The sequence below is a fragment of the Equus caballus genome, chromosome 16 (genome assembly GCF_041296265.1).
Source record: "Equus caballus isolate H_3958 breed thoroughbred chromosome 16, TB-T2T, whole genome shotgun sequence".
NCBI classification, from domain to species: domain Eukaryota; kingdom Metazoa; phylum Chordata; class Mammalia; order Perissodactyla; family Equidae; genus Equus; species Equus caballus.
The window spans coordinates 19,343,404-19,402,978 of record NC_091699.1 but is presented as its reverse complement, the minus strand read 5'-3'; the positions used below and the strand labels follow the sequence as shown (position 1 = coordinate 19,402,978).

General features: G+C 52.4%; 1 protein-coding gene and 1 long non-coding RNA gene across 7 annotated transcripts; both read right to left on the bottom strand.

Annotated features, from left to right (window-relative positions):
• Positions 1-1,833: 1,833 nt before the first annotated feature.
• On the bottom strand, positions 1,834-30,242 carry SSUH2 (ssu-2 homolog). 6 transcript variants are annotated; one of them, XM_070238550.1, is made up of 12 exons: positions 30,159-30,242; positions 22,228-22,326; positions 21,795-21,876; positions 20,196-20,328; positions 18,913-18,973; positions 17,761-17,885; positions 16,384-16,446; positions 14,637-14,722; positions 13,216-13,308; positions 12,537-12,642; positions 10,602-10,709; positions 1,834-2,020 (listed from the first exon to the last, which is right to left on the bottom strand). In XM_070238550.1, the coding sequence occupies exons 1-12, from the start codon at positions 30,184-30,186 to the stop codon at positions 1,928-1,930; spliced, it is 1,077 nt and encodes a 358-aa protein (XP_070094651.1). In that variant the 5' UTR covers positions 30,187-30,242; the 3' UTR covers positions 1,834-1,927. The 6 variants fall into 6 exon arrangements, with proteins under 6 accessions (XP_070094651.1, XP_070094652.1, XP_014586931.3 ...); XM_070238551.1 differs by having other exon boundaries at positions 20,196-20,325; XM_014731445.3 differs by lacking the exon at positions 1,834-2,020 and adding an exon at positions 3,603-5,978.
• Positions 30,243-46,603: 16,361 nt separating this feature from the next.
• On the bottom strand, positions 46,604-50,839 carry LOC138918194 (uncharacterized). Its single transcript, XR_011427203.1, has 2 exons — positions 50,574-50,839; positions 46,604-50,072 (listed from the first exon to the last, which is right to left on the bottom strand). It is a non-coding gene; the product is annotated as an uncharacterized lncRNA (long non-coding RNA).
• Positions 50,840-59,575: the final 8,736 nt, after the last annotated feature.

The window sequence follows — 59,575 nt, the reverse complement described above, 5'->3', positions numbered from 1 at the left end:
AGCTCCCCAGGTCCGGGTCATGTCTCTCTTTTAGCTGGAAATCTCAATTCCGTCAGCTGATGGGGAAAAAGCAAAGAACTGCCCCAGACTTGAAGACATAAAGATAAGCGGCAATGCCCTCCTCCAGCCTGGGGAGCAGGGTGGAGGGAGGGGACCCCAAGGTCAGATGCCCCAGGGCCCTTCTGCTCCAGATGAAGTACGGGAGAATTATCAGTTGCCCAGAGTACCACTCGACAGAACGTGCTATGGTGCTTTTTTCTCTACACTTTCCACTCTGAGAAATTACTCAATCAGAAAATAAGACCATGTCAAGGGTTTAATTCTCTTTTTTTAAAAAAAGAACAGGGTCCTGTGGTCCATTAGAGATGCAGCCCATCCCTTAGATGCCCAGAACATTAGTGAGCGGCTCTGGCCTGGCCCTGTTCAAGGGGCCTCCTGGAAGCCCGAGGTTTGGGGGGGCAGGTGCAGGGGCCGGCCAGGCCCACCCGCACCTCAGCCCAGCAGTGCCACCTGACCCCTGACCCGTGTTTGTATACCTGGGTCTCACATGAGATTTTGTTTGGGGGAGATGTAAACGGTGCCATAAAAAAGAAAAGGAAAAATGGGCTCCAACCCAACTCTTCATAGAGCAAAAAGAAAACTGAGGCCTGAGAGGTAAAAGGGTCCCCCAGCTGGTGGAGCCCAGACTGCAATGAAAATCCCATCTTCTTTCTGTTCAATCAACATCCAGCACCTCCATTCAGTCTTTGGGTCACACTTGGCAGTGTTTCCTGACGGGCACCACACGCATGTGACATTCTGCCCCATGGGGCTGGTGGTCCAGCGCAGGGAGCAGACAAGTCAGATCACGGAACAAAGATGCACGCAAGTGACGCGGAGATGGAGCGCCGAGGACGGGCCATGGATCTGGCCCTACCTGAGGCCGGCAGGGGAATGTCCCACGGAAGGGGCACACGAGCCGAGCTGAGGACGAAGAAGGGGGTGGGCAGGGAAGCCTGGGCCCACGGGCAGTGTGGCCCAAGCTGCTGCTGGCCCCCTGGAGCAGCGCTATAGGAGCAGCACTCAACCCCGGCCCCAAAGGCTCCATCCAGGGAGCGGCCGGCCTTTCCAGTCCCGAGCCCCTGCTGACGCTGAGCTCCCTCTGCACGGCTGATCTCCTGTAACCTCTTCAACCCGCCCTGCAAAGCAAGCGTGTCATCCTTCTCACGGATGGGGAAACTGAGGCTCAGCGAGGTTAACAGAATAGCTGAAGATGGGCAGGGCCCAATGTGAACCTGAATGTGTATCATCCCCAAACCCAGGCTCTTTCCACAATCCCCGACCGTTAACATGAACGAAATGAGACTGGAATTCTGAGTGTCCAAGCTGCTGTATCTGGAAGGTTCTCTCCTGCTGAGAAACATAACTCCACTTGGGTCATTTGTCCTGACTGAAAAAACACAGTGTTCTCATCACTTTCATGTCAAGGGCTGCACGTGAACTAGGGACTGAGGTCACCCCAGTAAAACCAGCTGACCGCATGGTGAAGGCTGAGGTACTGGGAATCACAGAGAACGACAGGGACCCGGAGGGAAGGGAGGAACCCTAGGTGGGGGGAGGAAGTCCCTCTTACCTTCTCAGCAGTGATCCTCCCCATCTGGCAAACACACACGCACACACAGATATACACATGCACACACACACACGATGCATGCATACCATGCACACACACACACACATGCACATAGGCACACACCATGCATGCAACATACACACACACACACACACCCCATCACTTCCAGGACCACCTGCCTCCCTGAGACCTGCAGGAAGTAAGCGCAAGGTCAGTCCATATTCCCATTTTTTTGTTTTGTTTTTTTATTTTTTTTTCCTTTTTCTCCCCAAAGCCCCCCGGTACATAGTTGCATATTCTTCGTTGTGGGTCCTTCTAGTTGTGGCATGTGGGATGCTGCCTCAGCGTGGTTTGATGAGCAGTGCCATGTCCGCGCCCAGGATTCAATCCAACGAAACACTGGGCCGCCTGCAGCAGAGCGCGCGAACTTAACCACTCGGCCATAGGGCCAGCCCCAGTCCATATTCCCATTTTTGATAGTCAAACTGCAGAGGCACAGCAGCTCTGCAACCCCAGCAAATACCCGGAAGGGAAACGCAGGACTCAGGCAGGGCAAGGACCCAGTTGAAGTCTCGCCTCTTTGGTATAAGATGTCAAAGTACACAGGAAACTCCAGAATGCCATCATGGATAAATCTAGCACTTTCTGCCTGCCCCTTAGTGGACAGGTAGCCAGCACCCTGTCCTCCTTCTGATTTCACTGAGGCTGACTCTACCTTGGGTGGGGCAGGGGGGACGTCATGTGACCTAGGCTGACCAATTCAGTCACTGCATTCCCCGCTCAGTGATTGGTTCAAGAATGGGCATGTGACCTGGGACAAGCCACTGAGAGTCTTCCCTGGGACCATTGTGGGAGCTCATTGGCAAATTAGCTTATAGCACCCTCTTCTCTGGGATCACTGAGCTCATAGGATGAAATTCTGGAACTGCTGGTAGCTGTCTTACTACCAAAGGCGGGGAAAGCCTGGCTGAGAGCAACATCAAAAGACAGCAAAGCAGATAGGAAAGGCAGAGGGCAGGAGGACCAGGGAGACTATGTTGGGATAAAATCCTTTGAATGCCTGGATCCAGCTATCCCTGAAGCTGGTAAACTTTGTTAAGGTATAAGAGCTAATCAATGACCTTTGCTGCTTAAGACAATTTGAGTTGCTGTCACTTGTAACCACCACCACCAACTTGGGTCTTACGCATCCTCATCTTATCAAGCTCCCTCTCACGTTGATTCTTTCATTTTCCTCTGCTTATATACAGACTCTCCTGCTATCCTATAGTCTTGGAGCAGAGACTTCAGACCTCCGTGAAACCCCCGCTAAGCCCAGCATGGCTCTGGCCACCTGGCAGAGACCAGGGACTGTCAGTGACTGGTGAAAGACAGGGCTGGTGTCCTCCTTCGGCGGAGCAATAAAGAAAAACCAAGAAAAACTTGGGTCTGATGTTCTTCTAATTCAAAATGAATCAGGCCCAGAGCCACGACCGTGGTGCCCAGTTTTGAGTTAGGGCTGTCGTTGCGTGCTGCTTTCTACCCCCAAGTGACTTCAACTGGGTCTCGGGCTCCAGAGTAACAGCCAGCTCAGCCCCAGGGTAACAGAGAGGGGCAGAAATAGCAAGTTAAGTCATATCCTGGCTGCCGCGAAGCTCATAAGCACAGATAACACTGCAGGGGAACACGCACCAGCTATCAGACGGCTGGAGGATCCCAGATTCATGTGGGATTTTGCCAGAACCATCAGAACTAAGGGGTCCTGGGGCTAGTGGCTCACTGGTGCCCCAGTGGAACAGTGTCCCTTTGGACCCACTTCATTCCAGCTGGATTTTCTCATTGGGTTCACAGCCAACAGTGCGTGTGGGCCAGTGGGCTTCAACCTAAACACACTCAATTCTCCTTTTTTATCCTAAAATGAAATTCATTTATAGCCCACTTACATACCATTATTTTTTTTAAAAGCAATTTAACGCTCAAACTGAAATACAAAGGAGAAATGAGAAGAAAGTCGTTTTCTTAATTTGTGTATTTCAATTTGCAACTGCTCAGGCGTGACCGCGCCGGGAGGCGGAATGAAGTCGTCAGAGTTACAAGCTTGCACTTCAGAGAAGTGAGAGGATCAGAAGTCATTTCAAAGGAGACGTGGAGGAAAGGCGAGGAACAGAGTGAACGCTAAGGAACAAATGAGCACCGCAGGACGGACTAGCGGGTGCGACTTTGTAGACCTGAGCTCTAGATGAACGTCAGGGCCACCAGCAGTCGTGTGAGCCGTGGAGGCCGCTCCATTGTCGGACGCGCCCAAGCATTGCTGGACATCAGCTTTCCTGGCCTCCAGCCACCAAATGCCAATAGTGTTGATTCCAATCATTGCAACAACCAAAAACTGCGCCCTCCATTTACACAAAGCCCCTTGGGGCCAGAACTATCCCCTTTGACATGGAAGGCCAGAGGCGTTGGCCTCCCAGACTTGAGCACAACAGAGCTTCAGGAGGAAGTGCAGGTGGGAAGTCTTGGGGAACCCTCTCTCTTTTCTCTGTCACCAGCAGGCTCTGTCCCCAGGGACCAGAGTGCACCCCACCAAAGGATGCACATCGTCCTGCCCTCAGGCTCCCCCACATGCAGAGCCCTTGGCATTGGCTGGGAGCAGCGGGAGCAGGAGGTGAAATCTGAGCCTGGAAGCTTTGCTGGGCTCAGGCGTCTCAGGGCCTCCCAGGTCACTTCCCTCTGCTTCTCAGTCGGGTCCCCCTTGTCTTCCATGCAGTCCCGAGGGCGCCAGACACCACTCTGAACCCCACTGCTCCTGTCAACTAGGCCCAGCAGTGTGCAGCTCAGCCAAACTCGGGGAAACAGCAACACCCGAAGAGAATACGGGGAACCCTGGGGTTGGAGTAGCAGCAGGTGAGGCTGCAAGTGCTCATTTGCATATCATTTGTCAAGGATGCCCTGGGGGATGGCCTCAGACTCCCCGAGTCCCCCCAGCCAGGCCTATTACGTCCACACCCTCTCACCCCATGGGGGACAAGGGCTGCAGGCCAGCAGGAGCTTGGGGATCAGGAGGGTACAGACTGGCCCTCTCGGGGTGTGCCAATCCCCTTATCGGTGGCGACAGGTGTCATAAGACAACAAAGGCCTCTGGTTACCCACAGCCAGGTTCACAGAGGACTGCCTGGCCCTGCACCAGCCCTCTGAAGCCACCTGGGCATTCAGTCTGCAAGGTGTCCCCTCCACCCGCCCAGGCTGGCTGCACCAGGTGGGAGCTCCGGCACATGACTGGGTGCATAGGACACCCAGGTCACATCCCACTCTGTGGGCAGGTTCTAAGGCCAGCACGTGATGTGAGGACGTGCACGTGTCCAAAATCACTCTCTGAAATGTACCCCTGCAAAGGCGCCACGTCAGAGATCGGCACAGACCCTCAGTCGACCCAACACAGCACGTTTGTTCTCCATTTAGGGAGTATATCTCTGTTTCTTCAATTGGGCTGTGGCTGAGGGGTGCTCACCCTTTGCCACGTTGTGAGGAAGCCCATGCTGCATGGGGAAGCCACGTGTTGGTGTTCCAGCGGATGGCCCCAGGGGGGGTCCCAGCCAACCACCACCGTCAACCGCCAGATCTCAGGGGGAACCAGCATTCAGATGATCCCAGCCCCTGCCCTTGAGCCACCCCAGCCTTCCAATCTCCCAGGTGAGGCCCCAGACATCCTGGAGCCAAAAGAAGCCATCCCCCCGTGGCTGTGTCTGAAGTCCTGACGCACAGAACGCGGGGGGCCGGGGGGGGGGGGTGGCGGAATTTGGTATGCTATGCCTAAGGGCAATATTTGGTGTGCACGAAGGGGCAGCCAATTTGTGTGTATCTTTAAACATTTCCATAATGCTCAGCCTGGCCAAAGACTCCCACCAGAAGAGGCACACCAGTGCCAAGGCCGACCCGGGAAAAGCAAAATCAAACCACACACTCACTGAGACACGAGCTTGGAGACCGGGGCAAACCCCGCCATTTAAATTATTTGTCCTAAAGGAACGTGCGTAGATGAATTCTCGGGTTAAACACATGACGATTCCACCGAGGGGCTCCGGAAAGACTTGTGGCTTGACAGACAATAAGCTGAGTTCTCTGGAAGGACATACCAGGGTTAGTATGTGACTGTCCATTGCAGTCAACAACTAGTGAATTCAGAGACCTTGGTTGTCCTCCTTGGCGAACATGAGTGACAGGCCCGGGAGACAGCTGTGCCATGTCAGATGATGGTGCAGCCACAGCAGTACCGCTCGGGGTAGTCCACCACATATACCTTGTGGTCGGTGCCATAGACATAGTAGACAGAAGTCTTTCCTTGATACCAGTAATGAACTTCTGTGAGGGGGATCAGCTCAATGGTCTGGCGCTGAGGAAACAATTGGCCAAGAAAAACTTCAGCCTTCTGTTCAAGTCACTCACCTGCTCAAGAACCTTCAGTAGCTCCCTACTACCCAAGGGATGAAGTTCATGCTCTGGAGTTGGCATTTTGGCTCTCATCTCCCTCTCTAGATGTATCTCCTACTATGCTTCTTCACATACCCTAAGCTCTGGCCCAAATCGACTTCTCATCTTTAGCCACCATCTGATTCTGGGTTTCACAAAGGAGGGAAACAGGTATCCCCAGGGGCATTCTAGGATGTATGAAAAGCCACCAGCCAAACAGGATACCTTCCAGAAGCATTAATTTTTAGATAGGGGGAAAGAATGGCAGTGAAAGGTGGAGGATAAAGTCATTTTAAACATTTCTAATATTAAAACAACCATGGAGATATTAGGAAGTAGATTTACAGTTTGAATGAAATTTGGCACCACCAAACATTGACACCAAAGAAATCTCAAAGTAAGTGGGTCGGTTCAGGCTATTTCCTCAGACTCCTCCCTCCCCCCACCCTGGTTGTGCATCGACACTCCTTTGAGAAAAGCCTTTCTCAAATATTCCCCTCCTTTTCCAAAAGGGGAAACTGAGGCCTGTGGGCTCATGGAATTTCAGGTTTGGACAATCACCCAGGTCCAGTCCCATCTGTTTAATGCTCACATCTCCTCCCCAGCATCCACCTCCAGCTAAGAGCCCAGGGTACTCACCACGCACCCCCCCCCCCCAAATGGTCCTAAAGTCTCTTTCTCTGGCCCCTTCTCTGAGCAGTTACTCAACAACCTTCCAAAATCTCAGGGCCCTATGCAGAACAGAGCAGCCCTGCCTTGGGAGAGAACACTGGCCTCCTGTTGAGACACCCATCTCCGTCAGCTGGTGGTACTGTTTTGTTAGGGACCACTAGGTACCTGGCTGACATAGGAAAGTTACTCCTGGTCATTGAAGCGAAGCTTTCTTGGGGACTAACTGTGGGCCAGGCTCTATGTCTAAACCCCTACGTTCTTCTGCACCTGTTGCTCCCCTGTCCTAGACTCAGATTTAGGGATCCCAAACCAGAGGGAGGTGGCACGGCTGGCCCAGAGTCAGACCCTCCTACTTGCAGGAAGTTCCCCTCCTTGGGGAAGAGCCCCAAGTCCTCTCGCTGTAGGGCATGGTCCAGAGGCCCCAGGGCAAAGCAGGAAACAGGCCGGGGAGGGGATTTCGAGAAGCAGGCTCCTTACTCTACTGGAGCGGCAGTGGAGGGGCAGCGTGACATTGTGGCAGGAAGGGGACCCCGAGTCAGGGCATGCATTTTCCATGAAGCTTCCTGTGTGGTCCTGCACTTCCTTTCTCTGGGCCTCGGTTTCCTCATCCGTAAGGTGGGGATAAAAACTTCTACATCACAGAGTCATTGACAACCAAATGAGATCGTGACACTGAGTTTTCTCCGTATGCCAGAAATTGGTCTCCAAGTGATAATTTTGGAAATAAAAGATAGAAGACCCTTCTTGACATTTTGGTACAGAGGACCCAAAATGGGAACTAAGAGGCAAGAGGAGATGGGAGCCAACATCACTGCTCAGAAAGCCTGGACAGTGAGGTCAGGACCACTCGTTTCCAGACTTTTCTACTAACATCAAATGGTGCTGGTCCGGTGGCACAGCGGTTAAGTGCGCACGTTCTACTTCAGCGGCCCGCGGTTCGCCGGTTCAGATCCCGGGTGCGGACATGGCACTGCTTATCAAGCCATGCTGTGGCAGGTGTCCCACATATAAAGTGGAGGAAGAAGGGCACGGATGTTAGCTCAGGGCCAGTCTTCCTCAGCAAAAGGAGGAGGATTGGCCGCAGATGTTAGCTCAGGGCCAATCTTTCTCAAAAAAAAAAAATGGCCAGCACAATAATACCATCCCCACCCCGACCTGCCCCCATCTGTTTCCGATTCGAAAGGTCTCTAACTTTGAGACCACAGATGGGTCAGGACATCAAACGCCATCAAGCAATTATCTTATGATGGGCCGTTTGTCTGTCTGTGCACGGTGGTCACGCCCCTGGGATGAGAGACTCCAGGTCTGAGAGTAACAGTGAGGCCCAGTGTCACGCCAGCTGCCTCGTCCTATTGGAGTCCACTCGCGAACTTCTCCATCCTGAACAAAATATCAGCCTGAATCTTTGTCTACACATCCAGGACCAAAAGACAATTTAGGAAAAAGATTCACAGACGTGGCCTGTTCTCGCATTACGTTCCCTTTTAAGGAAGAACGTGCGTCTGCCCTGGTTGCCCCTTCCTTGCTCCAGGACTGGCTCGCAAATGGCTTGTGTTGCCCGAGACAGGGCCGCACTTAGGGGAAAAGCCCCAGGAGCCCCAGGGTCTAAACCGAGGCCTGCGCCTCCAGCCTAGATCTCAGGCAGGCACTTCCCAGCTGCCAAACGACGGGTCCAAAAAGGATGCAAATTGTCAGCTCTGGAAGCAAAACAGGTCCAGGGCGACCACTAGTGTCCAAGCTGCTAAAATCATGTCCTTCCCTCTTCCCAGTCCTGGATACCTCAATATCTGGGCTCTTCGCTGTCACCCACACCATAGGACACTAGTGCAGTGTGAGCAAGCACCCTTGGAGACCGTTCTGGAGTCTTCGTGGACATCGTTCTCGTGCCCCCAGGTTCCCTCGAATCTGCTTCTGCACATCCACCCTCACCACTTCTACGCGCTCTGCTGCTCACAGCTCAACTTGCTTCTTCAGAGAAGAGATCCTTGTGCGGAGCTCTCTACCCACACGGCGAGCAGAAAGCCCCTGGGAGGATGTGCCATGGCTGGAAGGTGCCAGAGAACAAAATCCCAGCTCCCTCGCCTCCAGGCGACAGCGGCTGAGGGATGCTCACCCTCAGAGCTCCCGTGGGGTGGGCAGAGGCTGGCCTCCCCCTCTTCCAGCCCCGACACCCCCACCCCTTTCCTGGCTTCTCCTGGGAGCCCTTCCTTAATAAATGACGTGCACACAAACCCTCCTCTCAGAGCTGCTTCTGCAGAGCCCACCCAGGGCCAGGGCCAACCTCTCTTCTTTCACAGATGAGGACATTGAGGCCCAGGGAAGGGAAGAGCGGGCTTCAAAGCCACAAGTGGGTGCCGCCGCTGAGAAGCAGGCCCTAGGCTGGTAACTGACTTGTCCCTGCAGAATCTGGCCCAAGGAAAAGGCCCTAAATGCCCCCCATGGCTGTTACCCCTGCAAACCCTCGCTGGCTTTCAAAGAGGCGCTTGCGTGTCTTGAATGTGGTGAATTATACATTTAGCTTGGAGACGGGAAATTTGGGTTCTCCCCCGCGCTCTTCCACTAAGAAGCTGTGTGACCTTGGTAAATGACTTGCATTCTCTGAGCCTCCTCTGATTTATTGGAAAAGTCTTGGGTTTGGACTAGACCAGGGGTAGCTGAAGATGGCCCAGAGGCCAAAGCCAGCCGTCCGCCCATACAGTGTCTTTAGCATTTTTAGAATTTCGTTCTCGATATCGAAATATCAGAAGGTTTCATATACAAATCCGGACTTCAGAAGGTCTGGAATCTCTGCCCCTGTCCTACACAAAGCTGAGTGGTGGTCCCCTTTGGATAAGGGGGCTCTGCCACCTGGCTCTGCCCGGCCTGTGAGTTCGCAGTGCCCCAATTCCATGACTTCAGAGGTCCATTCCAGCTCCAAGATGGGCATTACTAATTTTAAATCAAATGCATCCTGCTCTCTCCCACAAATAGGGGGGATGTGCAGAGAGAGAAGGGGAAATACTCATTGCTAAGGGAGCAGAAGGAGAAGGGACATTTTGAGCACCAGGTCCCAGCACTTACAGCGAATTACCTCATCCCTATGGAACCCTCCGGGGCGGGGCTAGAGGCTCTTGCTCACAGTTGAGAATCCTGACTTCAAGGAGAAGGAGGTAACCGGCCCAGGACCACCGTGGGACAGGGGAGAACCGAGGACCTGAGCCAGCCTGTAAAACTCAGGCCCCGCTGACAGACCCCCTCACGGAGCTCGGGCGCTGGGCGTTCCCTGGCAGAACCCCCATCCTCCTTCCAGGTGCCCCAGCTGCTGCCAAGGCCACCACTCAGAGCAGCTTCTGGGGACGTGACAGGCACCACCGCCACCTGGTGGCCATCAGGATGCAGCACCAGGCCATCCCTGGCCGTGGATGCTGGGAGAAGACTGGCCTGGGATTCGGGAAGTGCCCTGGGGGCAGGACCCTGCCTATGACCCTGGATCTCCAGCTTTCCCTCCCCTCTCTGAAGCCAGGGGGTTAGAAGCAAAATCACACGGAGCCACATTGCTTCCTGTTGCTCTCGGGATAAAAACCCAAAGCTCTCACATGTCCAGCGGACCCGCCTGCCCCCGAGGCCCCAAATGCTCTGCTCTGTGCCCTCGGCCACTCTGGCCTCAGGTCTGTCCCTAGTGCTCCCCGGGTTCCTAAACTGAGTCTCCTCCCCTCCATCCACCCCTGGTTGACAGCTTCCTCATCTGTCCTCCCTGCCATTCTCAGAAAGGAGCCTCCCGGCAAAGGGAACACCCCCTTTCCTCCTTTATGTGACGAGAGAGACAGTGTCCTAGGAGCCCCAGCTGGCCCGGGAGCCTGCCCTCCCGATGGCCCCAGGCCCCCACTCCACTCACCTGCTGCAGGACACGGGCCCGGGAGCCCAGGGCTGCGCTGTGCTCGGCAATGCCCCGCTGGGAGGCCAGCGAGATCTCCCGCAGGGGGAAGTCCACAATGGGGTACACCTGCAGGGAGAGACGCGGACGCCCTTGCTGCCCTGGCCCAGATTCCCTGATTCCCACAGAGAACAAGCCTAGAGAGGGAGGGGCCCCAAGGCCTGCAGCGAGCTGGTGGGACTTAAACCTCTGGGTCTCCTTGCTCACCCACATTCCAGCCTCGGGAATTCCAACAAAAAAGGGGGGCTATAGACTCTAGGGAGAGTACTCCTTCACCTGCAGCCACTCGGCCCCCAGCAAGGCTTTGCTGCCGCCTAACTGGGGCTTGGGGTGGGGCCAGGCCTCCTAGCGGCTGATGCCTGAGGTGAGCCTTTAGGAAGCCGGAGTGGTTAGAAAGGAGGCTGAGGAATAGCATTCAGCCATAAAGAAGGAAGGCCTGCCATTTGCGACAACATGGACGGACCCTGAGGACCTTATGCTAAGTGAAATAAGTCAGACAGAGAAAGACAAACGCCATATGATGTGACTTATATGTGAGATTTAAAAAATAAAGTGAGCTCATAGATACAGAGAATAAATTGGTGGTTGCCAGGGGAAAGGGGAGTGGGTGGAGGGGGTCAAAAGGTACAAACTTCCGGCTATAACTAAGTCCCCGGATGTAATGTATGGCATGGTGACTCTAGTTAGTAATACTGTATTGTGTATTTGAAAGCTGCTAAAAGAATAGATCATGAAAGTTCTCATCACAAGAAAAAAAACTGTAACTATGTACAGCGATGGATGTTGACTAGACTTATTGCGATCGTTTCACAGTACACACAAATATCGAATCATTACGTTGTACACCTGAAACTAATAATGTTACATCAATTATATCTCAATTTTTAAACATTCATATCACAAAATGAAAGAAGCCCATCCGAGAAGGCTACATACTGTAAAAAAATAAAAGGAGGCTGAGCGCCCGGCCCTCTTAGAGAAAACGGCACAAGGAGCCTGCTCAGATGTCCGGTGAAGGCCAGATCCCCGCAAGGCCTACAGCAGGGAACGGCACATCTTTTCTGTAAAGGGATAGAGTGTGGGCCATAGGGTCTCGGTCTCAACTACTCGACTCTGCCCTTGCAGCAGGAAAGCAGCCCTGGACAATATGTAAGCAAACACGCATGGCTGTGTTCCAATAAAACTTTATTTATAAAAGCAGGCCAAGGGCCGGAGCTTGCTGACCCTTGGCCTACGAGACCCTCCTGATCTGGCTGCTGGCACCTCTCGTGTCTTAGCTCCTCTCTCCGCCCGGCTTATACCCCTCCAGCCCCCCTGCCCTCTGCTGTTCCTCACGGCCTCTGTTGTGCTGCTCCCTCCGCTGGACACCGTTGCTCTGAAGGCCACGTGGTCCACGCCCCCACTGCACTGGGTTCAGTTCTTTGCCAGGGTCACTCCCCGCTCCCAGCTGAAACATCCCCCCACCCCTCCTGTCTCTTTACCCTGCCTGTGTATTTCTCACCGACCCTATCACCATCTGACACTGTGGTGAAAATGTTATTATCTTCTTCTCCCTCACCAGACTGTGAGATCTCTGAGGGCAGGGATTTTGTTCTGTGGTATCCCTGGGGTCTGGAATAGGGCCTGGTATAGGAGGAGGGTCTCCAGGTTTGTGGGGGAGGGGGGGGAGGAGGAAGGAGTGAGGGGAGAGGGAGGGAGGAAAGGTTGAGGATGTGGAATTCAAGAGAGACCTGGCCCTATGGGGTCCCAGCAGCCTCTGTTCCACAGGGGCAGCTCTGTTCCCATCCAGCCTGTCTTTCCAAATGAATGCACCCCACAGAAAGCCACAAGACCCAGCCTCACAGGAGGGGAGGAGGAGCCAGCCTCCTCTGTGGGAGTCTGCTGAGCCCCCCTTACCATCGTGTTCTCATCCTTAAAGAGGTTTTCCCCTTTGGCTTTGGCAAGGAGCTCCGCGGGGCAGTCCAGCTGGTGCTCAGTCACAAACTCAAACAGGCTGTTCTTCCTGGAAGTGAGAGGACGAGGGATGGAAGACGCGGCACGTCAGGCTAAGAACGTTGGTCGGAATCAGGCAGACCTGGGCTGGAGGGCGTGCATGACTACTGGTGGGACCTCGGGAAAGTTCTTTAGCCTCTGCGCCTCAGCATCCTCATCTGTAAAATGGGAAACTAGTAAAGGACTCCAGTTCCCTTCTGTTACCTCACTTCATCCTCACCTGTGCAGTGCTTAGCAAGGAGAAACGGTTTCTGCACGGGAGCCTTCCCGGCCCTGGGAATTTAGGACGCAGGGACTCTGTTCCCCGACGGGAACGCCCGCGTGCTGAGTGGCTGCTGCCCTACAAGGTGGTGATGTCAGGATCTGAACTCGGGTCTGTCTGCTCTCAAGACCACCAGCATCCCGCGCCCACGCTGTCTCTTCCCAGGACCTCTCCCCTCTCCAGTCGCTTTAAACCCTTTTCTCCCAGCAGGTCCCTGCCCTGTGGAAACCCCAACCCAGTGGAGTTTCTCTGCAGAAACCAGTCCAGCCCACGTCCCGCGGCACCCCCGGCAGGCCACGGCGCTGGGACGCGGCCACGTACCACATGATGACCAGCTGGATGAAGTGCAGCAGTTTCTTCTCCCCCTTGCAGGTGGCACAGGTCTTGCTCCCCCGCCCCGAGCACGTGCTGCACCTGACAGGGCATACCGTCAGGACCACTCAGAGAGTCCTGGGGTCCTGGTGGCTTCCAGAGCCCCCGTCCCCGACCCCTGCCAAATCCTTCCTCATGGAGGTGGACTGTGCTGGGCCTGGATGGCTTCCACCTGCCCCACCTCCTCGGGTGCCCCGGTTCCCTGTGGAAACCTCCTTCTCCCACCCAGCCCACGTGGCTCACAGGCTTGCCCCCACCCCTGCTATGACCAGCTTAGGACCTCGGCCTGGCCAATCAGCTTATTCCATCTCCCTGGCCACAGTGACTGATAGAAGGATGGGCCATGACCCATGTGAGTGCAATGAGATCCGCCCCAGGACTTTTGTTGGAACTATCAGGAAAGGGACATCCTTTTCTCCTGAAGTTACTAAGCTTGGAGCTGCGGGTGGTCCTCTCTGCCACCACAGAGACAGCCTGCCTGAGAATGACGCCAACACAAAGGAAAGCAGAGTGAGGGATGGAGACAGATTCCTGGTGATATGGTTTAAGCACTTGGATCCAGCTGTACCTGAAGCCACCCCAGAAATATACTCTTGAATTTTTCCTTTATACAGGCCTATAAATTTAGTTTTTTGCCAAAGCTGATTTGAATTGGATTTCTTTCACTTGTAAATGAAAGAAATCTGAGTTTTTTTCCAAATCAAAGACCTCCTTTAGACAAGTCCACCAAAGCTTCACCTCCTGGCTTGTTAGAGGCCTGGGCCTCAACGAGCCAAACATTCTCATTAACCAACATGACTTTGAATAGTTCCATTCTTCACAATTTCCTATTTCCCTTTAAAGATTTGTAAACACATTAAAGAACATGATTTACAAAACATAATAGCCCACTGTTTGCAAAGCCCTGTGGCCAGAGATTGACCTTTGTTGATCATTTAGTCAATCAACCAACCTCTGCCTCCTCCTCCATTCAGGCCCTGCAATGATTATAGGTAAGAGTTTGCCCAGGCCCCTATCCTCAGAGAGCTCAGACTCTCACCTCCAGGTCGTTTTCTGTATTCCCTTTCCCACCACATGAGCAGGAAGAAGTTTGCTCTCCTTGCCCCACTTCCTCCCTGCAGGCCTCCTTGCTTACACCCCACCCACAGACTGCCTGATGATTTCTAGTCTTGTTTTGAATATCAGGCCTCGAGGAAAGCTTACCCACTGCACAAACATTTATAGAGCATCTACTATGCACGGAGCTCTGGGGACGCAGGAGTGACAAGACAGATAGGTGCCCACTCGCCTTCCAGAAGGGCAGACAGTGAAAAGCAAGAAAGGCAGCCCACGCAAGCGCTTCCCCCGGGTGCGGGCAGACCTGCTCCTACCTGCGCCTGCCGGAGCCTGAGCACAGCTGGCACCTCCGGGGCTGCCTGGCCCTGCGCTTGGCACCACTGCAGGAGGGGCACCTTGCCTGTGGACACAACACACCTCCTGAGGAAGCGGGCAGAGGGCAGCCAGAGACCTGGTTCCGGCCCCGGCCTACTGACCTTGGCAAGCCACTTCCCCTCCCTGGGCCTCGGCCCCTTCATCTGCAAAATGGCAGCTTGGGTGGAAGGTATCTTTGGACCTCTCCAGTTGTGGCTTCCAAGGATTCTACATCCTAACAGCCCTGTTTCTCCTGAGACGTCAGCCTCTCCTGCTCCTCTCTGATTCCCACGACACCCAGGACCGTCCCCTGACCAAACAGTCACGGCCAGAGGGAGAGGGACCTGGTACTGGAGACGGGGAGCTGTGGCTTAGGAAGGCCCCCAGGGGTGACCCCGGCTACACTCCCCCAGTTGGCTCAGCGTGGGCTCTGGAGACCTTCCAGAGAAAGCCTGCAGGAGGAGGGAGAGGAGGACGAGGGGCAGGGGGTGGAGGAAGGAACAGAAAAGGCCACAGGGAGGGGCCCTGGGAGAGCCATGAGGAGGCGCATGGCAGGAGTGAGGACACAGGAGGAGAGAGAAGCCAGGCGGCCGCAGTGGGGCCCCCGATGGTGTGTGAGTGGGTGGAGGAATGAGCTCACGCAGGTGGAAAGCCGGCAGAGAAAAGGATGGAGGGGGGTGCAGCTTCCCGTGGCCGGTGGTCAGCACGTGTCCAAAGGACTAGGCACAAACGGGGAGGGCTCAGAACACGTGCGGAGCTTGGTCCTCCTCCTGGGATGGTGAGTGGCCCTGCAGGTCTCTGAAAAGAAGGCTGATGCCATGAGAGCCTGGCAGCGTGCTTCGGGGCCTGCACTGGGGTGAACAGTGTGCCCCCCGCACACAAATTTACGTCCACCAGAACCTCAGGATGTGCCCTCATTTGGAAACAGTCCCTGCAGATGTAATTAGTTAGGATGAGGTCGTACCGGAGTGGGGTGGGCCCCTAACTCCAGTGATTGGGGTCCGTATAAGAAGGCCATGAGGGGACGCAGACACGCATGGGGAAGGCCTCGGGACAACGGAGGCAGCGGTTGGAGTGATAACAGCTACAGCCGAGGATCGCCGGCAGCCGGCAGAAGCTAGGAAGGTGGCTTCTCCCTCTGAGCCTCCAGAAGGAGCCAACCCTGCTGACACCTTAATTTTGGACTTCGGCCTCCAGAACAGTAAGAGGATAAGTTTCTGTTGTTTTCAGCCACTCGGTTTGTGGTAGTGTGTCACAGGAGCCCTGGGAAAGGAATGCAAGGCCCCCGTCTACCGGGTCCCTGGAAGCCTCTGCGTTTCCCCTTCTCGGCACGCATCGCCCCGTACTCCCCGTGCTGGTTGCTTGTGGTCTCCCCGCGGACAGAGGGGCCCTGGTGGGAGGGACCTCTTAGTCCTCTTGCCGGGGCTGGCTCTGAGCAGTACTCAGTGAGTGTTTGTAGATGGATGAGAAAAGGAGAGAAGACTCAAAATCCCAAACCATCAAAGTGAAAATGCCAGTAGGGAGCGCCCAATCCAACCTGCCCATTTTGCAGGTGGGAACGTGGAGGCCCGGAAGGGGAGGATGACTTGTCTGAGGTCACACTGCCAATGGGGGAGCCCCAGGCCCCCAGCCCAGCCCTCCGTCCCCGTGTGGAGCCCTCCTCCTCCCACGCTATCGTTTATTCACCAGCGGCCACACAGCACTCACCAAGCCGGCCCCATGGCAGCCGCTGCACTTGTAGCACCCACGCCCATGGCATTTGTGGCATTGCTGGAAGTGAAACGCTCTCCTCGGATCGAGTTTCCCAAGCACCAGCAGCTCCTGGTCTCACCACCCTGCCGCCCCCCATCCCCGTGATGTCACCATCCCAAACATGTAGAGAGCAGCCATTCAGGGCCAGGGTAGGAAGGTGGCCATTTCCCACCTGACTAGGATTCCAAAAGGCCTTGAATGCCAAGCCAAGGAGATCATGTTACCATTTCCTCGGTGCCCCAGCCCAGCCTGTCCTGGATGCTAAGAAGAGGAGACGCGTTCTCCGAGTCCCACGTCCCCACTCACGCTCCCAGGCTAACCACAAGGGCAGGTGTCCTTTGCCCATTAGGTAGCTACCATTGTCTTGGGGATCAAAAGCTACAAAAAATGGGCGGCATTTTTGTGAAAGGTAACGAGCTAGATACTGAATTTTAATCATTGAATCAAAATAGCTTTCCACCCTCGGGAAAAGAGGGGAACGGCTTCTTGACCCCTCAAATTCTCCTTCCTCTTATAACGCTGTGAAGACTCGGAGGGTGAAGTTACAAGCGCGAGTCAAGTTAAAGCAGAGGCTGGCCCGGTGGCGCAGCAGTTAAGTGCACACGTTCCGCTTCAGCAGCCCGGGGTTTGCCGGTTGGGATCCCAGGTGTGGACATGGCACCACTTGGCATGCCATGCTGTGGCAGGCGTCCCACATATAAAGTAGAGGAAGATGGGCAGGATGTTAGCTCAGGGCCATTCTTCCTCAGCAAAAAGAGGAGGGTTGGCAGATGTTAGCTCAGGGCTAGTCTTCCTCAGACAAAGAAAAAAAGTCTAAAGTGGAGACAAGGTTGGGAGCTGGATAAGAACATAACGTGAGCTGCCTCGGCTGTTTCGGTGACACGTGAGGTGATCCTCACTTCGCGTCATGATTACATTTCTGTAAAACAGGACAGAAGTCAAATTCTGCTCCCTGCTGACTTCCATGAGAAGTCCAGCACCACTTTGACTTTATTTTATACGGTCTCATTCAGCGCTCTAGCTGTTTACTGTCAGGCCAAAAATCCCGCTCCTCCGGGCTGGGGCCGAGAACGCTGGCTCTGGAGAGCCGGTGCCGCTCTGCCCATGGGTCGCCTGTCTGCTGTGTGGATGCTCCCACGTTTGCGTGGGATTTTGTGGGAATGGGACTACATTCCGTGCCCTGAGCTTCGTTAGAAGTGGGCGTCTTGCTAGCTGGGGAATGAACCTCCAGCCTGGACTCGGGGTTCCCTTTTTAAAAGGACAAGGTTGAGGAGACATAGGGGGCTGGAGGACAAGCTCAGGGGGAAGGGCAAAGATTCCAGTAATCGTTACCTTGACCAGCGACGAGTGAGGGACCTGGAACTTCCTGGTGTCTTCCTGAAACATCGGGGGGACCTGGACCTTGATGTCCCAAAGCCGGGGGGAGGTGCCTCTATGTGGCCCATCTACTGAGTGACCTGACACAGAGAGGGATCGTTGTAAGGCCAGGGAACGGCCACAAGGACAAGCCTTCATTTATTCACCGAATCGCAGGGTGCTTCCCTTGGTGCCAGGCATTCAGGAGATCCTGGGGCGACAAGGATGGGTAGATAAGGGTGTCCTTGGAGTCTGTGGCCAAGCACTCAAGCACTGGAGTTGGAAAGACCTGAGTCTGATTCCTGCTTCTTCTACTTCCTAGCTGTGTAACTCCAGACAAGTTACTTCACCTCTCTGATCTTCAATCCCTCATCTCTAAAATAGGGATAGTGGTGGCACCTACCATAGAGGATGGTGGTGAAAATTAACTAGAAGAAGGCTTATAAATGCTCAGTGCAGGACTGGCACATGCTGCAGCGTCAAAAACAAGAACTATCATCGCTATCATCCCCATCATCTTATTTCTCTTCCTCCTCCTCCGTTCAAGGAGACAGACACAGCCACAACCACGATGGTAAGTGCTCAGACAAGAGTTGAATAAAGGGCTCTGAAAACTCAAAAGACTGACTCATTCTGCTGGGGAGGGGAGTGGCAGGAGAAGAAATCCTGGAAGGCTTCATAAAAGAGGTGACATGTGAGCTGAGTCTTAAGGGTGGGCCCAGAGCTTCCCGCACAGAGAAATTCAACCCTCCAGTGGGCTTCAGCAGAAGGCGAGATGGCACAGTGAATGGGGTTCCTGGGGGTCTAGAGTCCTAGGGAGGCACTGGGGGTGGCCTGGGAGGCCTGCACACACATGTAGCCTTTGCAGTCTAGCCCCGTGGGCAGCACCAGCCTGTGGCCCAAGGACCGTCTGCAAACCGCTTCGTGGGCAGCAAGCATCTGGGCAGACCAGCACTGGAAGGTCTCTGAGATGAAGCGTCACCCTCTCACCTTAGAGCAGAAGGGGACACCGAGGCTCCCAGCAGAAGAGCATCTTATTCACGGATACTGGCTGACACAAGTCTTGACATTTGCCCAGCCCCGGCCATACTCGTGCCCAATTAAACTGACTCCAGACAACTCACTTACTCGTAAAGGGTTGGAACGTCCATTCGCTTATCCTGGACTCGCTGAAGGTCTCCAGCCGGTACTGCAGAGAACAGAAGAGCTTGTTCACACGCACACCCTCTACGAAGACAGGGCACCACCGAGCAGACGGAGCTCCCCACCTGCCGGGCGCGGCGGGAGATGAGAGGCCCCACGCACAGCACCCATGGGCGGCTCAGAACAGGCTGGCGACAGCGCTCTCTGTGCCCAATGCCCCGGGACGTCTGCAGGGAGGCCAGTCGGCCCCAGGAAGTCTCCCCTGACAAGCTGACAACCGGGGCGATTTCAGCTTCTCATCTCTTTATACACAGAAATGTTCTATGCGCCAAGTTTTGGAGCAGCAGTTGCCCTTTGCTGGATGGAGGCTGCTGGAATCCACTGCTCGGAGCGGCCCCTTTAGAGGAATTTATCTGCCTGATGTCGAGGTCCTCCTTGATCCTCATCCACAGAATCACAAAATGGGAAGGGAGCCTGGCTCCTCCTTTTACACGTGAGGAAGAGGAGGCTCAGAGAGGTCAGTTAACTTGCCCAAGGTCACACAGCTACACAGGGGCCTCTTCCCCGAGATGCCTGCTCTAGCCACTCCATGTGAGCCTGGTCTGATTTCTGTGTGCGTGTGTGCTCAGCAGAGGGTGGCTGCGCCAGTGACACTAGAAAATGTGAACTCAGAGCTGTCAGTTGGCCCTGTCAATGCAGAAGGTGACACAGGTGCCAGCTGTGGTCTGGGTACCAGACATGGGATTTCCCCAGAGCTTCAGGCCCAGGGGTGATGAATAAATGATTCCTTGGCAAGGACGTGACTTGGGGGAGGCAGAGGGAGCTGGACTCGAGGGGAGTAAAGGACCCTCCTCAGCCCACCCCTCCTGGAAGCGGTTCAAGGACACTGGCTTTGACACTAGCAAACCCGAGTGTGAGTCCCAGCTCCGTCACTTCTTGCTGTGTGTTTTGAGACAAGTAACTTCACCTCTCTGAGCTCAAATTCCTCCTTTAACTGGCGATGATGAGACCACTGTGTGGGGTAGTTAGGAGGGTTTGATAAGACAGCTGTGACGCGCTTTCCATGACGCCTGGCGCAGTGGAGCCTTTCAATGACAACCACTGATAATTACTCCTTATGTCACTACCCACAGCTCCAGACCAGAGAAGTGGCAGAAGGGACTTCCATGTCACCACCGTCCACACACACTGCTCCCATTTCACATCACACAAGCCACCCCCAGGGCCTCCAAGCACAACCCTCCAAGTCTTGGTGGGCCACCCCTCACCCGGCAGAGGGTCTGCGGCTTCAGCTCCTGGATGATGAGGTCGCCGGCGGCCGCGCTGCCGTAGCAGCATTTGGAGTTGACGAAGCTGAGAAGGGCTTCACGCGCCACCTCCTCCGTCACCACGGGGACTCTGCTGGGGACAGGGCAGAGAGGCAGGGGCTCTGGGAAGGGCCTACCTCACCGTGCAGAGGGAAACTGAGGCCCCTGGCGGTGACGCACAGTAGCGGTACAGCCCTCAGCCCGGGAGGGCATCTCTGGCCACGGGAACCATGGGAACAGACGCCCAGGGTGGGAACGGACAGGTCCCTCTAAAGGACAGCAATGCCCCTTTAGCTGAAGTGTGAGGCTCTCGAGAAAGGCAGAGGGAGCCTTGGAACTCAAAGAAACCCTTAAAGATGAACTATGCCATTTTACGGGAGAGGAAAACCGGGGTCCAGAGAGACTGTCACACGGCTGGAAGGAAGCAGGGTCAGGCTAGACGAGGTTCCTGCCTGGGGGGACCTTGACCTCGGAAAGGAGCCCATAGCAGTGTTCAGGGAAGCCCCCAGCCAAGGACTGTCTTCCGCGGCGCCTGGACACTCGCGGTGAGCCTGCTGGGCAGCACAGCAGCGCGCAGGGAGGCGGACAGCCAGTGGCCCCTTCCTCGGCCTTCTCTCTGGAGGCCCCCCTCCTCCTGGGAGACTGTCCCTGAGCCCAGCTGCCTGCCTGTCCCCTCCCCAACCCCCACTCCCCAGGAAGCAGGAGTCCTGCCCCCCTCCTCCCCCTCGGGTCTTCCCAGTTCTCTCTGGGGCAGCCCCGGCTCCAGACAGTACCCCTGTGGTGCCACTTGTGTCCCCAGCACTACCCCCTCCTCGGTGTCCGGAGGGGCCTGAGTGTTGTGGGAGCTGCTGGGCCAGGATGGCGGAGACGACTCCACGGAGGAAGTGGGGTCTGCACTGCGCGTGGAAGGCGGGTGTCCTGGGAGGAGACGGGGAGGTGGTCCAGGCAGCAGGGAGACCAGGAGCACCCAGGATGCCCCTGAAGGCGGGACAGGCCACCCGGCTGCGAGGCCGGACCCACCTTCTCTCTGCACAAGGCTGCTGGAAGCCGGAGCTCTGCCCCGAGGTCCCTCAAAGCAGGGCGGGTGTGGGCCTCTCCAGGGAGCTAGACCAGGGAGCCACTGACCTCCACGGTAAGGGGCTAGATAGTCAATATTTTGGGTTTTGAGGGCCAGAGAGCGTCTGTCTCAACCCCTCAGCTCTGCTGTCATAGCGCAAAAGCAGCCACAGACAGCAAGGAACAGGTGAGCATGGCTGAGTTCCTGTAAAACTAGATTTACAAGAACAGACGGTGAGCTGGATTTGGCCCAGGGGCGGGGTCGGCAACCCCTGATCTCCACAATGGTTTTCAACCCAGGCTTGGGAGCCAAACAGCCTGAAGAGCTTGGTGAGGTGCAGACCCCCGGGCTCCACCCCTGGAGAACCTGACCCAGCAGGCCTGGGAGCCTGACACCCTGTCAGGGTGGAGGTCCCTGGGGAGGGCTCTTGGGGGCAGTGGTGACGTGAGGACCCACAAGCGTGACCCCATGTGACGGCTCCGTGAGGGTCACCGGCAGCTCACCTGTGCTCCAGGAACGAGGACCAGCACCTTGGTTCCTGGGGTCTCCCCGGGGCCTCTGAAGGTGGGAAGAATATCTGCTGTCCTGGAGGAGAGGGGAGGAGGCAGCGGCTCGACAGCCCAGCTCAGAGGAGCAGGCATTTGGGGGTGAAAGGAAGAAAAATTGGCTGAACGCGAGAAAGGACAGATGAAGAAGAATGATGGTTCTGAGGCCAGCATCATTCTGGTCTTAAATGGACATGGATATGGTCATAGGATGTTCATGGACGCAGGGCCTATGCACCATGTCCTCTCGTTGCCGCCCAGTGGTGACAAGGGGCTTCCCAGGGTCCCCAGGGGAAAGAAGAGCCATCCCAACGCTGGCCTGTTCCAGAGACATCCCCCCAGCAGCACAGTCCCAGGAAGAGGCCACAGGAGCCAAGACCCACGGACTCACCGCCCCCTTGAAGAAGCCAGTCACAGCTGGGCAGCCTCTCCAGGAGTTCAGCTGGGGGCGCCAGAGGACTCTCGGCCTGGAAGCTGAGGTCCACCACACCTGCAGGAGGACAGGCAGCCCTGAGCCTCGGGGAGAGGGGGAGGGGGTGTCAACGGCCACTTCACAGGAAGCTGACAAGTGAGGAGAGTGCATTGTAAAAAGCCTCACAGTTTAACTCAGCCCGTCTCACTCCGGCAGCCACCCTCCGGCCACAGAACGGGCAGGGATGGGGGGCGGGGGTGGTAGCCACAGCAGTCATAATAATGTTGAGAAAAACACCAAGAATGGCAGCTCCTGTTTGCTGGGCACCTACCCTGTGCCAGTCACCAGGATGGGTGCTTTATAGACACTATCGTGTCCCACGACCCTCGGAGATAAGTGCTGAATCACAGGTGCTCACACGGTGATGCTCCTCTCATCACGAGATGGCGCTGGACCTCCTCCCCTTGAACCTGAGCAGGCTCGGGACTGCCTCACCCAGGGAGTACACGGGAGCAATGAGGAGGTGCCGCTCCCGCTTCTTGCCTCTTGGCGCTCTCCCTCTTGAGCCCTGAGCAGCCATGGAAGAAATCAGCCTATCCTATGGGAATGACCACGTGGAGATGCCCCAAGGCTGCATGCAGAGGGGCCCGGCGGAGTCCAGCCTTCCAGCCACCCTGCCAGGCCAGCGGGCATACGAGCGAAGCCATCTTAGACCCTCCAGGCCAGACCAGCTGCCTGGTGAACACCACTGAGTGACCCTGCCATGAACTGCATGTCTGTGTCCCCCCCAAAATTCATCTGTTGACACCCTAACCCCAGTGGAAGGCATGAGGAGGCCGGCCCTTTGGGAGGTGATTAGGTCTAGGTGAGGTCAATGAAGGTTGAGCTGCTGGGATGGGATGAGTGTCCTTGTAAGAAGAGAATGATTCCAGAGCTCGCTCGCTCACTCTGCCCTGTGAGCGCACAGGAGAGGGCGCTGTCCACCAGCCAGTGCAGGCTCTCACGGGATGGGACGCGGATCCGCAGGTGCCTTGATCTAGGACTTGCAGCCTCCAGAACAGTGAGAAACAACTGCACGTCATTTAAGCCAGCAGTCTATGGTATTTTTGTTATGACAGCCCCAAACGACTCAGACAGACCCTAATCCATTCCACATGGAGCAGACTCGCCCAGCCGAGCCCTGCCCAGGTTCCTGGCCCACCAGTCACGGCGTGGAGTCAGATGGTGGTTGTTTTAAGGGACTGGGATGGGCGTAGTTTGTCATGCGGCTTCCTCTCATGGGCAGACTTTGCTGTGGGACTCCCCACAGAGCTGGCCAAGGCTCCCTCAGAGCCACACCAGGGTCTGCGGCTCCTTCTGCTCACCCTCCCTCCTTCCCTCCTCCTCTCGCAGGGGTCCCACCTGCACTGGGTCTGAAGACGGTCCCAGCCCCCTCTCCCCTTTCCCTTCACAGGCATCTCCAAGGGACCTCTGGCACACCGAACACCACTGTGGTGTCTGCTTCTTGGATGACCCGAACTGACACCCTGATATTACCCCTTCTACCAAGGGGGAGACTGAGGCTCAGAAAGGTAGTAACTCACCCAAGGCCACACAGCCAGTGAGTGATGGAGCTGGATTCAGACCAGGGTTCGTCTGTCTCCAAAGCTCATATTCTCTCCAAGTGCCTTCCAGGAGGCGAACCCTACGGAAGAATCAGTCACTGTATATGTGTTTTTAAAACCTCATCTTGATGTGTCGGGATGGGACATAGATACATGGCTCTGAGACTCCCAGGAGGAAAGCATAATATAAGAACTGGCTCCAGAAACTCCGGAAAATTCAGGAAGCACCTCCCCGCACCTGCGCCTCACCCCATCCTCCCACCTGGAGGCATGGAAGGCAGGCCTTCTGATCCCCTTTGACATGAGGAACCTGAGGCTCAGAAAGGTGACTCCAGTATCCTTAGGTTGCACAGCAGTGGAGTTAGAGCAGGATAGAGGCTCATTGTTCCAGTTCCAGCCCACTGGACCACCCCTCAAACCTGTTCCCAGAAGCCCTCATGCTGGGGGACAAGAATCCCTCAGCTCTGGCTTTCTGGTAGCCAATGTGGTCATGGGAAGTTGTCTTTAAAGGGTGAGCTGATAAATGGTCCGTGGAAGGTGATTCTGTAGTAAGCTACTGAAGCAGACGCAGGCCAGGCTTCCAGCAGACCCACCTTTCCCCTAGATCCCTTTTTTTTTTTTTGCTCCTCTTTAAAACCTATAGCTCTCTACCTCCACAAAAATAAAAATGATTTTATTTTTTTAAATGATGTCCTATCCTTTCTAGTTTAATAAAAACAGAGGCAGAAGAATAAACACATCTCGTTCTAAACTGAAGCAGCCTAGGTTATCTGGAAATGGAGAGGTCAGGGGGTGAGAAGTCTGAAATCCTGAAATATGTGGCCAAAAACAGGGGAAGGAGAAGAGGGCACCATTAAGACAAACGACAGCCGCACTCTCCACTCTCTCCAAACTAGGAACGTCCTTGTCCTCTGACTATAGGAAATCCACGTGCATCTCTGAAGGTCTTGCTCCTTGCAGGAAACTTACAAGGGAAGCTGAAATAGAAGAATGCGTGTAGAAGTAGAGAGTGCCTCTCCTAGCCAGAAAACTTACCTGTGGAAGCAAAGGATTCTGTGGAGACACAGGTGAGAGACCTGGGATGGACGTGGGTGTGAGACAGAGTGGCAGCATCCCCAGGCTTCAGCCGATGCCTGCCAGTGGGTACCGAATCGCCCACACGATCATTCGTCTGGAATTACGACTTCTACCTTGGTTCTCAATACTGTTTTGCTTCTAATGAGTTTATCAGCATTCTAAGCTATTTTAGTCACTAGGGACCCAGGGATCGGAAAACATTTTCTATAAATAGCCAGGTAGCAAATGTCGTAGACTTTCTGGGCCATATGGTTTGTCTCAATTACTCAGTTTCGCCATTGTGGCCTGAAAGCAGCCACAGCCAAGACACAATTGAATAAACGTGGCTTTGTTCCAATAAAACTTTCCAAAAACAGACAGGGGGTCAGATGTGGCCCATGAGCTGTATTTTGTCCATCCTGACCCAGACACTCATCTATGTGGATGGGTTTGAGGGGGGTCAGAAAGGCGGAAGCTGGAATTTGAACCTTTCTGGGGCCCGGGCCCGTGCACATCCATTGCACTTCCTGTGAGCCCAGTTACTGGAATTAAAGATGAACGTCAGGGTTGGATGGTAGCCAGGGGCAACTGGAGCCAGAATCCCTGGGGCACAGTGGTTAGGAAGCTGGCTTCTGACACCTGGAGTCTGAGCCCTGTAATATATGACACTGTGCCAGTAACGCATCCTGGCAGAACTCAACCCCCCAGCTGTGACAGAGAGCGAATGATATTAGTGCCCACCTAACTAGACAATGTGCGCAACACAGTTCTTGGTCCTGAGCCTGACATCTAACAAACGCCCGGTCAACGTCTGGGACCTCAGGAGGCAGGGCCTTCCTCTTTTTTTGTGCTCCTTTAAGCCAGGAGACAAGAGCGAAAATGTCAACCATGGAAAGAAAGGCAAGACCATCACAGCCTCTCCCCTGGGATGCCCCGCCCCGACCCGGAAGTCTTGGGTCTGCTGGGGCATCAATAGTCTCCTTGAGGAGAAGACAGGGAAACGCCATATGGCAGCTATGCCCTGCTGGGAACCAAACAAAGGGGCAGGAAGAGGGGAAGAATGAGAGGTGGGAAAGTCGAGGTCCATCCATCAACTAGGAGGCACCCTGCCCTCCTGGGGCCGTCGCAATTCGTCAGAGCCAAATTAGTCTCCCCATTATGTTCTGTGCAAAAATAAAGGACTCCAGGCTGAACTACGGGCAGGTGCGTCATTTCCTGTACAGATCTCATCAGGCACAACAGGAATGCACACGTCACAGGCATTGTGTGACGCCCGGCGTGGGGCACTCCGAAGAGGGCCACCAGCTGTGTCACTGTTTCCACGGTGACGGGGCTGCATTCCAGGGCAGTTGTCCAGCTGGGCCACCCCACCCTAACACAGGCATTGTGTCCTGGGCTCACAAAGGGATGGCGCAAGCATGATCTCTTCTCACTTCATGACAACCACCATTTTCCCCACTTTGTAGAAAGACAAGACCAAGCTCAGAGATGTGATTTGGGGCAATGAACCCACACATTCATAGCAGAGACAGAAACAGGGCTTAGAACTCAGATCCTGACTCCAAGCCCAATGAGCTTTCTGCTTAGCCGAACATCCTATTGCTCCATGCAAATGGCATCACGTGGTTGCCGAGAAAGCTTTGCAAAGTGTCACCAAGGTAGCGTTTCTGCTCACTAGCCACTAGCTATTTTTCTTTTGTATAGAAAGGAATGTTGCTTATAGAGAAAGGCATAATTAATGGATAATCCCTTTAACTTTCTCTTTTTAAAATGTCATTTCCTTTATTTCAGAGGATAAAAGGAGTCCACGTCTTCTGCCCCTAGTTCTATCATCTTAAAAGCACTGAAATCATGTTACTTCTCTGCTCAAATGGCCCCCCACCACCATCTCACTTTAGTTTGTTTAACATCGTGTCTCCTTCAACAGGTGTGAGAGCCCCTATTGGACAGGGAAGCCCCCCGACCATGTCCTGCATGCAGTTGGTGCTCTTAAACGCCTTGTGATTTCAATTAAACTTACGATGGTGAAAGAGATTCAAGGGGTCAAATTCATACAGATAGAGCACAGAATGGCAGTTGCCAGGAGCAGAGAGGAGAGGGGAATGTGGAGCTGTTGGTTAATGGGTACAGAGTTTCAGTTGTGCAAGATGAAAAGGTTCTAGAGACGGATGATGGGGATGGTTGCACAACAATGGGAATGCACTTACTGCCATGGAACAATACACTTAAAAATGGCTAAGATGGCAAATTTTATGTTATTTAAAATAATAAAAATAGAAAGAAAGAGAAGGAGATTCAAGTGATCATCAGAGAAAGAAAAGAAAGAAGTCTGGTTTTGCCAAGAAGAACAAACAAACAAATAATTGGCTACACTATTTCAAGGCCTTCACGAGCAAGACCTGAAAGGCTGACCAGGTCTCCCCCAGGCTTAAACACCACAGTGGCTCACTACTGCCCACAGCAAACATCCAAGCTTGGGAACTTGGTAAGTAAGGCCCTAAATTACCTGTGGGACAGCGAGAAAAGATTCTCATCTGCCCACATGACAGGGCAAACGCCTTCCTATGTTGTGCAGAGCAGGGTGAGAGAAGGGAAGACAGCTAATGTAGGAGGGGAGGTGGTGTGGATGGAGAGCAGAGCAGAAAGGGGGAGGAGAGAGAGAGACGGCTGCTGGAAGCTTGAGAGAGAAGGGTGGGAGCTTTGCGGTGGGACCCATGGAGAAAATATTTCGGGGAGCAAATATAATGCCCACCTGGTGAGTGAGAGGAACATCGAGAGAAACCAGGGGAAGGATACCTGGGAGAAGGTTTCCTGGGACTTGTGCAGGCCCCTCTGCTATGCCAAGAGAGAACCCAGCAAACATTACCATTAATTTTCACTTAGTTGGGATGTGGAACCCACGCTTTGTAGAAAGTGCTGTCATGCCAAGACAGGGCGACATGGGAGCTGAAAGTGATTGAAGCCACATGACATGTGGGACCATTGAAGAAACAAGACCTGGTCAAGCTAGAGAAGAAAAGAGTCTGAAGGGTCCTTATGTTAAACAGGGAACAGACACTTCTCAGTAGCCTTGAGGGGCAGAATCAAGATCAAAGAGTCAGAGCTCCAGGGAAAGAGGCATCAACTCAATGTAAGAAAGAACTGTTGACAGTCTCAGCTGTAGAGGGGACAGCCAACCCCTGGGGGTGCTCCAGGTGATGGTGGGAGATGCTGCCTCTATGAGGATGCTGTCAGAGGCTTCCTAGCGTCCGATGACGGTGGTACTAAAAGGCCTTCTAGGTGCCTTCCATGTGGATGCCACATCCCAGAATGTCCCACCCATGCCCACTTTGGTTCCAAAGTGTAGGAAGAGGGAAGGAAGCTATTCTCTCTCTGAAGTTGCCCACATTTTAGACTCAAACACTGGGGACAATACTTGTGTGACTGGGAAGGGTAATTCAACTGGATAAGTGGACAGTCATCTGTCACCTAAGAAGGGACATTTAAATCACAGAAGTCCCAGAGCAGGCTCCCTTCCTGAAACCCGGAGAAAAATTTACCTAGTTTCTTATTTCACCAACTTAGCTTATAAAACCTTTTCTGGATGATCCCATACCTGCGGTAGATCCTAAGAGCTGACCTGAGGACCGATTTTATGGGAAGACAGCACATGACAGAATCAAGGTTTTTAGAATTTTAAGGGAAGTAAAGAGTTTGCCTTACTCTCACCTTGCTTACCAAAAGGCATGGTGCCGAAACAGGAACATCACAGGTGGTAATATTTTCCCTTAAGAGCAGTTTAATTTTAAAGCTCTGAGGACATAATCTGATAATTTTCTAGAGTCCACAATTATTCCACACCTACTCTGGGCTGGTGGTGTATTAGGCACTTCACACCCAATTAATCCTTTACCACTTCCGCAGGATGGCACCATCTCTGTTTTTACCGGGGGAAATGGAGTTCAGAGAGGTGAAGTGAATTGAGCAAAGTCGCCCAGCAATTAGGAAACAGAGCTTGGATCTGAATCCAGATTTGACCTAGCATAGCCCATGGCTGCTAAGAGAAACTCCAATTATAAATTGAAAGGCTACTGAGCAGTGTTTTGAAGAGGAGAGACTGCGTTAGAATGTAAGTGGAAGCTTGTTAGAATCAGTCTATGGTTACACAATTTCCAATCCATCAGAGATGATGTATGAGATTATGAGATTATATTATGAGATATGAGATTAGCTCCTGCTCAAATGTATGCTAACATATCTCCATACAGTCTCCCACCTCAATATGAAAACGGATCCCAACAAAATCTAAAATGAGTTCCCTCTAAGATTAGCATGGGTTCATTTTACACCCAACGTCAGCTCTGAAACTCAAAGCTTTCAGACAGCAACATTAGAGACAATGAAGAGTGTTGGGCCTGTGAATGACCTTCGAGGTCACCAACTTCAGTAACTATGAAAATGTACTAGTGTCACAGGGCTCTCAGGGATTCAGATGAAAGCTGTGGACCCCCCCAAAAAACCATATGCACGACATTATCCGTCACCTTCATGGCACTCAAATTAAGAACTCCTGACCCAATCTCCTTTTATAGAGGGGGAAATTGAGACTCAGAGAAGTTAAGTGACTTGCCCAAGATCACACAGCCAATTCATAGCAGAGCCAGGACCTGAACCCCAACCTCCCAGTTCCCGATCTGATATTCCACCACATCGCCCCTTCCAAATTCAGGATCAAAGAAAAATTTTTTGAAAACAGCACATTTCTCCCTAAAATACTATTTCCTTCTTCATCTCTTTAAATAGTCCTTAGAGTCCATTGTATTTCTGTCCCAGTAATGCCAGGATGGGGTCACCCCGTCTGTTCACAAGCAGTAATGAACGGAGGGAGACCCTGAGTAAAGACTTTTCATGACATTTCTTTAAGATTATCCTCATCAAAGAACTGAACCCAGCTGTGACTGAAATAGGAATCCTGATATTCAGGCTCACACTGGGCTGGGGGGACCCATCAACTAGAGAAAAGAAGGATAAAGAATCTACGGATGGTGTTACCATGGTTGGGGAGGAAAGTTCTCCTCTTGGTTTTTTACCATCCTTCTCCATTGCTCAGAGACACAGAATGAAGACCAGCCTGCAGGCTGCAAATGGGCTTTACTTGTGGAAGGAAGGAAGGGAGGCATGCCCTCAGCAACACAGCCCCAAGGGCAGAGGGACTGCGGCTCAGGGCTGGCTGCAGAGGTGGGTGCTCCACACCCTCCCTGCTGTACTTACTGTCCTCATCACTCAGATCCGGATCCATGGTCCAGACGTCCAGCCAAGGAGGTGTCTGCCCTTCCAGTGGGCTCAGGCCGCTGGGCTCTGAGGGACCAGCCTCGGCCCCTCCCAGAACAGCAGGCCCATTGTTTTCGGATTTGAATGCAACAGAGGGAAACATCCATGGGAAGCACGGTGTCCATCAGAGCGGCTGATCCACAGGGGTTCTTGGGGCTCCTTCTACTTGCCTGTGCCCTCACACAACCCTTTGAAATGGGCACTTTTATGATGTCCATTTTTCTGAGCTGGGACTCAAAACCTCGTCTGTCTGACTCTCAGGTCAGAGCTCTTGATCACTTGCTGTATTGCTCATTTGTAGGAGGCAGGCTTCTAAGACCTGTGGGGGCAGGCGGGGAGGGGGGCAGGCGATGCATAAAAACTGTGATAACCACAGGAGATTACCTTCCCAAGGGGGAGAGAAGATAGGGATGGAACCTCTGAAGTCTTGAGTGTCAACCTCCCCATCTCACTGGGAAAGAAACGAGGCCACACAGCTCATCATGGACAGAACCAGCTCCCAACCCAGGCTGCAGAGGCCACTGCTGTCACCACACCAGCCTAGCTCCCTGTGAAACATCTGGGGGTTTTCAAGGTCTCTTCCTAAGCCTTTTGCACTGGGGCTCAAAACTCCTTCAACCTCAACCTTTGGAAGTGCACCCCTCTCCTCTGGATGAGTCTAAACAGTGAACACCTGGACTGGGTCATCTAGTGATGGAAGCAGAGAGCATAGGGGCTGCACCACCTGCTCTGCATCCTTGGCAATGACCCCTGACATCTGGGCCTGGAGTTCTCTGGCCGGGGCAGCCTTGCTCCATAGGGCAAAACATGTACCCTCAGCCCTGGCTTGCCCAGCCCAGCAGTGCCCATGGGGTGTGCCCTGACAGCCCTGGATGAAGACTGGCTATCATACTCACCTGGGAAGCACCATGGTTGGGTCAGCAGCGGCCTGTCTGGGCTGCCACCCCACACACGGCGATGGCTCCAAGGTGCCCGACAAAGTGCCTTCAGTCTCTCTCCCCCTGTCACCTCCATCATTCACTGCCTAACAGAAAGGCGGTACATTCACAAAAGCAGTAGCAATAATTTGACAAACAATATTTGTCACGAAGCTTGGTTTGTAAAAAATCAAGAGGAGAACTTTCCTCCATAACCACAGTAACGCCACCCAAGTCTTTCATTCTTTATCATTCCTTTCTCTAGTTGACAGTCCCCCGTGCCTCCGTAGAGCCAAATGTAAGACAGGTTTCTTAAACACAGTCAGACAACTCAACGCCCACAAATAGGTATTTATGGTTGGTAAGAGCACCGAATGTGTGAAACTTGAGAGTCATCTATGTTTTACTACTGCACATACATGAGAAAGACCAAGATCTTGAGGAATGAATATAGTTTGTTGATCCCTTTATACACTAAGCAATCGTTTTAAGCCTTTGTAGAAGTGTCTCCATGGTAACAGGATTACCGTGTGTGTGCCTCGGTGTGTATGTGTTTCACCCTAAACATAATATGTCTGTGTGTGTCTATGTCTGCATCTCTATGTGTCTGTGTGTGTGTGTACATTTGAGCCAAAATGTGATAGAAGATGATTGATTGATAGATACATAGATACATAGATAGATAGACAGATAGATAGATACATAGATAGATACATACATACATGCATAGAAAGATAGATGACAGACTAGTTGTGGCTTCACTAAAACAATATGCCATTATTTCCCCTCAAGTACTCTTAAGCTACCATATATGCTTACCTAAAACCCTCCTCAGCATTCAAAAGAAACAACCCTAGGAAATTATTTAAACGGCAAACAGAAGGAGCACAATGTTAAATAGAGCTGAGTACTAGAGGAACTGAAAATCCTGAGGCTGCAGAAACGCTGACAACCATGAGTTGTATCTTAGGAACCAGGGAGTGGAGATGAAAGGGAGTCACAGTCCCTTGCGGCACCTACTTAGATCACACAGGAGTGGGTTAATAAATATCTCTTAAAATACGTGGAAGATGGGGCTAGCCCCGTGGGATAGTGGTTAAGTTTGCAGTGCTCCACTTTGGCGGCCTGGGTTTGCAGGTTCAGATCCTGGGCATGGACATACACCACCCGTCAGCCATGCTGTGGTGGTAACCCACATATAAAGTGGAAGAAGATTGGCACAGATGTTAGCTCATGGCTAATCTTCCTCAGCAAAAAAAAAAAAAAAAATACATGGAAGACGAAAAAACCAACTGTTGGACCTTTCTAATCTTGCTTAGGCATCAAGACAGGAATGCTTCTGCCATGTATGCTTGAGTGACTCAGGGAAAATAATGTACCCATCACCACCTAGTATTCACGGTGTCAGCAGAAACAGGCATCATTAATTCTAGGACCCAGGCCAGTATGAAGCTAATACTGGTTCCCACTTCCCAAAGGGGTTTCGGGTGGGGGAGGAGAGGCACCAACTGTGTGCCAGGCCTCATACATTCATTCTGTGTCACCGCTATTGATGTCAAGAAGGGGCCTCCTCAGAGCTCTTCTTCCTGAGCGGGTCCTCAGTGGTCCGTGGATGCGACCCCTCATTACGCTCTCCGTGTCCTGCACGTGTGAGTCCCCATGAACCACGTGTTGAATGAACACGGCTGTCCAAGAGCTAACCTTATCCATTCATTGCTGTCTGAGAGCCTTGTTTATTCCTGGAAATAAAGTCCACACAATCTCGTGGGTTGGTCTCTGAGTCTTAGGGGTATGTCATGGCTGAGGGGAACATGTTAGAGGGGCAGGGCTTTAGAAGGGAGTCTAGAAATCACATAGTATGACTGCAGCTGAATATGGTGGTGAGGGAAACGCCTAGAGGGAGGAATCAAGAAATGCCTTCAAATATTCAAAGGGCTGTCACGGGAGGAGGTGGCAGAACAGAATCCCAGGCCACTCATCCTACGCACAGGCAGGCTGCAGCCTGGTCCAGAAGAGGGGACGATTTTCAACTTGCCAAAGAGAAGAGCTGTCCAGCGAGCAGAGCCTCCTTCCATTGGACTGGACTTCTCTGCAGAATATTAAAGCAGAAGCTTGATGCTTAAACAAAATGGGTAGTAGTAGAAACTAACAGTTCATGGCTTCAGAATCCACGTAAACTGGGTTCAAAGCCCCCAGGTGGATGCTGCAGCCCTCCAGTGCCTTTCTGGAACATCCCTGGAGGACAGGTGAGAGGGAATGCTCCTGGTGGGCAGAACTTTGAACAGCGCACCTGCTTGTGCATTTCGCCTAGGAGAAGAAATGTCCCCGGGTAAGAGTCTACAGCAATCATGGGCTGTGCAAAACGCTTTGGCTGGATGGTCAGGAAGTGTGGAAGGAACATCACCGGAAAATTAGCGACAAGGAGGTCTGGGGAAGAGGTCTATTGATAGATTTCTTTGAATGGGCAAAGAACGTGAAGACATTTGTGTCCCACGTCAGCGCTCACCAAAGGGTGACTTCAGCAAAGCAGGATTTCAATAGTCAAGTTGATGGCGTGACCCATTCTGGGGACACCAGTCAAGCTCTCTCCTCAGCCACTCCTGCCATTGCCTAGTGGGTCACAGTGGCAGGGATGGGGGTTATGTATGGGCTCAGCAACATGGCCTTCCCCTCACCGAGGCTGTCTGGCTACTGCTGAGGCCCAGTCTGCCAGCAGCAAAGACCACGACCGAGTTTCAGTGTGGTACCATTCTCTGAAGTGATGGGCCAGCGACCCGACGGCAGGCTGATCACATTCACCCACTTCCATCATGGAAGGGGTAGCACTTTGTGCTTCTGAAACAGACGCTCTGAAGATAGATTTGTCTTCCCTGCACACAATCCTTCCATCAAAACTACCATCTCTGGACTCTAGCGACAAGGGAGCAAAAGCCACCTCCTCTGAGACAAAAGAAATTATTAGGTTGCCATCCCTCTGCTTGCCAATTTCCCATCACCGCACCTCAGTCCCCTGATGGCCATCACCATTTTTTCCTCCCACCAATATGGTGGCCACCCAAGATGGCCACTGTGTCCATCCCAGGCTTCCTAATTAATTCACCTGGGCTGGCCCTGGGCTCTTGTTTCTCAGTCAGCAGGTATCACCGACGGGTCTGTCAACAATACAAATTCCCAGGCTCCACCCCCAGAAATCCTGATTAAGTATGTCTGAGGTGGCACCCTGGATTGCGTCTCTTTTGACAAGACCCCAGGTGACTCCCACTCAGTTAGTTTACACTTTAAAAAACACCAGCTTAAGGAAACCAATCAGCACAATTCGGCATTCTAACGTCTTATTTCTAAGAAGAGTCATTTCAAGATAAAAGCAATAGAAGTTTAATGAGATTACCCCACCATCTGTCTTAGATCTTTTCCTTTTATGGCGCGGACTTTCTTGGGCTCACGATGAAGACACTACAATATTGGGTTATCTGCTGTAGTGAGGTCATTCTCCTATCAGCCCAGGGGTTTTCATTTTCCTCTCTCAAGGGCACAGATCTTACGGGGGTAGCAGTAGTAACCACACTGAGAATTGGGGAAGCATTTGAGAGTCACAGACATTTTCTCGGTTGGTGGCAGCTCCAGCCTGAGTGACCCTAGGACACTCAAACACAGATGCCTTCTCTTCCACATCTCCTCTCCCGTTCTCACCCCAGAGTGCCACCATAACCATCTGATGAGTTGGTGGCATCGAGAATTCGCCCAGAATTTCAAATTATTCAGGATTTAGCCACTGACACTACATGGAGGCAAGCGGAAAGGCTCAATTCCAGCCAAGGGAAGTTATTTTCATGAAGGTGGTGGTGGCCATGTAGCAGTTTGGAAAACATTTTCTTATGAGAAAAATACACAGAACATAAAATGTACCACCTTAACCCTTTTCAAGTCTACAGTTCAGAGGCATTAAGTCCACCCACTTGTGTCATCTTCACCACCAGCCATCTCCAGAACCTTTTCTTCATCCTCGATTGAAACTCTGAACCCATTAAACACTAACTCCCCATCCTGCCCCCACCCCCAGGCCCTGGCCACCACCGCTCTGCTTTCTGTGTTTATGAATTTGACCGCTCCAGGGATCTCTTATAAGTAGAATCATACAGTGTTTGAGCTTTGGTGACTGGCTTATTTCACTTAGCACAATGTCTTCAAGGTTCATCCATACTGTAACACGTATTAGCATTTCCCTTCTTTTTAAGGCTGAATAATATTCCATTGCATGTATAGACCACATTTCATCTATCTATTCACCCACCGATGGACACTTGGGTTGCCTCCACCTTTTGGCTGTTGTGAGCAGTGCTGCTGTGAATATGGATGTACAAATACCTCTTGAAGACCCTGCTTTCAGTTCTTTGGGTACAGGCCCAGGAGTGGAATTGCCGGATCATACGGTGATCCTGTGCGTACAGTTGGGAGGAGCTGCCACACTATTTCCCACAGCAGCTGCGCCATTTTACATTCCCACCAACGGTGCACAAGCATCCCAATTTCTCCACGTCTTCACCGACACTTGTTGTTTTCTGTTTATACAGCACTTTACCGTTTACAAATTGTTATTCTTATCTCCACTGGACAGATGTTTTTAAAAGGCCCAGAGAGGTGAAGTGACTTGCCCAGGATCACACAGTAAGAAGCCAGGCCAGAGCATCCTGACGCCCGGTGCTGCACTGCCCCCACCACACAGCAACACGTGGGCACTGGCTCCAAATCCAGGTTCCCTCTTTCCAGACGAAGGCCTCGCCCCACCAGCTATAGAACTCTCACTCACTCACTCATTCCTCCTGTGAACACTCGCTGAGCATCTGCTAGGAGCCAGGCCCCTCTCAGGCCCCCTCAGCAGTCCATCCAAACCTGGGTCCACCCAGAACCCCCGCAGGAGCCAAGACTGCCCAACAAAGGCATTCTGCCCCAAAGGGCCTGGCAGCTGCGATAACATTGTTATCAGCTTATCTGCAGGCTGGGTGGCTGGAGCCCAGTGGTGCCCATGACAGGAATCGAGGATGGAGTGGAAGAGAATGGTCTTGACACAATAAGAAACTTGCCCAAGTAGGAGGTTCCTGGAACACTGCACCCAAGCACCCTCCTCTCCTTGGGAGCCAGGGAAATTGGCACATCCCTTCAGGCCCAAGTCATGGACTCGTAACGGCAGAGACAGGAAAGTGAGACTGAGAACTTTTGATGCCTCCCAAATGCCAGGGATGAACAGAGATGCTTTCACTGATGCTTTCTCACCTCAACACTTATAACAACCCATAAGGTAGATAATGGTCTCTTTATAGATGAAGAAGCAGGGCCTCAGAGAGGGTGAGTGACTTACCCAAGGTCACACAGGTCATGGCTGTCAGAGCCAGGATTCCAGCAAGATCTGTTGGCACCAAGGCCCCAGCGTAGACTACAAACAATCCTGTGCATTACTGCATGCCGTTGTAAGAAGCTGGGGGAGAAGAGAGAGACGTGGTTGCACTGACCTAGCTAGAAAATGGCTCTGTCTCTGTAAGTCTGGCTACCTAATCAACTGAACAGGAAAACGAAGAGGAAAGTTGTGAAACTCTGATGCCCGCAGCTCCTCAGCCTTTGGGAAGCTCATCCTTCCAGCCTTTCCTTTTCTGGCCAAGTGATAATAGTCTGCACCTCTGTCTCCTTGACACAGAAAAGCCACATTTCAACAGGTGTCCCTCCCAGGTCTTTCTGGAACTTTCTGCGCAACACTCACTATTGCACTAGGACACACTGGATGTGCTGCCGCCTGTCACCCTGGTCTGACGCTCTTGGCCTTTCCCTTTCACCTCCTCCAGGCTCCTCTTCTCTCACCACCTTCACACAAGTCTCTAGAACCAGGCTGGCTCACTTCACAAAACTCAGCTGGGGAAATTAGGGGACACAAAAAAAAACTCAACCTGGATCCTGACACGTCTCAGCTCCTGGAGCCCACCAGCCCTACTCCCCAGGGAACCCCAGACTCACCAGCTTTCTTAACAGACCCTAACCTGCCACCATCTTGCAAGGGCCTGGTCACTTCCCCCAGTGGGGTGCCTCAGTGGGCGCTGTGCTGCCCCCCAGGCCTCCCAGGACCCAGGCACTCACTCCCCAGCTCCAGCAGCATCAGCTGCTCAAGGCCCAGGGCAGAGTCTCCCCCCACACAGCCTCTGAAGGGCCGCCCAGGGGATTGGCTGAGGCCTCTGCTGTGACTGCCTCGCAGCTCGACGCCCTTGTCCATGCAGGCCGCAGCCTGTGCTCCAGTACAGGAGTGCCCCCCGACGGCCTTCCCACCTGCATGTCTCCCCTCTGAGTCTTCTTCCCCGGAAGGTGGCCTGCAATGGGGTCCATCAGCACCCACCCTGTCGGAGCCCCACGGCCCCGAGGTTCATGAAGCTGGCAGGGAACGCGTCCTCACCCTCCCAGCGGGTCCCGGGGGTGACCTCCCTCAGCATCGGGGCCGTCCGTACACCGACAATTTCCCAATCGACACTTCTCCTCTGAACTCCAGACCCTCCATGGAGCCGGGACATCTCCATGCGGAAGTGCAACGGACGTCTCCAGCTCTGCGTGCCTAGCACTGAACTCCTGAGCCCCAGCCCTGAACCCCCTCTTTTCCTCATGCCCCCGTGCAACGTCAGCACGTCACATCCGCTGTCGGGGTCATGGCACAGCCTGACCACTGGTGTCTGAGCCCCCACCCCCAGCCACCTGGGTCCCTGCAGGGCCTTCCTGCCTGGTCCTCCTGCTGCTACCCCCGCCCTCACCCCCCGAGCCCGTGTCAACAGAGCCCTCAGACTGATCCTTCTATAACAGCTGGTCACACAATTGCTTTCCTCTGTTCAACACCCTCCCTGGCTGCCATCTCACTGGGACCAAAAGCCAAGCCCCTGACACAGCCTGTGAGGGGCAACCTGCACCTTCTTCCCGTATTGTCACTGCCAGGGTCCCCCACTACCCTCCACCCCAGTCTCACCAGCCTCCTCATTGTTCCCAGGCCACACCAGGCACACTCCAACCTCAGGGCCTTTGCACTGGCTGAGTCCTCTGCCTGGAAACTCCCTTCCAGATCTCGCAACACGACTCGCTCCCTTGCCTCTTTCAGGCCTTCACTCAAATGTCACCTTCCCAATGAGGCCATACCTGGTCTTCCATTTAAAAATGAACACCCCACACACACATACCCCCCCAAATCTCCAGCCCCCTATTCCTGGTTCTTGTTTTTGTTTTTCTTCTTGGAACTTAACTACTCTCCCCCATGCTAACCATCTCCCGATGTGCTTTGTTTCATATCTGTCTCACCACCCGATGATCAGGATGCGGCTCCATTAGGACAGGTTTTTGTCTGTTTTGCTCCTGGCTGCACACTTGGCACCCTGAACAGGGCCTGGCAAATAATAGGTGCTCTACAAACGTGATGAATAAATGAATGAATGGGTGAATGAATGAATACACAGTCTACATTATCATGCAGGGACCTTGTCATCCCCTTGTCCTGGACTTCTGAGCAGTTTTCTCCGAAGATGAGTTTGTTCCATCTGTGGAGCAACAGGAAGAAAATAAAAAAGACCACTGATTTTTTTAAGGTATCAGTTTGTCCCTGTTTCTAGACATTCACATTTTCAAAAACAGAGGGACCCAGTCTCAGAGTGCCTCCTTCCAGGGACAGCAGGAGGGAACTCACGGTGACCCTGAGGTCAAATGCTAAACGAAGGATGCTCCCCAGGGGCTGGGAAGGAGGAAAGCTCTGTCCCCAAGGAGTGGGAAAGCTGACAGGTGACGGCTCAGGAGCCATCCCGTGGCCCCGATGCCAAAAGGCGTTTCTCACGAGCTCTTTAGCAGGTCCAAGCAGACGCCCGGGCTGGTGCTTCCGATTCAACCAACTGGACCCAGCATCTATGGCCTGGCGGCCGTCCTCTCTGGCCTGGAGACGAGCCGAGTTTTTCATTCCTGGCTCCTGGCAGGCAGCGAGTGGTCTGTTTCCAGCAAAAGTCAGAGATGCTAATCTACTGGGCAAGGCCGCCTGCCAGCAAGTCCGTGCCCGCTGAGATGTCCCGCCATGTCTCCTTCCCTTCCTACTAATCCGATCCATTTGTCCCCAAAACCAATTTGGAATTGTAAAAGGCCAGTCTATTTGGTCACGCAAATTTTCAAACACCAATTCAATTTGCCTCGCGAGGCGACGCCCGCCTTCCCAGGCCCCAGGGCAGCACTGACCTCTAGCCCTTGTGACTGCAGAGGGGCCTTCCATCCTCAGTGCTTCGGGGCCCAGCCTGTGCCTCCCTCCACTGTCCCAGGAGCAGGGAAGCAGCTGGCAGAGGTTTACGGTTGCTGATGGTGAACATGTGTGTGCACCTCAGAACTCCTCTTGTCCTATCTCCTCACAGTGCGCAGGGGGAAACCGAGGCCAAGAGAAGGGAAGGGACTTGCCCAGGTCGCATGGCAGTGAGAAGCAGGCCAGAGTCCAGGATTTCTTCCACGACAGACATGCACCACATTTTGCACTGAGGTCCCCAGATGTGCCGTGACTTCTGAGGGTCAAACAGGGAGCTGGGAACAGGGTTAGGACTAGGAATCAGGCATTTTTTCACTCATCATCATCGATAAGCTTTGACTCCTTGCAGAGACCTCGATGGCTGCTGGAGCCATAAGTCATGTCAGGTGCAGCCCCATTAAGGAGCCTCCCATGAAGCCAAAACGGCAGACACGCTTTCTCCTCCACCCCTGATGCTGGGCCTCCCATCCTATGTCAGCTGGAGACAGCCCTAAGCAAGGACGGATGTGTGACTCCAATCTATCTCCCTCCCCAGGCCAGCCCCTCCCTTCCTTGGCCTCTTCTTGCCCGAAGGCTTCACCGTCTCTCCCTGCAGCCACATCAACTGGACGCCTCTACTTATGATCAACTACTGCCCCTCCTCACCCCCGATGCCTCTTGCCCATCTCTCCTTCCATCCTGCTGTCTGCGCCCCTCTAGCCTGCCCTGCAGCGCCAGCCAGCCCGCGCCGGTCTACACCACGCGCATGCGCCCTGTGATGACCCAGCACGGTGCAGGTAGCCGGTCCGCCGCGACATCACCAGAAGGGAAATAGAATGATCAGAGGATCTGAGAACACTCGGGGTCCGGAGAATGCTACAAAACCTTCTTCCTTACTCCTGGTGAGTCACCTACAGGACTACACAGAGCCACCTCGGTCCCTTCTCTCTGGTCTCCCTCCCTCTGCACCCCGCCCTCGCAGATGCTCCCCAGCATCTCAGGTGCTCTGTGAGTGGCACGGCCAACCCTCTGGACCTGGAACGCCAGTGGCTTCACTGGCTCGAGATTCTTCCAAATAAAACATCCACGAGGCCAGCAAACCTTTGTGTCACTGATAGCAGCGTACAACATAACCCGGATACTTATAAAGTCTGCAAGACTCCGTGTTTTATTCCCGCCCGTGGGAGTGTCCCTCCCCGGAAGCGAGGATGAGAGAGAACGACAGCGGAAGGATCGAAAGCTCCCTCCTACCACGCTTCAGCCTGAGTGTCCCCTGCGCCAAGGTTTCCAGGGCTCCCTGTTTAGTCAGGACAAAGTCCAAATCTTCCGTCTGGCTCTGAACAGCTTCTCCAGGCTTATCCCTCTCCCTTCCTCTGATCCACCCATGCCCCAGTTCTTGGCCACGCTACACTCCTGCACACATCCAGCATTCAAGCTCAGCCACCGCTCTAAGCCTGTGTGCATGCAGTTCCCTCTATTTGGAACATTCTCCTCTTCCAGTCTCTGTCAAACTCCTACTCATCCTCCAAGCACCATCTCAGATGCCCCCTCCTCTAGGAAGCCCTCTCTGACTTCCCTGGGCAGAATCAATTGTTCTTTCCTCTGTGTCCCCACGCTGCTCTTCACAGGGCGTTACTTATGGGTCTGAGCATGTGACTGCCTCCCCCAGGCCCCCAGGCCATCCTCCCAGGTTGGGGGAGGTGCCAAGTTGGGAATCGCTCCCTGAATGGCCACCCTGAGGCATGTCCATTGCACCTTGCTTCTAAATGTCAGACTTGACTTGGAGAAAGAATCACAAAGAAAACCCAAAACAACAGCCCCAGAAACGGACACGGCTGAGTGTCTCTGTGGATCCAAATTATGAACCACAAATGGAGATCGAGTGCCGGGCAATTCAAACCCGCCCATCAGTGTGGATGGATGCGCAGGACTTCAGCCTCAGTCGCAGACCCCAGAGCCCAGGGACGTCATCTCCTAACCCCGCATTTCTTCTCCCTTTTTATTTATCTCCACTGTTATTGTTTATATTTATAAAAGAAATACCCTAATGCTGTGAAAAACAATCAAACCTACAAAAGATTCAAAGTTAAAAATTAACGGCCCCCACCTCCCGTGTCTATATGTAAATTTATATGTAGATGCCCATATAAATGTACACACACTTAGAACGTTTCAAAGCATAAATGGGATCATTCTAGAAATATTGCTCAGCACCTTTTACTAAAAAACAAAATTTGTCATGGATATCTTTCTGTGTCAGCATACACAGTCTTGCCTTGTTCCTTTCTTTTTTATTGCTGCAGCAAATTTCACATTTAGCAGACACAGACTGGGTTTCAGTCCAGGCCCTGGGCCAGATGCCAATAACAGAGAAATGACTAAAATATTGTTCACAAGCCTTTCGTTCTTATTGATAATCATTTTTTACTTGGATGGTTTTTTTCTTTTTGTATTTGATTTTTATTTTTTAAATTTTATTGAAATATAGCACACATCATAAAAATGCACAAAGCTTAAGCACACAGATCGATGAATTTTCACAAAGTAAAGGCACCTATGTGACCAACAGTCAGATCAAGGACAGAACATGACCAGATCCCAAAGGCACCCCCAGCTTCTTCCCAGCACCCCACCCCCAATCCCAGCCCCCCTGCCCTGCCCCGAGGGTACCCACTGCCCTGACTGGTGACAGCATGGCTCAGTTTTGCCTGTGGTTGACGTTAGTAGCCTTGGAGTGATCCAGTGGGTCCTTCTATCAGTCAGCTCAGGTCAGGCCACCATAACAACAGACAGGTGGCTTAAACAGCTGACGTTTGTTCTCACAGCTCTGCAGGCTAGAAGTCTGAGCTCAGGGTGCCAGGTGGTGCGACACCCCCTTAAGGTGATGATCTCTTTGAAGCATTGTCAAAACTCTTTGAGATCATGAGCTTAATTAGAAAAAGAAGAAAGACTGGGTGTCGCCTGATCCTGTGTCCTCACATGGAGAGAGAAAGAGAGCAAGCTCTCTGGTCTCGGCTTTTCAGGGCACTGATTCCGTCTTGAGGACCCCACCCTCCTCACCTCATCTAACACTGATCACCTCCCAAGGCCCCGCCTCCAAACACCACTACAGTGGGCTGGGGGGCGGTGCTCTGTGGGGTGGGTTGGGGGCACAACGCAGTGCACAGCAGCCCTCTTTTCTCCCTGGTTTCTTTCGCCCACATTACGTTCGTGGGATCACGCTGGCAGCTCAGCCCCATCTATTTTTAACACGTCACAACAACCCGTTGCAGGAATGTACCATGATCAACTCAACCATGCTCCTCTTGAGGGACTCCCAAATCATTTCCTCTTTTCTTGCAAGTTTGCAATTACAAGCAGCACTGTGGTTTAAAAAAAGAAATCCTGGGGGCTGGCCCCGTGGCCGAGTGGTTAAGTTTGCGCGCTCCGCTGCAGGCGGCCCAGTGTTTCGTTGGTTCGAATCCTGGGCGCAGACGTGGCACTGCTCATCAGACCACGCTGAGGCAGCATCCCACATGCCACAACTAGAAGGACCCACAACGAAGAATATACAACTATGTACGGGGGGCTTTGGGGAGAAAAAGGAAAAAATAAAATCTTTAAAAAAAAAAAAAAAAGAAATCCTTGTATCTACGCCTGCACGTCCGGGTGTTTCCACAGGGTAGATGAGCCAAACTAGAACTCCTGTAACCACCTTGTTCTGCAGACGGATGCCGGGGCTCGGGGGGAGACGCCAACACCTCGCTGTCTCCCAAGTTCACGGTGGTGACCTCTCCAGCATCATAGTGAGTGAATGGCCTCCCCAAGGTCACAGTGGTGGGTGGCAGAGGCAGCGCGAGCAGCATCCTTCCCTGACTTTTCAGGCCTGCCCCATTGGTCCACAACACCTCCATCGACTTCATTTCATTGAAAATATTCACTTGGAGTTAGTTACGCACACAAACTCTTGGGAATCCCAAAGGCCTCAGGCCAGTTCTGATTGACATCTCTAGCCCGCTGCACGGAGAGAAAACGCTGCTGTTCCCTTGTTCAGAGTGAGTCAGGCAGGCTAACAACTCAGCCTCAGAACAGTTCCGTGTTGGTGGAGGTAACGCTCGGCGGTTTCTGAAGCAGAAGATGTGGGTCGGGTTAAGGGTGGTGGGGGCGGCACAGACAGACGCAATTTTGAAAGCCTGCTCTGTTCTTCTTCAAGTTCCAGACATCGGAGAGTTTTTCAGATTTCTCCACTTTTTTTCCCTTCTCCTTGCACCAGTATGGAGCAGGGGAAATTGAATTTCAAAAGACTATTTTTCTAACTAAACATAAGCCTGTGCTGCTATAAAAACCCGGGGGGTGGGGGGGCGGTGGTGTTGTTTGGTTGTTTGGTTTTGGTTTTTTTAATAACAATCTGTGCCCCACTTCAACAATGGCCAAGGAAATAAGATTGTAAGAGAGAGGCCAGGTTAGTGGAACTCTAGAACAGAGCACAACTCAAAACGAAGCCTTCGTATTTAGGCTCAGAATGGAGAAACTCAAATCTCTGGCAACACACATTCCCCCTTCTTCGTCTCACACCAAACAGCGAATTTTCCCATCAACAAGTCCAGCAGGAAAGGGAACAAAAGGTCTGGCCCAGGACAAATTTTAGTATTTATTCCGACAACACACGGGAAACGAGACCTCTTGGAAGCTCGCTGCCACCTCCCCCCATCCCTGCCCCGTCCTGAGTCCCAGGGACCCTCTGCTCTGGTGGGTGTGCCAGTCCAGGAAAGAAGGCATTTATTTTCCCTCCATTCACCGGGAAGGCACAGTTCAAAAGCTTCCAAGAAAAATGAGCGGGTTCTGGGTGCTGTGAGCGGTGTGGGCAGGCCGAGGTCAGGGGCTGTGTCCTTTGGAAAATGTGGGGTCCGGGATGCAAACAGCCGGGCCCCCTGCTGTCTTCCCGTGTCTTCCTGGGGAGAGCAAAAGCAGCCAGAGGGACGAAAGTCTGGATGGGAACTTTGGATGGGCCCTGGGGGCTCTGTTCCCCTCTGCCGGGCTCAGTCTCTCTGCTAGTGAGAGGAGGCTGGCACTGGTCCAGGCAAAGGGGACTTCTAGAAACAGCCCCTGCCCCCCCCCCCCAAATATATTATACAGACCAGAGGCTGAAGAGAAGTGAAGAAGATTGACGGAGCTTGATTCAGAGCATATTTGGGGCCAAACTGGCACAAAACCTCTTGTGGATTGAGCATTTCAACGCCCAGCCTCTCAGCTCCTCACGACCAGCAACCGGCAGCCGCAGCCTGGGACTCAGGGCTGGAGAAACAGCCAGGCCCCCGCGGGGATCACACCCACCGTGGGGGGACTAACGTGAGAGAAGGGAGGGGAGGGCCGGGCGCTTTGCATGCATCATCTCACTTAGTTCTCACTACAATCCCATGAGGTGGAATTATTCTTCTCCACGTTTTAGAGATAGGAAACTGAGGCACAGGGAGGGAAGCGACTCCACCAAGCTCTGACAGCTGGGACGGGGCAGAGCCATGACTTGAGTATGGTTTCTCCGACCCCCGCGCCTTTCTACCTCCCTTTTCACAGGATTTACCACCCTGTTTTGTAACTGATTCCCTCCTCATCCCGCCCCTTGGTACTACCTCATGTGTCTCCACATCCCTAACACTGCTCTCGATGAGCACTTGTGGGATGGGTGGGTGGGTGGGTGGACAAATGAATACTCCATCCTGTGTGCAGTAAGAGGTCACTGAAGGTTTGAGGGCAGAGAGCCATCAGGAAAGGCTGCCTGGAGGAGGTGGGGCTGGAGCTGGACACCGAAGTTTGGGACAAGTTAGACGGATGGAGAGGAGGGAACAAAGGCTGACTCTGAAGCCCACGCTTTTCCACTACATCCTCCTAAGAGGTGAGGAGGGGGGTGGGGAGGAAAGTAAAGAAGGAAGGGAGGAAAAAGAGAAGGAAAGAGAGAGAGGGAAAGGTTATGAGGAATAAAAAAAGAGGGAGGGAGGGAGGAAAACAAGCCTTCTCTAAGGTGATGTCTGGAGGATGCGGCTCTGCATGTTTCTCACCCCTGGTCTCCACCCGCCCAGGCTCTCAGAGAACCAGGCACAGTGACATGCGCCCCCTCGAGTGTGCGGGCGTCATGGGCAGACGTCCACACTGGGTCGGGGCGCTCCAGATCTCTTTCATCCTCCCTGCTTTCACAGCCCTGCCTGGTCAGAAGCACAGGCATTGTTTTCCCTGTCATAACTCCAAGGCGTGAAGGAGCCACTAGATGCCAGGTCTGGGTCCGGGCAAGACCACACCGAGGGCAGCTTCTGACTCCTCCCTTTTCTTGTTCCCCTGTGAGGCAGGTAACAAGGGAGGCCAGAGGGGCATTCGCTGTGCAGCCAATAAGCCTGGGGCCAAACCCCTTCCTAGCTGGTTAACCCTGGGCAAGTGACTGAACCTCTCTGAGCCTCAGTTTCCACATCTAAAAATGGGGCTTCCTCATAGAGATATGACAGGATAAGAGATGGTACACGGAAAGCTGTTGGCACAGTGCCTAGTGTCCAGTAGAATCTCAAAACTGGAAGTCATAACTATCAGTAATAGTCTTGCTCTGATTCATATTATATTAGAGGGTAAAATTTGAGCCTATTGCTTCTTGCCTGAGGACTTGAGAAACTCTCCGAGTGAGAACCCTGGTCTCCTGGTCTCCTGGTTCCTGGCTGAGAGGAGAAGGCGGGGGCGGGGGAGGGGTGTCCTCCGGGGCTTTCTGGGACCCCTGGCCTCCCTGCCAGGGAAACCGGTCCCCAGGGGGTCCACTGTTTGCTCTCCACTGACGCCTGCAGGAGCTCAGCCTCCCCTGGAGACCGGCCTGGGCCGCGGCCGGGTGGGGCTGGCCCAGGAAGCTGGGATGCATTCTTGGGCCCCCCAAGGTAAAAATAGTTCTGCTTTGTTAGGCTGGGCGGTTCCACCCTGCTTGGCCTGGCAGCCTGCCCGCTGGAAAGGCAGATGCCAGCCTATTTCAGGCTGTAAAAACAAGCCCCCGCCGGGCCCGGCGTCAAGCCCCCGGATAGCGGTATTAATATCCCACTATCTCGTTCCCTCGGGCCAGCGGAGAAACCTCGTGGCTGCACAATCCTCCTCCTGTGAGTCATCATCCCAGCTGCCAAACCACTATAGATGATGCACACGACCCTCCACCCCACGTTCCCTCAAACCAAACAAAACTCGAAAAGGCTGGAGTAGGAAGAGGAATTATGGTGATGACAATGAAGCACTCGCCATGCACAGAGCACTAGGACAGGCGCGTCCTTCCACCTGATCCTCTGTTCACGGCAGCCCTGGGGAGGCACCTATTACAAGGCCCACGTTCTAGGAAAGGAAACTCAGCTCAGAGAGGTGAAGTAACCGGCTCAAGGTCACACAGTTTCTAATCAGCGAGGCTGGGATTGAAGCCCAGGTCTGCCTGACTCAGAAACCGATGCTCTTTCCGCCGGCCACTTCTCCAGATGCCGCACTAAAAGAAAGCCTGACTGTCTCATTGTTTTCCTTAGTTTTGTTTTAAGTAACAAACTCCACTGGGGTGTTTTCAATAGCTTTCTGGTGCCTTCGAGATAACTTCCAGTCTCCTTGGTGTGGCCTTCAAGGCCCTTGGAAGTCTAGCCCTTTTACTGCGTTCCCGCTGTACTCGTGCTGTCTGCCCCTGTCTCCTCCTCTCCCTCCATCTAACTCTTTCCATCTGTTGTGATCTGAATGTTTGTGTCCCCCCAAATTCCCATATTGAAATCCAAACCCCCAGTGTGTGAGGAGGTGGGGCCTTGGGAGGTGATGAGGCCATGACGGTGGAGCCCTCACGATGGGATTAGTGCCCTTCTAAGAAGAGACCCCAGAGAGCTCCCTCTCCCTGCTCTCCACCACGTGAGGACACGGCCAGGAAGAGGGCTTCACCAGACACCAGACCTGCCGGTGCCTCATCTTAGACTCCCCAGCTTCCAGAACTGCGAGAAATAAACGTTTGGTGTTTAAGCCTCCTGGTCTATGGTATTTTGTTACAGCAGCCCAAGCAGATTAAGACACCGTCGTTCGGTGCCCAGCTCCAGCCCCACCTCCTCCAGGCAGCCTTCCCTGATGGCTCTCTGCCCAGAGCAGAGTGAGCTCCCTTGCATCTGACCTACTGTCATTCCCGCCGTCTGTGTGCATGGGGCACCTCTGCAGAGGGCCTTTCAGGGTTAGAGACGTCACGTGTCCGTGTTGTGTCTTCCTATGTGGACTAGAAGCTGTTGGAAGGCAGGGCTGCCTCTGTGCTGCTGAGTCTGTTTCCGTCGCTCCCCTGTCCCCAAACCTTCAACGGCATAGGATTATATTCACCCCTCCATCCGCGCATCATCCATCCATATATCTAATCCCTCCCCCAAGAAATAGCTCTTGTGCGCAGTGTAAGAAATGTGGGAGTGAGTTAGACGCCTGCAGCGGGAGGGGAGACAAGGCAGGAGGAAGCGGAGCACAGCCGCTCAGTGCCGTGGAAGGGGCGGCACGGCGTCTTCCTGGGGAAGTGGACCCCGGAGTTGGATCCCGGAGAAAGAATGGAGGCTAAACAGGGGAAACTAGGAGACCACCGTGAAACAGGCTCCCCGACACTCCCTCCAGGGTCTGACCGAACATCCTCGTCCCCGTCAGCCGCTGCATCAGTCAGGTCCCGACAGGGAAGTCTGGCTCGCTCACGTCAGGACCACACCAGAAGTATTTGCTTTCATGGGGACAATTGTACATAAGGGGACAGGTGGGGCACCACGCGGGTGAGCGTGGTCACCTGGCTAGTTGCAGTGGAGCTGTTACCATCCCCCGGGCCTGAAAGGGTGAGGGCAGGGCGAGTCCTTAGAAATCCAGAAGGAGAGCTGAGTAGAGGCCCTGTGAGAGGAGCAGTGACTTTCCGCCAAAGGGCACAGGAGCCCAAGGCAAGCTCGCAGGCAGGGGGCCAAGAGGATCCCTCCGCTGAACTCAGTCTCCCCTCTCCGCTGATCTCCCCCGGTACCTCCCATTGGCCAACCCAGCCAGAGCAAGGGAACCTGGCCAGCCCGCTGGGACAGAGAGCAGGGTGCAAAGGATGGAGGGAGACTCCAGAGGGGCAGACCGAGCTGCCCAGCCCAGCCAGCCATGCACCCTGGCTCCAGGACACTTGGACTGACTGCTGTCCCCTGAACCCACCCTTGGCCCTCACACCTCTGGGACTTTGCTCATTCTGTTCCCTCTGCCTGCAACTGCCTTTCCCAGCTTCCATGCCCATCGAAATCCTGTGCCTCCTGCAGGCACACGCACAGGCATCCTCAGAGAGTCTTCCGCATCTACTCAGAAAGCATTCATCTTTTTAGTGCTTGTGTCGTTCTCTTATGTGTCTTTTTCCCTCCACCCCGACTAGTCTCTGAGCCCTCTAAGGGCAGGGGCTGTGGCTGATTCATCTTTAAAATCCTGAATCTTTGCCTCCTCTAAGTCGTGAGCGTGGAATCTGTCAAGAACTGTGAAGGGTCTAAGAATTTAGCCTACTTGCAAGCTCAAGTCAGTCTGCTGGTTTCATGGGTGCTGGCAGAAGACACGAGACACCAGTAGCGAGATGATCAGTGTTTTGTTTTGTTTTGAAGGATTCACTCTGAGCTAACATCTGTTGCCAATCTTCCTCTCTTTTTTTCCCTCCCCAGAGCCCCCGTGCATGGTTGTATTTCCTGGTTGTAAGTCATTCTAGGTCTTCTGTGTGAGTTGCCACCACAGCATGGCAACTGACAGATGGGTGGTGTGGTTCCTCAACCAGGAAGCAAACCCGGGCCACCCAAGCAGTGAGTGCCTGCATGTGCAGTGGGTTGCATTATAGGAGAGCAGTACTGAACTTACAGAACCCAAATATTTTATAGTGACCAGTGAGCTCCTTGTGCTAGAGGAAGACACTGTCTCTGTCTCCTGAGGGTTTCTGAAATGATGGCATGGTCCAGAACAAAGGACAGACAGTGCCTCTGCCTGTAAGCCATGCAGAATCAGTACTGAGAACCCAGTGGGATGCCTGACCTTGTCCCTCCTGGGGGCCCTCGTCCAGCAGATGCCAGGACGTGCAGTGATATTACCATCAGAAACTGGGGAGGGGTTGAGGGGTGATAAAGAACCTGACTGCTTCCCCTAAACCCATGGGACCATGCTTGGAGGTGGGGAGGGAGACGGGGTGAGGAGAGGCGATAGAGTGAGGAGGATCCAGAGCAGTCCTAGGAGGCGCCCCTGGGAAGTCACAGAATTCTCTTCTGAGACTCATTTCCCCCGTCTGTAGAAGGGGCATCATAACAGTTACCAGCTCACAAGGTGGCTGGGAGGATGAAACGAGTGCTGCCCTGTGAAGGACTTAGGCTGGCTCACAGTAAGTGATGTACATGTCAGCATAAAAGAACGAAGGCAAGAAGAACCGCCACGCCAAAGGAGGAGAGGCTGAGCACGTGGAGCAGACAGCCTGGCCGCTGCGGGAGCAGGGAGCAGAATCCCAGCTGCGGAAGGTGGAGAACGTCACCGCCCGCCCGCCTCTCCCCAGGCTCCGACTGGGCGCTCAGGCGGATGTAATTTCCTACACCATTGACTCTGGTCTCCGTCCCGCATCTGAATTCATAGACGGGATGTGATGACATCTACATGACTGACGATGGCTCCAGGCTCCCATGGTGCTGGCTTGGGACAAATTATTACCTAGTAAAAAATGGAGATGAATGGATCATTTCGGAATCTTTCCAAATACAAAATAAGTACCGAGGCAACGTCCATGCTGCTATTCCTGTTCTCATGCAGAAGTCGTTGGCTCTCTTCAGCAGCTGTCCTATGAACCGAATCATCAGAAAACCATAATGAAAACAGCCACTGCCGCAGACTGGGCACGCTAAGGAACATGCCAGGCCCTTTGATAGCTGCTCCTATTTGACCCTCATCATAACCCCAGGAACAGCCTGTCATCGTCATCCCCATTTTACAGATCAGAAAGCTAGAGCTCACGGAGGGGAAATAACTTGCCTCCAGTTCTAAGCTCAGGTGTAAAGCCAGGCGGGCCTGACCCCCAAGCCCAGGCTGTACCTCACTGCCCTCTGCTGCCGGAAGGGGCCTTGGAAATCACCTGCCCCTCACGTTTGCCTTACAGAGGACCAGCAACGTGGCCCATACTGTGTTCCAGAAAGCGACTGCCACTGACGCGCTTACCTCTGGGTCCAGACCTCTGTGCTCCCCATCCTTTGTTCTCTGACAGCTTCACCGGGACTTTGTGAGAAACAAACACAAAACAACATAAAAATGCAGAGGAAATTCAGAGGACGTGGTTGAGAGTGGGAGTGGGGCAGGAACCACAGCCGTGGGGCTGGGAACGCTGTTTCCAGTTCCGCCGAGCCCGGGATCATGGTCCATTCGAGCAGCGACGTCTCCACCAGAGGGCGCTAAGAATCTGTTAACCGATGAAACCACCTCGTTTCAAAGCTATCTCGGACGCCCTTAACTTAACTGGGGTTTCCTAGCTAGTGGTTCCCATGGGTACCACTGTGACACACAAGGTAATTGGAAAAGACACACAGATGAACTTACAAAAATTTTTAATTTATGTATCAGCATTCTAAAAAACTTAGTTTTCTCCTAAATGCACTTGGAAAGGAGAGATTTGCTTTCTGCCTGTGGTATAAATATTTTCAGAAAGTGAAGGATTTTTTGGCTAACTTCCAAAATATAGCTTCCAATGGAAAGAATTAAAGAATCGGATTTTTTTTTTTTTTTTTTTTTGAGCAAGATTAGCCCTGAGCTAACCACTGCCAATCCTCCTCTTTTTACTGAGGAAGACTGGCCCTGAGCTAATATCCATGCCCATCCTCCTCCACTTTATACATGGGATGCCTACCACAGCATGGCTTACCAAGCGGTGCCATGTCCGCACCTGGGATCCAAATCAGCGAACCCCAGGCCGCTGAAGCGGAACGTGCACACTGAACCGTTGCGCCACGAGGCCGGCCCCAAGAATCAGATTATGGAATAAGCTCTCCTGGCCCTTGTCACTGCAAGCGTCTGCTGACCGAGTGGCCTCCCCGAGGTTCTTAACCGGCCGTGGAGGCCGGTGGCTGCTGCTGGCCCCGGAAGCACTCACAGGCCCGCGTCTCTGTAGGGTGAGGGGGATGCAGAGCCCCAGAGGGTTGTTTTGCCGCTCCTAGAAAATGAACCAGACAGAGGGCGGTAGGGCATGGTGCATCTCCCAAGAGCCTCGCCCCTTCTGGGCAATTTCAGGTCACTGAATGCTCATCCATTAGGACAGGCCGCCATGTTGCACAACTCCAGGGGCACGATTCCCATCCCGAGAGTGATGAGTGTCCCTCTTTCCCTCGGAGTCATGCGTAGCACAGCAGTACTTGGGGGCCCTGACAGTAAGCATTCGTTCACCCATCCATTCATTCATTCAACGGTGTTTCTGAGCAGCTGCTTCTTGCCAGATCCTATGGGAGGCCTCGCTTTTTAAAAACATATCATCAAAAGTGCAAGGGTTAGGGCAGCTTTCAACTGGGGAAATGCATCTCACTTTGAGAAACTCAAGACAAGAAAACTCAGATCTTCAGAAGCTATTTACACACTGATGGGACAAACCTAGAAAACAGCAGATCTGGGACTAAAGAATCTGGCCTGCTCACCGCACTGCCCTCCAGTGGGCCAGTGACCCTCAGGATGTCTCTAACCTGTGGAAAGGAGCCAAGGCTGTTGCTCCTATTTCACAGAAAAGCATATTAAGGCGTCCAGAAGACAACCGGGACAGGTTATCAAGATCAACATCTACTCAACTGTTTTTGTGTTTGTTTGTTTGTTTTTAAAGACTTTATTTTTCCTTTTTCTCCCAAAGCCCCTCAGTACATAGTTGTGTATTTTAGTTGTGGGTCCTTCTAGTTGTGGCCTGTGGGACACCGCCTCAGCATGGCTTGATGACTGGCGCCATGTCAGCACCCAGGATTCGAACTGGCGAAACCCTGGGCTGCTGAAGCAGAGCGCGTGAACTTAACCACTCAGCCATGGGGCCGGCCCCTGCTCAACTGTTTTTTAATTGGAGTGCAATGGACATACAATAGCATGTTAGTTTCAGGTGTACATCATAGTGATTTTGTTTCTCAAGAAAGATATCTTAGGGGCAGGCTCCGTGGCCGAGTGGTTAAGTTTGCGCGCTCCGCTGCGGCGGCCCAGGGTTCGGATCCTGGGCGCAGACATGGCACCGCTCGTCAGGCCACGTTGAGGCAGCGTCCCACATCCCACAACTAGAAGGACATGCAACTAAGATATACAACTGTGTACAGGGCGGGTTTGGGGAGATAAAGCAGGAAAAAAAAAAAAAGATTGGCAACAGTTGTTAGCCCAGGTGCCAATCTTTAAAAAAAAAGAAAGAAAGATATCTTCCAATTCCTGCCAGTCATGTCTGGATGTGAATCATAGAAACACTGAGCTTGTATTCTCTCTAGCATCTTGCGCCTACAACCCACCTTTACAAACACCTTCCTGAGGAGCAGATCCCTGCCGAGGACACCCACTCCTCTCCCCACACCTTCCCATCAGACATTCTGTCTCACATTCGACTGTTGGAGTTCTTTGCGTCGATGCTCTGGAACGTTTATTGTCAAAAACGTAAGAAGCTGACTGCGGTCACTCTGTTTTAGGTGAGTCTCAGTTGCCACAACAGAAAGGGGGAAAAAAGAAGAGCGAGAAAGAAAAAATGATAAATGAGAAAAAGGCATTGGAAGAGAGGGAAGATGAAGAGAAGAAAAGGAGGTGAAAGAAGGGAGAAGAAAGGAGGAGCAAGGGAGGGATAATGTCCTGCTAACACAGACCACGGTCGGCTGTTAATTTGCCCATCCTCAGGATCCAGAAAGCTGTGCTTAAGATTCTGTGCTCTCACCACCAGCCTGATCAGAGAACCACACAACCCGCCTGGCGGTTGTCATACTGTTGTGGCTGCGTGTTGCTGCAATGCTGAAAGCGACGCCACCTGCATTTCAAATGCTAGCAGGGTCACCTGGTGGGCAGGTTTCAGAGGAGCTTCCAGGCTAAGACGGATTAGGAAGAAGGACCTGGCCACCCACTTCTGAATCAACTGGCCATGGAACATTGTCTGATATGGTGCTGGAAGGTGAGAGGATGGCACAGAAAGACCAGGCAGGGTGCCGATCTAGCACACAGGGTCGCTAGGAGTTGGAATGCACTGGACGGCACCAGCAACAACAAAGGATCCACAACGGCCAAGGCTGACCGTGTGAATCAGCACTGTCTGTTGAAACAGGAGGGTTTTTATTCCACAGTCTCTATCCCTCAGTGCTTGGGCCTGAACCCAAAATTTACTGCAACTTTCACAGCATCCCCTAATTGGGGGAAGGGGCATTCTGACTCAGAGACAAATCTTAGCTAAGAAAAAAAAAAAAAAGAACCTTATTATCAAAGAATGTCAGGGCAGGGCAAGACTGCAGAGGTCTCCACAGAGTGTTCTCAACCTTCCAACCACGTCCCCTTTCCATTAACCCAGAAACAAATGAAAACGCTCACTTCCTTAATGTCGCTTGTAACGTCTACACAGATTAAATATTATTGCTACAAGCAAAGCAAGGCTGTGGCAATTGTCGACGAAAACAATTTATTTTTCCCTGCAAAGGAAACAGAGTCTTTATTTTATTCACATGATATGGACCTACCTGCCTGCCCCAGTTTTTCTCTTTAGAGTCAAGAGTGGCAGCTGAAACATGACCAAGATCATTTTCAACATCAAGGCTGTCGCCTGCCTTTATTATGTTGACAAAAATGGGAAATGACGTACAATGCATGCTTACTTGTTTTCAGGAAATGAAAAAGAGAATTTATCCCCGGAAATCTTTAAAGTGAATTTGATGTAAGTTGTCTTGGCAGCGAAGTCTAGCTTGAGTTCCAAAAGCACGTCTGGGAGATTCTGGCAAGAACTGAGCACTGGTGGGAAAGGGGTTCCGGGATCCTTACAGAGTTTCAAATGTGCTTTTCAGCCACAGTATCAGAAAACAAGCGTGTATCCTGAATTCCCCCTGCAGACACGTTAGGGGAAATGGTTTTTCTTCCTCGAAAGTGAGAACAGCACGAAATCTAGACACTGAAAAGAAATTTTAACACGGATAGGATGTATCTCTAGATAAATTTTGGCTGTAATTTCTCGACTTATGAAATACTGAGAAATGAGGTTGATGTTTATTTCTTAAAGTTTCACGATCAATGTATTTGAAGTTTCAAATATATCTGCCATGTGTGCCAAGTCTCTTAGGTCGAGCTCCCACCGCAGCAGACCCCAGGCCAGGAGGCAGGTGCAAGGGATTTATTGAGGGGACCCTCTACTGAAGGCGGAAGCAGGCCAGGCAAAGGGGAAAAGCGGGGCAAAGTGGCCGTTCAGGCAGGTCCTGACCTTGGCCTGATCCCTTTGGGACCTCTGGAGGATGTCACACCTAGAATTTATCACCCCCAAAGAGGGAGCTGGACTTTCATACCAGCCCCTACGGCCAGCCCAGGTACCTCAACCTCCCAGGAGGCCCTTCTGTTCTCTGCGCCTGGGGGCAGCGGCAGCGGGCCCCAGCAGCCCAGGAAGGCCCTGGAAGAAAGCAGCAGGTGGGAGTGATGGAAGCGAAGCACCCAGAAGCTGTGGCATGAATGCTTCCAATGCGTAAGAGAAACCCGGGGGGCTCCGGGCGAAGCGCTGAGTGTCCGCTATACCAAGCTACATGGAAAGTCAACACCTTTGAAAGTTTGCAAAGATCTTTGCCTGGGTATTCCAAAAACAGAGCAACTGTGACCTCCACTGATTCCAGCCAGGTTAATCAGGCATTTAGCAAACCTCAGTATTCGGGGATCAGCTCTCAAATCTTTACACCAAAAGGCAAACGTTTAATTTGCTGTTTTTCACAAACTGGCTGTTTGGACAGCTAGATGGAGCTGAGTTTTTCACAGAGTTAGATCACAGAGTTTTTCACTCCACTGCTTGGCAGTGATAAGACATCCTCAAAAGATTACTCTTCTCTCGGATTTTTGTCCCAAGTGCTGATCTTGACCCTGGTATTGCTGAAATAGCACCAGTAGACGCCCAATCTTCCTTTTTTTGGTTTTTTTTTTCTAATTAAGCTCATTACCTCAAAGAATTTTGACAATGCTTCAAAGAGACCATCACTTAAGGCGGTGTCTCCAGGCTCAGGAACGTGGTTTCTCCTTCAGTGCAGCCGCGTAAACAAGCAGCCAGCGCAATTTCCCTTTATTGGTGATGAATTAACCTTGAAATTTGATTTTCTCAGCCAAGTCATGTTTTCAGCTGTTGACTGTAAAATCAGACAGAACAATGCTCTGGAATTTATTTGTAATTTTCTCTGCAGGTGAAGTTTTGGTAACCCTCTGAGTTCACGGTTTTCATGAGTCTCTTCAACACCGTGAAGTTCTTCTCATTCTTTGTAATTAAAAAAAGCCTACTTCAGGGGGCTGGCCCCGTGGCCGAGTGGTTAAGTTCGCGCGCTCCGCTGCAGGCGGCCCAGTGTTTCGTTGGTTCGAATCCTGGGCGCGGACATGGCACTGCTCATCAGACCACGCTGAGGCAGCATCCCACATGCCACAACTAGAAGGACCCACAACGAAGAATATACAACTATGTACTGGGGGGCTTTGGGGAGAAAAAGGAAAAAAATAAAATCTTTAAAAAAAAAAAAAAAAGCCTACTTCAGATGTTCATAAGCTAGATAGAGTCCTGATTCTAGTTTCTAGCACAATCCAGCCTCAGGTGCCAAAGAGAATTGAGCCTTATAAAAAAAGAAAGAAAAAATCTGCCGTCTGTTAAAGGTTTGTCTGTGTGACAGACGAAGCTGAGCTGCCTCATGGCTCGTCCTGGCATCGAATGAAACACCAGTTCAACCTAAGAAAGATCCGTGAAAGCCAATTTTAATTATTTGTACTTTGTTGGATTGTTTCAATGAAGTTATAAAAGTAATGCATCACGTCAAAGGGACACAAGAACCAGCCTGAAAGAGCTCCCACCAGCCAAAGCTGGAAAAATCCAAGCAAGAAAATAAGTAGATAAAACATTTTATTATAACCCCCAAAATAAATAAATAAAAATATCCACGAGCCCAAACTGATATAAAAAAAGAGATGGAATAAATAAATGAATGGGGGAGGAGTGATCCATCTTCCTTACAGAAGAATGCCAATGAACAAGTGCAAAAGGGACGAGGGAGCTGAGAACCCCCTCAGAGGCTACAGGAACCACCACTGCAAGATGCACCATGAAAACTGACGTTAGTGGGTGACAATTTAAGGAGGAACAGGATATTTGATAACCTCGACTACACCCCCTCCCCACATACTCATTATTTACGAAAGGAGAAATGGCACCTGTATGGTGGAGAAAGCTGGCAGACAGCACACAATCCAGTTAACATCAGCAGGCCGTACCAATACCATGGATCCCCACATTACGTGCTGAGACGGGTCCCTCTCCTCTGTGGTCTTCTCCCCCAAATCCACAACCACAATCCACCTAATCACAAGAAAACATCGGACAAACCCAAACTGAAGGACATTCTACGAAATACCTGACCACTGCTCTTCAACACTGTCAAGGTCATAAAGACAAGGAGCAACTGAGAACCCACCACACCTTGTGGGGCCCCAGGAGACAGGATGACTAAATGTAACGTGGATTCCAGATGGGATCCTGGAACACAACAAGGACACTAGCAGGAAAACGAGAAATCTGAGCACAGTCTGCAGCCTGCTTAACAGTCTTGTGCAGCATTAATTCTTAGCTTTGTCGACGAAAATAATCCATAACCAATCTATAAATGAAAATTTGGGTGAGTTTATTCTGAGCTAAAATGTGAGGACCATGGCCCGGGGCTTTCCTTCCCAAAGGAAGAAAGGGCACCGAAGAAGTGGGGTGGACAGAGTGGTTATATGCCCTCAAAGAGGATGTTTCACATATGACTGAAATGCCCTTTTTACAATAGTTGTGAGACTGCTCTGTCGGCATAGCAATTGATGGACACAGCAGGGTGGCAGGTCTGTTGTCTCGAGCTGGGTGGTCAAAGATGCGCACAGCAATCAGTTCCTAGCCTAGGGAAAGATGCTCATCTCTAAGGAAATGCCAATGTCGGGGGAAGTTGCGCCGTTATCTTAAGGGCCTTTGTTCTTGCCATAGTAAATGTTTAAAGCAGATATACAATGCCTGCTCAATGGCCACGGTCAGGCTGAATTAGGTTTACACCAAATGGCTGCCTCATATACTCCAATACATCCTATTGCTTGCCATTTCTATTTGTCAGTTGTGATAAATGTACCAGGTTAATGTTACAGGAAGCTGAGCGAAGCTCTGTGAGAACTCCCTTGGCAGCTCTCCCGTAAATCTGCAATTAGTTCAAATTTAGGAACAAAAGAAAAGTAGTACACGCTTATTGTAACAAGTCAAACGGAGCAGGAGAGACAGAGAAAAACTTCACCCCCTCCCCCACCCCACCCCTGAAGCGACCAGTTAGGTGTTAACTTTATGGTTCTTTTGCTCATAAAAATATATAGATATATATATATACGTTTATTGAGGTTTTTTTCTTTGGCTTTTGTTTGATTATTTTAAAAAATGAGTTGTGGAAAGCAAGGTAAATATTTAACGTTTACAGAAATCTCTTTAAAAGGCTCCAGAGGGACGGTCTGTTGCAGGACCCCCAGCAAAACATGTGCGAAGCCCTCTTCGCCTCGGATTTATTTCTGGGGCTCTTATGTCCGGGTTCAGAAACCTTGCCTCCATCCCTCCCCGTGTTCCCTACCTCCGCGTGTCTGACCCTCAGGGTTTCCGCCCCTGTTCATTCATCGCCCCCCAGCCCAGCCCTCCAGATCTACTCTGTTTCCCACTGTCTGCAGCTACTTCCCTCCCGTTTCCAGCAGGAGTCAGGTCAACCTTCGGGGCTCCCGCAAATGCCCCAGGCCACGTGGTAGCACGAGTCTAACACCAGAGTCCAAAAGGGTCGTCATAGCAGCAAAGGACCCTTCTGGATGGCAGGGAAGCTGTAACTAGATGGTTATCTTTGTTCCTGCCGCATTCTGTTTGACTCCAATGTTTTTCAAGTCAAGAAGGCTATGTGGTGGCATTGCTCAGTATTTTTAGACATAACCCATCCAAAGAAATTATAGCCTCATGCAATAAACATGGACCCATACTTGATGTGAGCCTTGGGAATTCAGGGGAATGACCCCATTCCGTCAGCAAGCAGCACCCAAGAGAAGGGAGGGACAGAACAAGGAGAGGAGCTGGTGGCACCTTCAGGGCAATAGACGGTGTCAGCAGTGGCCTGTGGGGGGCAGAGCAGGCCCAGGAATCCTATCCTCCGACCAAGTCTTGTCTGTCTCCCTACACACACAGAGGTAGCCTGGGATCCCATCTCGCCATTTCGCGGAGCCTAAAGGAAGATCGCCGTGCCCTTACTCTCATTTCTTTTAGGCAAAGTTAGGGGGGATTCTAACTCCTGGGAGGATGTCATCAAAATAATTATTTTTGATACTTTACTGTAGCAACCAGGAAAAATCCAACTTTCTTTGGCCCCAGTCGGTCCTGGCACTGAATCTCAGTCTTCTCAGTTACTTGCTGTGTGACCCTGGGAAGGTTACTTCCCCTCTCTGAGCCCATTCTTCTCACATGTAAAAAGGTAATGATATTATCCATCCTAGACGGTTGCTGTGAGGGTTAAAGAGCTAATGTATGGAAAGTGACTATGCTAGAGTTTGACATTTAAAAACCCTCCATCTTAAAAGGATACATTGTACAAACCATTTATTGAAATAGATAGACATGCATATGTATACATTTGGCATTTAGAGATATTTTCTCTGATAAGGTCATTTACATGAAAGTGCTCGCCTGCCCAATTTTCCTGGGAAAACAAGTAGACATTGCACGCATAACAAAGCCTCTCAGAGCTTCCGCAGGTGCCAGGAGTGGCTGCAGGAAGTGGCAGTGGGCTGGGCTGCGCTCAGGGTGAGCCTGGAGCAGGTTTCCGAAGACAGAATGTGGGTTGGATTTTACTTCCAGTCTGTAAATCACCTCGGTGAGTGGCCTGAGCTCCCTTTCTTTAAGAAACCAAGAGAGGGAAAAATTACGTGCTTTGGATAAGTATTAGAAAGGGGAAATGGCACAGTTTGAACAAGTAGTCTATTGC

What these genes read in the sequence shown, in the direction of transcription:
- SSUH2 (XM_014731445.3), bottom strand. Translation starts at nt 30,186, where the DNA reads ATGGATCCGGATCTGAGTGATGAGGACA. An exon ending in TCCTCGTTCCTGGAGCACAG is followed by an intron (nt 20,329 to 21,794) that starts GTGAGCTGCCGG and finishes CCCTGTCCCCAG; the next exon opens with CAGAGTCCCCGTGGTGACGG. An exon ending in TCAGGCTCCGGCAGGCGCAG is followed by an intron (nt 13,309 to 14,636) that starts GTAGGAGCAGGT and finishes ATGCCCTGTCAG; the next exon opens with GTGCAGCACGTGCTCGGGGC.